Source organism: Nelumbo lutea, chromosome 1, assembly GCF_056320005.1.
Source record: "Nelumbo lutea isolate HS-2025 chromosome 1, American lotus-T2T, whole genome shotgun sequence".
NCBI lineage: Eukaryota > Viridiplantae > Streptophyta > Magnoliopsida > Proteales > Nelumbonaceae > Nelumbo > Nelumbo lutea.
Window position 1 is genome coordinate 180,624,797 of NC_142684.1, and position 70,560 is coordinate 180,695,356.

Below are 70,560 nucleotides of genomic sequence, written 5' to 3' on the forward strand. Positions count from 1 at the left end.
ATCTAAAAAGATTCCATTTCGACTAATATTTCTAACCCACATTCACAAAACCCTTATGAGCGGTCAGACCCATTTCAACCTTCTATTTTTTTACCCGAACCAGCTACCATTGGCCCAGAGACGCGGTTCAACCCCTGGACCCAGTTTAACCAAAATATCCCAATGTTCCCCGAAATTACAAAACTGCCCCTGCCAACCATACAAATTAAACCTAAGTTATTCATTCGCCTTAATCTACAATTCTCTTCTCTCCCTTGTTCGAACACCAAACCACAGCGGCGGTAATCCCCAACCTCCGGCCGTTCTCTCTCCCTCTCCTCTTCTTCTTTCCTCTTTCTTTTTCTTTCTTTCTTCCTTCTTCTTCTTCCTCCTCCTCTCTCTGTTTCCGTCACCTCCATAGATCTCTCTCTCCCTCTCTCCTCCTGTCTCTCTTTCTTCCTTTCCCGAACCAATTGCAGCGGCAAGCCATCCCTCCATAGAGCTCTCTCTCACCTTCTACTTATCAATCCATCAGAACTCTCTCTCAGCGGCAAACCTCCCTTTTCTCGGTCATCCTCGCTTGGGCGGAACCGCCACTGCAACTCCTAGCAGCGGCAGTGCCCTCATTTTGAACCCTCTTTCTTTTCCTCTCTCCCTCTTTCCATTATCGTCAAGACCGACAATCGATTTGATCCACTCTCCATGGTTTTTCTCCCTCTCATCTAAATCAAACCAGCATTTCCTCATCTTCTTTGTTGAGACGGCGGCTGCGACCAGAGGTTCCAAAATCGAGTAACAGCGGCGACATCCGGCCAGATCTATCTATCACTCTCTCCTCCTCACCGGTTCCATGCCTTTCGGCTGAAACTGTTGATCACCTTCTACTTTTGGACATCCATCAGAGGCGGCGGCAACCATCTCATCTACCTTCCGTTTTTACCTCTTCGAGATTCCTGATTGCAAGCACCGAACACCATGTCAGTTTGAAGCAAGAAGATAACGGGCGGCACCCCTGTTCCGGCGATCGAATTCAGGCCAAAACCCAACCAGGTAAATCTGTCATTGCTTCTCCCCTATGCGCGATCTTTCTTCTTATTTTCTGGATTTTATGTCTATTGCTTCTATATGGGTCTGAGGAGAGGGAAAGCTGACAGAGCCATTAATGAGGTGCTACCGAACCATCTCTTGTAAGCTTCGCACTCTTTCTCAAAATCGCCATTGTTTTTCTTCCTGTTGCCATTATTCTGTGGTTTCTAAATTGCTAGTTGTTTAAATGCTGTTTTTCCTTGGATTTTTGTTCTTCTTCTCTGTTATTTGCTAACACTTGATAAGTTAGATTCTGATGAAACCTTGGTTAGGTTAAAACTAATGAACCCTTTCTTCTATTAACCTGTTATCTCCTCTTTTTTTTTTTCCAGTTTAGTTCATTTCAGATTTGTTTTCTCTAAATGTTTAGTCTGATCTCTTCCGTTCTGTTTTATTGTTCATCTAAATTTAGGCTGAGTGGTTATCTAATTTAGGCCCCATTAGTGAACTCACGCTATAAATAAATATAATTATATAAAAATAACAATAAAAATTGAAGAAGAAAAATGGAAAGCTAAAAAAATCTATGATAATGGGTTTTGGGATTGTCATGTTAGAATGCATGAAAAGGGGAATAAGCTGCTAAAAGGGGGAATAGTAATTAAAATAAAAAATTAATAATAAAAATAAAAAAACTAAAAAAAAGGAAGGGGAGAAAAATAATAACATACAAAATACAAAAGATTCAAAAAATCAGAAAATGAAAAAGAAGAATAAAAAATAGTCCTATAAGATAAACATACAAATAGGATTTTATGAGACAATAACTACAAAATAAATAATTGGTGGAGACAATAAATATAATAATAAGTAAAAAATAATATAAAAATAAATACAATAATAAAAATAAAAAAAATATAGTGTAAAGGGGCAAATTAAAATATAAAGTAATAATAATTACTATTAAAAATAAAATAAAAGTAAAATAAAAAATATGGACAAATAAAAATAGGGAAAAGCTTTTTGGCTTTTTCTTGTGATTTGCTTTCTTTTGCCATGTCAATTGTTTTCTTTTTATGATTGTGTTTGCTTGAGACCCCATGTGGGTTCCACCAATCAGACCTGGGGAGGGGTGCCTAACCCCTTCCTTCTCTCATACGAGCCTTACCCAGACTGGTTAGTCAGTGCCACGGGTATTGGAGTCAATATTAAAATGAAAACGTTTTTGAAAATTTTTCCCAGAGGTTCCATCACCTCCATTTCTTAAATTGATGGGTGGCAACTCCAAATCCAACCCAATTGGCAAGTGAGCTGTTTTTTCTGACATTCACAGTGCCAACCTAACTATAATGTGTTCTATTAAAGCCTCTTTCTTCCAAGTAATTTGGTTAATTTTCTTTTTTCTTTTCATTTGAGAACTTCCACAATCTAGACTCTTTCTCCTGCAAACAGTTAACTGCCAGCCTTGAATCTCCTTCACCAACAAGTTTCAGATGTTCAACTGCTTGGCTCTTTTGATCCCTTCCAATGTTGCCAAAATTTCAGCTCTCAATGAATCCCCCTAGCCTCCTATAGGTGTTAAGAACATGGCAATAATTCGACTGTCTCTGTCCCAAAACACTTAACCTAGTTGGCCTTCATCTCCTAAGTGGTGCATCATATGCAAATGTAGGGGTGAAGACTCCATACGACCTATTAATCTCCTGTCATTTGCCTTCATCTCCTAAGTTGTGCATCATATGCAAATGGAGTGGTGAGGAACAAATCGATTGTTTTCACCATATGTGCCAACCTAACTATAATGTATTCCTTTAAAGCCTCTTTATTTCTTTCTTTTTCTTTAAAAACTCGTACTCCAAGTCGTAGTATCCCTCTCACTTCTCCATATCAATCTTCTTCTTTTCTTTGAATACATGAGCATGGAACCATTAAACAACTTGTCCAAACTAATAGGTAGAAACCAATTGCATCCAAATAGAGCAAGGAACTTTTCATAAATACCCTAGACAAATGGATAGGAGATTAGAAAGTGGTAGACCGTCTCCCCATTCGTTTTGCACAACAGATGTGATTCAGGAGATTAGTACCAGTTGGCTCTCTTCCTTTGTATTAAATCACAAGTATTAATGTCCCCATGTAAGACTCCCAACGGAAGACAACTAATTTTTGGAGGGATTGGATCACATTGAACTTCCTTTACGAGAAAGGACATTTGGGAGGGAGTAGAGGGAATTAAAGATTTTAAAGGAGATGCAAGAAAAACCACCCATAGGACTTGTGGCCTGCCAACGATCAAGAGCATCCCCATCCAATATATGCAAAAGGCTAGATACAAGAGGAATTTCAGAGTTCCTAAGGTTTTCTTCTTAGCCCAAAATTTCAGCCGAAGACCAAGGAGACATGGGGTTGGCATGCTCAGAAATAATTTTGCCTTTAAGATGGGAAATGGTGAAGATGAAATGGAAGATATCTTTCAATGGAGACTTCTCAACGCAAGGGTCTTTCCAAAATTTGATTTTGTTGGCCAAGGCACAAGGTCATATTTGATGTGATTAGTGAACATTGGGAGGATACCATGGATGTCTTTCAAAAGGGATTCAAGAGTAGTTCTATGTGGTAGTTCACCATCCAACCTTATTTTTGAGCCCATGAATTCTTACCACAACCCGATGAGATAAAAATTGGCTTCCTGGGATATCGGAAATCTTTGACGCAAAGTTGTGGTGAGCATTCATAGGCTCTCAAAGAATGGTTGGGATGCTGGAGTTCTGCGTCGAGCTACCCTTACTTCTCCTTGGAAGGCAATTCATAGTACTCTTCCCTTATTTCTTAATTGCATCATGTATGATCTCTCCTTTGGCAACAAGGTTAAAATTTGGAACGATTTCTAGCTTGGGAATGCCCATTGAGAGGTATATTTCCTTGTATCTATGGCATCTCTAATTTTAAAGGGAAAAGAATCTCTGAGTTTGGTCTACCTTGTTCATCCCTTGGTTTTGGTTGGAAGTTGGATTTTAGTGAAAATTTGAGAGTTTGAATGTGTTCTTATTTCTAGTCTTTTGAATTTTTTGGATGGGGTGGTTCTTGATAGCTCAATTGGTGATAAAGGAATTTGGGCTGTTAAATCTTCAAGTTGGTTTTTTCTTGTGGTTCCTCTTTTAATATGTTGGTTAGGGTTAGTCCCCCGTCTAACTCCTTTCTTGTGACATGTTGTGAGTTCTGATGTGCACCTGTTCCCTCAGATTTTGGTGCTTTTTGTTGGAAGTTTTTAATGGAAGTATCAACACTTGTATCTTTTTGCAAAGAAAGGAGACCTAATTGGCCTTCATCTCCTAAGTGGTGCATCATATGCAAATGTAGTGGTGAAGGCTCCATGTGACGTATTAATCTCCTGTCATTTGCCTTCATCTCCTAAGTGGTGCATCATATGCAAATGGAGTCTTGAAGAACAAATCTATTGTTTTCACCCTATATGCCAACCTAACTATAATGTATTCCATTAAAGCCTCTTTATTTCTTTTTTTTTTCTTAAAAAATTCGTCCAAGTTGTAACTCTTTAGGTAGGTTTTTTCTTGTGGTTCCTCTTTAATTATGTTGTTTAGGGTTTACTCCCCCGTCTGACGTCATTCTTGAGACATGTTGTGAGTTTTAAAGTGCACTTGTTCCCTCAGATTTTGCTCCTTTTTTTTTGGGAAAATTTCAATTGAAGTATCAACACTTGTGACCTTTTACAAAGAGAGGAGAACTAGTTGGCCTTTTTTATCAATAACAATAGCTTTTATTAAAAATGTTAAAGAAAGATACAGTATAAAGGGAGAGGTAAAAACACTAAACCCTCCCTAACAATAAGGATCATATTACAACACAACGCAAAAAAGGTTTGCTCTTCCCACCCCTTTTTTGGTGAAAAAATCTGCCACAGAATTGGCACACCTCTTGGCCCATTGAACCTGAATTTGCATGTTTCGATTAATTTGGTTAATCTTTTTTTTTTTTTCATTTGAGTACTTCCACAAACTAGACCTGCACCGAGCTAACTGCCAGCCTTGAATCTCCTTCCCCCAACAAGTTTTTGATGTTCAAATGCTTGGCTCTTTTATCCCTTTCAATGCTGCTAAAATTTCAGCTATGTATGAATTCCCCAAGCCTATAGTTGTTAAGAACATGACAATATTTCAACCGTCTTCATCACAAAACACTTAACCTAGTTGGCCTTATTCTCCTTAGTGGTGCATCATATGCTAATGTAGTGGTGAAGACTCCATACGACCTATTAATCTCTTGTCATTTGCCTTCATCTCCTACGTGGTGCATCATATGCAAATGGAGCGCTAAGGAACAAATTGATTTTTTCACCCTATGTGCCAACCTAACTATAATGTATTCCTTTAAAGCCTCTTTATTTCTTTCTTTTCCTTTAAAATATCGTGCATTCCTTTCATTCCATATACTCCAAGTCGTAGTATCCCTTTCACTTCTCCATATCAATCTTCATCTTTTTTTTTGGATGACTTAGCGTGGATCCATCAAACAACTTGTTCAAACTATAAAAGGTAGAGATCACTTGCGTCGAAATAGAGCTTGGAACTTTTCCTAAATATCCTAGACAAATGGATAGGAGATTAGAAAGTGGTAAACCGTCTCCCCATTCGTTTTGCACATTAGATGCGAATAAGGAGATTAGTACCAGTTGAGACTCTTTCTTTGTATTTAATCACAAGTATTAATGTCGCCATGGAAGACTCCCAACGGATGACAACTAATTTTTGAAGGTATAAGATCACATTGAACTTCCTTTATGAGAAAGGACATTTGTGAGGGAGTAGAGGGAATTAAAGATTTTAAAGGAGGCGCAAGAAAAACCACTCATTGGACTTGTGGCATGCAAACGACCATCCAATGTAATAGGATCAAGATCATCCCCATCCAATATATGCAAAAGTCTAGATACAGGAGGAATTTCAGAGTTACTAAGGCTTTCTTCTTTGCCCAAATTTTCAGCCAAAGACCAAAGGAGACATGGGATTGGCATGCTCAGAAATAATTTTGCGTTTATGATAGGATACAGTGAAGATGTAATGGAAGATATCTTTCAATGGATACTTCTCAACGCAAGGGTCTTCCCAAAATTTGATTTTGTTAGCCAAGACCAGGTCATACTTCATGTGATTAGTGAACATTGGGAGGATACAATGGATGTCTCTCAAAAGAGAACGAAGGGTAGTTCTATGTGGTAGTCCACGATCCCAACCTTTTTCTTGACCTAATCAATTCTTACCACAACCCGATGGGAAAATTTTAGTTGGCTTCGTGGGATATCGGAAATCATTGACGAAGAGTTGTGGTGAGAATTCATGAGCTCTCAAAGAATAGTTGGGATGCTGGAGTTCTGCGCAGAGCTACCCTTACTTCTCCTTGGGAGGCAATTCATAGTACTCTTCCCTTGTTTCTTAATTGCATCCTATATGATCTCTTGTTTGGCAACAAGGTTAAAATTTGGAATGATTTCTAGCTTGGGAATGCCTATTGGGAGGTGTTTTTCCTTGTATCTACACCATTGCTAATCTTAAAGGGAAAACAATCTCTGAGTTTGTTCTACCTTGTTCATCCCTTGGTTTTGATTGGAATTTGGATTTTAGTGGAAATCCGAGAGTTTGAATTTGTTCTTATTTCTAGTCTTCTGAATTTGTTGGATGGGGTGGTTCTTGATAGCTCAGTTGGGGATAAAGGAATTTGGGCTTCTAAATCTTGATGTAGGTTTTCTCTTATGGTTCCTCTTTTAATATGTTGGTTAGGGTTAGTTCCCCATCTGACTCCTTTCTTGTGACATTTTGTGAGTTCTGATGTGCACCTGTTCCCTCAGATTTTGGTGCTTTTTGTTGGAAGTTTTCTATGGAAGTATCATCACTTTAACCTTTTGCAAAGAGAGGAGACCTAATTGGCCTTCATCTCCCGAGTGGTGCGTCATATGCCAATGTAGTGGTGAAGACTCCATGTGATGTATTAATCTGCTGTGATTTGCTTTCATCTCCTAAGTGGTGCATCATATGCAAGTGGAGTCTTGAAGAACAAATCTATTGTTTTCACCCTATGTGCCAACCTAACTATAATGTATTTCATTAAAGCCTCTTTATTTCTTTCTTTTTCTTAAAAAAATTGTGCATTCCTTTCCTCGAATATATTCCACGTTGTAGTATCCCTTGCACAACTCCATATTAATCTTCCTCTTCTCTTCGATGGCTTGAGCATGGAACCATTAGACAATTTGTCCAAATTAAAAGGTGGAGACCGGTTGCTTCCAAATACAGCAAGGAACTATTCCCAAATACAGTAGAGAAATGGATAGGAGATTAGGAAGTGGTAAGCCGTCTCCCCATTCCTTTTGTACCTTAGATGCAAATTAGGAGATTAGGAGTTGGGTCTATTCCTCTATATTAAATCACACCCCATGGACGACTTCCCAATAAAAGACAACAAATTTTTGGACGGATAGGATCACATTGAACTTTCTTTACAAAAAAGGACATCTGGGAGGGAGTAGATGGAATTAAAGATTTTAAAGGAAGCGCAAGAAAAACCGCCTATAGGACTTGTGGTCTGCAAACGACCATCCATGGTAATAGGATCCAGGGCATCACCATCCAACATATGCCAAAGGCTAGATACAGGATGAATTTCATAATTCTTATCTTCCTAGCCCAAATTTTCAACGAAAGACCAAAGGAGACATGGGGTTGGCATGCTCAGAAAAAAAATTGTTTTTAAGTTAGGAAACAGTGAAGATGGAATGGAAGATATCTTTCGATGGAGACTTCTCAATGCAAGGGTGTTCCCAAAATTTGATTTTGTTAGCCAAGACCAGGTATATACTTCATGTGATTAGTGAACATTGGGAGGATACAATGGATCTCTCAAAAGAGAACGAAGGGTAGTTCTATGTGGTAGTCCACGATCCCAACCTTTTTTTTTTGAGCCAATGTATTCTTACCACAACCCGATGGGAAAATTTCAGTGGGCTTTGTGGGATATTGGAAATCATTGACGAAGAGTTGTGGTGATATTCATGAGCTCTCAAAGAATAGTTGGGATGCTGGAGTTCTGCGTAGAGCTACCCTTCTCCTTGGGAGGCAATTCATAGTACTATTCCTTAGTTTCTTAATCGCATCCTGTATGATCTTTCGTTTGGCAACAAGGTTAGAAATTGGAACATTTTCTAGCTTGGGAATGCCTATTGAGAGGTGTTTTTCCTTGTATTTGTGCCATTGCTAATCTTAAAGTGAAATAAATCTATGAGTTTGTTCTACCTTGGTCATCCCTTGTTTTCGATTGTAATTTGGATTTTAGTGGAAATTCGAGAGTTTGAATTTGTTCTTATTTCAAGTCTTTTGAATTTGTTGGATGGGGTGGTTCTTCATAGCTTAGTTGGGGATAAAGGAATTTGGGTTGCTAAATCTTCATGTAGGTTTTCTCTTATGGTTCCTCTTTTAATATGTTGGTTCGGTTTGTTCCCCATCTTATTCCTTTCTTGTGACATGTTGTGAGTTCTGATGTGCACCTGTTCCCTCAGATTTTGGTGCTTTTTGTTGGAAGTTTTCTATGGAAGCATCATCATTTTAAATCTTTTGCAAATGGAGGAGACTTAATTGGCCTTCATCTCCTAAGTGGTGCGTCATATGCCAATGTAGCGGTGAAGACTCCATGTGACGTATTAATCTCCTGATATTTGCTTTCATCTCCTAAGTGGTGCATCATATGCGAGTGGAGTCTTCAAGAAAAAATCTATTGTTTTCAACCTATGTGCCAACCCAACTATAATGTATTTCAATAAAGCCTCTTTATTTTTTCTTTTTTCTTAAAAAAATTATGCATTCCTTTCCTCGAATATAGTCGACGTCGTAGTATCCCTTGCCCAACTCCATGTTAATCCTCCTCTTCTCTTTGATGGCTTGAGTATGGAACTATCAGACAACTTGTCCAAATTAAAAGGTGGAGACCAGTTGCTTCCAAATACAACAAGGAACTTTTCCCAAATACAGTTGACAAATGGATAGGAGATTAGGAAGTGGTAAGCCGTCTCCCCATTCGTTTTGTACCTTAGATGCGAATTAGGAGATTTGTTCTAGTTGGGTCTCTTCCTTTGTATTAAATCACACCCTAGGACGACTTCCCAATAGAAGACAACAAATTTTTGGACGCATAGGATCACATTGAACTTCCTTTACAAGAAAGGACATCTAGGAGGGAGTAGAGGGAATTAAAGATTTTACAGGATGCGCAAGAAAAACCGCATGTATGACTTGAGGCCTGCAAACGACCATCCAAGGTAATAGGATCGAGGGCATCACCATCCAACATATGCAAAAGGCTACATACAGGATTAATTTTAGAATTCCTAAGATTGTCTTCTTAGCCCAAATTTTCATCCAAAGACCAAAGGACACCTGAGGCTGACATGCTCAAAAATAATTGTCTTTAAGTTAGGAACCGGTGAAGATGGAGTGGAAGATATTTTTCGACGGAAACTTCTCAACGCAAGGATCTTTCCAAAATTTGATTTTGTTAGCCAAGACCAGGTCATATTTCATGTGATTAGTGAACATTGGGAAGATACAATGGATGTCTCTCTAAAGAGAACGAAGGGTAGTTCTATGTGGTAGTCCACGATCCCAACATTTTTTTTGAGCCAATAAGTTCTTACCATAACCCGATGGGAAAATTTAAGTTGGCATCGTGGGATATCGGAATCACTGACGAAGAGTTCTGTGAGAATTCATGAGCTCTCAAAGAATAGTTGGGATGCTGGAGTTCTGTGCATAACTACCCCTACTTCTCCTTGGGAGGCAATTCATAGTACTCTTCCCTAGTTTCTTAATTGCATTCTGTATAATCTCGCGTTTGGCAACAAGTTTAAAATTTGGAACGATTTCTAGCTTGGGAATGCCTATTGGGAGGTGTTTTTCCTTGTATCTGTGCCATTGCTAATCTTAAAGGGAAAACAATCTCCGAGTTTGTTCTACCTTGTTCATCCCTTGGTTTTGATTGGAATTTGGATTTTAGTAGAAATCCGAGAGTTTTAATTTGTTCTTATTTCTAGTCTTTTGATTTTGTTGGATGGGGTGGTTCTTGATAGCGCAGTTTGGGATAAAGGAATTTGGGTTGCTAAATATTCATGTAGGTTTTCTCTTCTGGTTCCACTTTTAATATGTTAGTTAGGGTTAGTTCCCCATCTGACTCCTTTATTTCTGACATGTTGTGAGTTCTGATGTGCCCCTGTTCCCTTAGATTTTGGTCCTTTTTGTTGGAAGTTTTCTAAGGAAGTATCATCACTTTAACCTTTTGCAAAGAGAGGAGACCTAATTGGCCTTCATCTCTTGAGTGGTGCCTCATACGCCAATGTAGTGGTTAAGACTCCATGTGACGTATTAACCTCCTGTGATTTGCATTCATTTCCTAAGTGGTGCATCATATGCAAGTGGAGTCTTGAAGAACAAATCTATTATTTTCACCTTATGTGCCAACCTAACTATAATGTATTTCATTAAAGCCTCTTTACTTCTTTCTTTTTGTTAAATAAATCGTGCATTCATTTCCTCGAATATAGTCCACGTCGTTATATCTTTGCACAATTCCATATTAATCTTCCTCTTCTCTTTGATGGCTTGAGCATGGAACCATCAGACAACTTGTCCAAATTAAAAGGTGGAGACCAGTTGTTTCCAAATACAACAACGAACTTTTCCCAAATACAGTAGAGAAATGGATAGGAGATTAGGAAGTGGTAAGCCGTCTCCCCATTCGTTTTTTACCTTCGATGCAAATTAGGAGATTTGTACTAGTTGGGTCTCTTCCGTTGTATTAAATCACACCCCATGGACAACTTCCTAGTAGAAGACAACAAATTTTTGGACGCATAGGATCACATTGAACTTCCTTTACAAGAAAGGACATCTGGGAGGGAGTAGAGGGAATTAAAGATTTTAAAGGATGCGCAAGAAAAACCGCCCGTAGGACTTGAGGCCTGCAAACGACCATCCAAGGTAATAGGATCGAGGGCATCACCATCCAACATATGCAAAAGGCTAGATACAGGATGAATTTCAGAATTCCTAAGATTTTCTTCTTAGCCCAAATTTTCAGCCAAAGACCAAAGGAGACATGGGGTTGGCATGCTCAGAAATAATTTTGTCTTTAAGTTAGAAAACGGTGAAGATGGAATGGAAGATATCTTTTGATGGAGAACTCTCAACGCAAGGGTCTTCCCAAAATTTGATTTTGTTAGTCAAGACCAGGTCATATTTCATGTGATTAGTGAACATTGGGAGGATACAATGGATGTTTCTCAAAAGAGAACGAAGGGTAGTTCTATGTTGTAGTCCACGATCACGATCCCAACCTTTTTTTTGGGCCAATCAATTCTTACCACAACTCGATGGGAAAATTTCAGTTGGCTTCGTGGGATATCGGAAATCATTGACGAAGAGTTGTGGTGAGAATTCATTAGCTATCTAAGAATAGTAGGGATGCTGGAGTTCTGCACAGTGCTACCCTTACTTTTCCTTGGGAGGCAATTCATAGTACTATTCGCTAGTTTCTTAATCGCATTCTGTATGATCTCTTGTTGGGCAACAAGGTTAAAATTTGGAACGATTTCTAGCTTGGGAATGCCTTTTGAGAGGTGTTTTTCCTTGTATCTGTGCCATTGCTAATCTTAAAGGGAAAACAATCTCCGAGTATGTTCTACCTTGTTCATCCCTTGGTTTTGATTGGAATTTGGATTTTAGTGGAAATCCGAGAGTTTGAATTTGTTCTTATTTCTAGTCTTTTGAAATTGTTGGATGGGTGGTTCTTGATAGCTCAGTTGGGGATAAAGGAATTTGGGCTGCTAAATCTTCATGTAGGTTCTCTTATGGTTCCATTTTATTATGTTGGTTAGGGTTAGTTCCCCATCTGGCTCCTTTCTTGTGACATGTTGTGAGTTCTGATGTGCCCCCGTTCCCTCAGATTTTGGTGCTTTTTGTTGGAAGTTTTCTATGGAAGTATCATCACTTTAACCTTTTGCAAAGAGACGAGACCTAATTGGCCTTCATCTCTTGAGTGGTGCGTCATATGCCAATGTAGTGGTGAAGACTCCATGTGACGTATTAATTTGCTGTCATTTGCTTTCATCTCCTAAGTGGTGCATCATATGCAAGTGGAGTCTTGAAGAACAAATCTATTGTTTTCACCCTATGTGCCAACCTAACTATAATGTATTTCATTAAAGCCTCTTTATTTCTTTCTTTTTCTTAAAAAAATTGTGCATTCCTTTCCTCGAATATAGTCCACGTCGTAGTATCCCTTGCACAACTCCATATTAATCTTCCCCTTCTCTTTGATGGCTTGAGCATGGAACCATCAGACAACTTGTCCAAATTAAAAGGTGGAGACCAGTTGCTTCCAAATACAGCAAGGAACTTTTCCCAAATACAGTTTACAAATGGATAGGAGATTAGGAAGTGGTAAGCCGTCTCCCCATTCGTTTTGTACCTTAGATGCGAATTAGGAGATTTGTACTAGTTGGGTCTCTTCCTTTGTATTAAATCACACCCAATGGACAACTTCCCAATAGAAGACAACAAATTTTTGGACGGATAGGATCACATTGAACTTCGTTTACAAGAAAGGACATCTGGGAGGGAGTAGAGGGAATTAAAGAAATCGAAGGATACGCAAGAAAAACCACCCATAGGACTTGAGGCCTGCAAACGACCATCCAAGGTAATAGGATCGAGGGCATCACCATCCAACATATGCAAAAGGCTAGGAAACTGTGAAGATGGAATGGAAGATATCTTTCGTTGGAGAATTCTCAACGCAAGGGTCTTCCCAAAATTTGATTTTGTTAGCCAAGACCCGGTCATATTTCATGTGATTAGTGAACATTGGGAGGATACAATGGATGTCTCTCAAAAGAGTACGAAGGGTAGTTTTATGTGGTAGTCCACGATCCCAACCTTTTTTTTGAGGCAATCAATTCTCACCACAACCCGATGGAAAATTTCAGTTGGCTTCGTGGGATATCGGAAATCATTGGCGAAGAGTTGTGGTGAGAATTCATGATCTCTCAAAGAATAGTTGGAATGTTGGAGTTCTGTGCAGAGCTACCCTTACTTCTCCTTGGGAGGCAATTCATAGTTCTCTTCCCTAGTTTCTTAATTGCATCATGTATGATCTCTCGTTTGGCAACAAGGTTAAAATTTGGAACGATTTCTAGTTTGGGAATGCCTATTGAGAGGTGTTTTTCCTTGTATCTGTGCCATTGCTAATCTATAAGGGAAAACAATCTCTGAGTTTGTTCTACCTTGTTCATCCCTTGGTTTTGATTGGAATTTGGATTTTAGTGGAAATCCGAGAATTTGAAATTGTTGTTATTTTCAATCTTTTGAATTTGTTGGATGGGGTGCTTCTTGATAGTTCATTTGGGGATAAAGGAATTTGGGCTGCTAAATCTTGATGTAGGTTTTCTCTTATGGTTCCTCTTTTATTATGTTGGTTAGGGTTAGTTCCCATCTGACTCCTTTCTTGTGACATGTTGTGAGTTCTGATGTGCACCTGTTCCCTCAGATTTTGGTGTTTTTTGTTGGAAGTTTTCTATGGAAGTATCATCACTTTAACCTTTTGCAAAGAGAGGAGACCTAATTGGCCTTCATCTCCTGAGTGGTGCGTCATATGCCAGTGTAGTGGTGAAGATTCCATGTGACGTATTAATCTCCTGTCATTTTCTTTCATCTCCTAAGTGGTGCATCATATGCAAATGGAGTCTTGAAGAATAAATCTATTGTTTTCACCTTATGTGCCAACCTAACTATAATGTATTCATTAAAGCCTCTTTATTTCTTTCTTTTTCTTGAAAAAATTGTGCATTCCTGTCCTCGAATATAGTCCACTTTGTAGTATCCCTTGCACAACTCCATATTAATCTTCTTCTTCTCTTTGATCGCTTGAGCATATGGAACCATCAGACAACTTGTCCAAATTAAAAGGTGGAGACCAGTTGCTTCCAAATACAACAAGGAACTTTTCCCAAATACTGTTGACAAATGGATAGGAGATTAGGAAGTGGTAAATCGTCTCCCCATTCGTTTTGTACCTTAAATGTACAAGTTGGATCTCTTCCTTTGTATTAAATCACACCTAATGGACGACTTCCCAATTGAAGACAATAAATTTTTGGACGGATAGGATCACATTGAACTTCATTTACAAGAAATGACATCTTGGAGGGAGTAGAGGGAATTAAAGATTTTAAAGGATGTGCAACAAAAACCGCCCATAGGACTTGTGGCCTGCAAAACGATCATCCAAGCTAATAGGATCTAGGGTATCACCATCCAACATATGCAAAAGGCTAGATACAGGATGAATTTCAGAATTTCTAAGATTTTCTTATTGGCCCAAATTCAGCCAAAGACCAATGGAGACATGGGGTTGGCATGCTCAGAAATAATTTTGTCTTTAAGTTAGAAAACGGTGAAGATGGAATGGAAGATATCTTTTGATGGAGAACTCTCAACGCAAGGGTCTTCCCAAAATTTGATTTTGTTAGTCAAGACCAGGTCATACTTCATGTGATTAGTGAACATTGGGAGGATACAATGGATGTTTCTCAAAAGAGAACGAAGGGTAGTTCTATGTTGTAGTCCACGATCACGATCCCAACCTTTTTTTTGGGCCAATCAATTCTTACCACAACTCGATGGGAAAATTTCAGTTGGCTTCGTGGGATATCGGAAATCATTGACGAAGAGTTGTGGTGAGAATTCATTTGCTATCTAAAAATAGTAGGGATGCTGGAGTTCTGCACAGTGCTACCCTTACTTTTCCTTGGGAGGCAATTCATAGTACTATTCGCTAGTTTCTTAATCGCATTCTGTATGATCTCTTGTTGGGCAACAAGGTTAAAATTTGGAACGATTTCTAGCTTGGGAATGCCTTTTGAGAGGTGTTTTTCCTTGTATCTGTGCCATTGCTAATCTTAAAGGGAAAACAATCTCCGAGTATGTTCTAACTTGTTCATCCCTTGGTTTTGATTGGAATTTGGATTTTAGTGGAAATCCGAGAGTTTGAATTTGTTCTTATTTCTAGTCTTTTGAAATTGTTGGATGGGTGGTTCTTGATAGCTCAGTTGGGGATAAAGGAATTTGGGCTGCTAAATCTTCATGTAGGTTTTCTCTTATGGTTCCTCTTTTATTATGTTGGTTAGGGTTAGTTCCCCATCTGGCTCCTTTCTTGTGACATGTTGTGAGTTCTGATGTGCCCCCGTTCCCTCAGATTTTGGTGCTTTTTGTTGGAAGTTTTCTATGGAAGTATCATCACTTTAACCTTTTGCAAAGAGACGAGACCTAATTGGCCTTCATCTCCTGAGTAGTGCGTCATCTGCCAATGTAGTGGTGAAGACTCCATGTGATGTATTAATCTGCTGTGATTTGCTTTCATCTCCTAAGTGGTGCATCATATGCATGTGGAGTCTTGAAGAACAAATCTATTGTTTTCACCCTATGTGCCAACCTAACTATAATGTATTTCATTAAAGCCTCTTTATTTCTTTCTTTTTCTTAAGAAAATTGTGCATTCCTTTCCTCGAATATAGTCCACGTCGTAGTATCCCTTGCACAACTCCATATTAATCTTCCCCTTCTCTTTGATGGCTTGAGCATGGAACCATCAGACAACTTGTCCAAATTAAAAGGTGGAGACCAGTTGCTTCCAAATACAACAAGGAACTTTTCCCAAATACAGTTGACAAATGGATAGGAGATTAGGAAGTGGTAAGCCGTCTCCCCATTCGTTTTGTACCTTAGATGCGAATTAGGAGATTTGTACTAGTTGGGTCTCTTCCTTTGTATTAAATCACACCCAATGGACGACTTCCCAATAGAAGACGACAAATTTTTAGACCGATAGGATCACATTGAACTTCTTTTACAAGAAAGGACATCTGGGAGGGAGTAGAGGGAATTATATATTTTAGAGGATGCGCAAGAAAAACCGCCCATAGGACTTGAGGCCTGCAAACGACCATCCAAGGTAATAGGATTGAGGGCATCACCATCCTACATATGCAAAAGGCTAGATACAGGGTGAATTTCAGAATTCCTATGATTTTTTTCTTAACCCAAATTTTCAGCCAATGACCAAAGGAGACCTGGGTTGGAATGCTCAGAAATAATTTTGTCTTCAAGTTGGGAAACGGTGAAGATGGAGTGGAAGATATCTTTCGATGGAGAATTCTCAACGCAAGGGTCTTCCCAAAATTTGATTTTGTTAGCCAAGACCTGGTCATACTTCATGTGATTAGTGAACATTGGGAGGATACAATGGATGTCTCTCAAAAGAGTACGAAGGGTAGTTTTATGTGGTAGTCCACGATCCCAACCTTTTTTTTTGAGCGAATCAATTCTCACCACAACCCGATGGAAAATTTCAGTTGGCTTTGTGGGATATCGGAAATCATTGGCGAAGAGTTGTGGTGAGAATTCATGATCTCTCAAAGAATAGTTGGGATGTTGGAGTTCTGCGTAGAGCTACCCTTACTTCTCCTTGGGAGGCAATTCATAGTTCTCTTCCCTAGTTTCTTAATTGCATCATGTATGATCTCTCGTTTGGCAACAAGGTTAAAATTTGGAACGGTTTCTAGTTTGGGAATGCCTATTGAGAGGTGTTTTTCCTTGTATCTGTGCCATTGTTAATCTGTAAGGGAAAACAATCTCTGAGCTTGTTCTACCTTGTTCATCCCTTGGTTTTGATTGGAATTTGGATTTTAGTGGAAATCCGAGAATTTGAATTTGTTCTTATTTTTAGTCTTTTGAATTTGTTGGATGGGGTGGTTCTTGATAGTTCATTTGGGGATAAAGGAATTTGGGCTGCTAAATCTTCATGTAGGTTTTCTCTTATGGTTCCTCTTTTATTATGTTGGTTTGGGTTAGTTCCCATCTGACTCCTTTCTTGTGACATGTTGTGAGTGCTGATGTGCACCTGTTCCCTCAGATTTTGGTGCTTTTTGTTGGAAGTTTTCTATGGAAGTATCATCACTTTAACCTTTTGCAAAGAGAGGAGACCTAATTGGCCTTCATCTCCTGAGTGGTGCGTCATATGCCAATGTAGTGGTGAAGATTCCATGTGATGTATTAATCTCCTGTCATTTGCTTTCTTCTCCTAAGTGGTGCATCATATGCAAGTGGAGTTTTGAAAACAAATCCATTGTTTTCACCCTATGTGCCAACCTAACTATAATGTATTTCATTAAATCCTCTTTATTTCTTTATTTTTCTTAAAAAAAATTGTGCATTCCCTTCCTCGAATATAGTCCACGTCGTAGTATCCCTTGCACAACTCCATGTTAATCTTCCTCTTCTCTTTGATGGTGTGAGCATGGAACCATCAGACAACTTGCCCAAATTAATAGGTGGAGACCAGTTGCTTCCAAACACCGCAAGGAACTTTTCCCAAATACAGTAGAGAAGTGGATAGGAGATTAGGAAGTGGTAATCCGTCTCCCCAATCGTTTTGTATCTTAGATGCGAATTAGAAGATTTGTACTAGTTGGATCTCTTCTTGGACGACTTCCCAATTGAAGAGGGGTTTTTCCTTGTATCCCTTGTTTCTTAATCGCATCATATATGATCTCTCGTTTGTCAACAAGGTTAAAATTTGGAACGATTTCTAGCTTGGGAATGCCTATGAAGAGGGGTTTTTCCTTGTATCTGTGCCATTGCTAATCTTAAAGGGAAAACAATCTCTGAGTTTGTTCTACCTTATTCATCCCTTGGTTTTGATTGGAATTTGGATTTTAGTGGAAATCCGAGAGTTTGAATTTGTTGGATGGGGTGGTTCTTGATAGCTCTGTTGGGGATAAAGGAATTTGGGCTGCTAAATCTTCAGGTAGGTTTTCTCTTATGGTTCCTCTTTTTAATATGTTGGTTAGGGTTAGTTCCCCATCTGACTCTTTTCTTGTGACATGTTGTGAGTTCTGATGTGCACCTGTTCCCTCAGATTTTGGTGCTTTTTGTTGGAAGTTTTCAGTGGAAGTATGATCACTTTATCCTTTTGCGAATAGAGGAGACCTAATTGGCCTTTATCTCCTGAGTGGTGCGTCATATGGCAATGTAGTGGTGAAGACTCCATGTGACGTATTAATCTCCTATCATTTGCTCTCATCTCCTAAGTGGTGCTTCATATGCAAATGGAGTCTCGAAGAACAAATCTATTGTTTTCACCCTATGTGCCAACCTAACTATAATGTATTTCATTAAAGCCTCTTTATTTCTTTTTTTTCTTAAAAAAGTGTGCATTCCTTTCGTCGAATATAGTCCAAGTCGTAGTATCCCTTGCACAACTCCATATTAATCTTCCTCTTTTCTTTGATGGCTTGAGCATGGAAGCATAAGACAAATTGTCCAAATTAAATGGTGGAGACCAATTGCTTCCAAATACAGCAAGGAACTTTTCCCAAATACAGTACACAAATGGATAGGAGATTAGGAAGTGGTAATCCATCTCCCCATTCGTTTTGTACCTTAGATGCGAATTAGGAGATTTGTACCAGTTGAGTCTCTTCCTTTGTATTAAATCACACCCCATGGACGACTTCCCAAGAGAAGAAAACAAATTTTTGGAAGGTTAGGATCACATTGAACTTCCTTTACGAGAAAGGACTTCTAGGAGGGAGTGGAGGGAATTAAAGATTTTAAAGGAGACGCAATAAAAACCACCCATAGGACTTGTGGCCTGCAATGACTATTCATTGTAATAGGATCAAGAGCATCCCTATCCAATATATGCAGAAGTCTTGATACAGGAGGAATTTCAGAGTTCCTAAAATTTGGGCTATGAAGATTTTGGTGCTTTCTGTTGAAAGTTTACAAAGGAAGTTTCAGCACTTAACCTTTTGCAAAGAATGGAGACCTAATTGGCCTTCATCTCTTGAGTGGTGCGTCATATGCAAATGTAGTGGTGAAGACTCCACGTGGCGTATTAATCTCCTGTCATTTGTCGTTTTCTCCTAAGTGGTGCATCATATGCAAATAGGGTGTTGGAGAACAAATCTATTGTTTTGACCCCATATGCCAACCTAACTATAATGCATTCGATTAAAGCCTCTTTATTTCTTTTTTTTTTCTTAAAAAGTTTGTGCATTCCTTTCTTCGTATATAGTTCAAGTTGTAGTATCCCTTGCACAACTCCATATTAATTTCCTCTTTATTTGATGACTTGAGCATGGAACTATCAAACAACTTGTCCAAATTAATAGGTAGAGACCACTTGCATCCAAATAGAGCAATGAAGTTTTCCCAAATATAGTAGACAAATGGATAGGAGATTAGGAAGTGGTAAGCCGTGTCCCCATTCGTTTTGTACATTAGATGCGAATCAGGAGATTTGTACCAGTTGGGTCTCTTCCTTTGTATTAAATCACACCCCATGGAAGACTTCCCAATAGAAAGACAACAAATTGTTGGAATGATTGGATCACATTGAACTTCCTTGACAATAAAGGACATCTGGGAGGGAGTAGAGGGAATTAAAGATTTTCAAGGAGGCAGAAGAAAAACCACCCACAGGGCTTGTGTCCTGCAAATGACAATCCAATGTAATAGGACCAAGGGCATCCCCATCCAACATATGCAAAAGGCTAGATAAAGGAAGAATTTCAGAGTTCCCAAGGTTTTCTTCTTAGCCCAAATTTTCAGCCAAAGAACAAATGAGACATGGGGTTGGCATGCTCAGAAATAATTTTGCCTTTAAGTTAGGAAACGGTGAAGATGGAATAGCAGATATCTTTCAATGGATACTTCTCAACGCAAGGGTCTTCCCAAAATTTGTTTTGTTAGCCAAGACCAGGTCATACTTGATGTGATTAGTGAACATTGGGGGGGATACAATGGATGTTTCTCAAAAGTGAGAGAAGAGTAGTTCTATGTGGTAGTCCACGATCCCTACCTTTATTTTTGAGCCAATCAATTCTTTCCACAACCCAATGGGATAAATTTCAGTTGACTTCGTGGAATATCGGAATCTTTGACGAAGAGTTGTGGTGAGCATTCATGGGCTCTCAAAGAATGGTTGGGATGCTGGAGTTCTGCACAGAGCTAACCTTATTTCTCCTTGGAAGGCAATTCATTGTACTCCTCCCTTATTTCTTAATTGCATCATGTATGATCTCTCTGCTTTGGCAACAAGGTTAAAATTTGGAATGATTTCTAGCTTGGGAATGCCTATTGAGAGGTGTTTTTCCTTTTATCTGTGCCATCTCTAATTTTAAAGGGAAAACAATCTCTGAGTTTGTTCTACCTTGTTCAACCCTTGGTTTTGATTGGAAGTTGGATTTTAGCAGAAATCCGAGAGTTTGAATTTGTTCATATTTCTATTCTTTTGAATTTGTTGGATGGTGTGGTTCTTGATAGCTCAGTTGGGGATAAAGGAATATGGGCTGCAACTCTTTAGGTAGGTTTTTTCTTGTGGTTCCTCTCTAAATATGTTTTTTAGGGTTTACTCTCCCGTCTGACTCCATTCTTGTGACATGTTGTCAGTTCTAATGTGCACCTGTTGCCTCAGATTTTGATGCTTTTTGTTGGGCAATTTTCAATTGAAGTATGAACACTTGACCTTTTGCAAAGAGAGGAGACCTAGTTGACCTTTTGTTTTATTAATAACAGTGGCTTTTATTAAAAATGATGAAGAAAGATACAGTATAAAGGGAGAGGTAAAAACACTGATAACACAGCGCAAAAAAGATTTGCTCTTCCCACCCCTTGTTTGGCCAAAAAATCTGCCACAGAATTGGCACACCTCTTGGCTCATTGAACCTGAATTTGCATGTTTCAAGTAATTTGGTTAGTTTTCTTTTTTTCATTTGAGAACTTCCACAAACTAGACTCTTTCTCTTGCAACCAGTTAACTGCCAGCCTTGAATCTCCTTCCACCCACAAGTTTTTGATGTTCAACTGCTTGTCTCTTTTGATCCCTTCCAATGCTGCCAAAATTTCAGCTCTCTATGAATCCACCCAGGCTATAGGTGTTAAGAAAATGGCAATAATTCGACCATCTTCATCCCGAAACACTTAACCTAGTTGGCCTTCTTCTCCTAAGTGGTGCATCATATGCAAATGTAGTGGTGAAGACTCCATACAACCTATTAAAATCCTCTCATTTGCCTTCATCTCATACGTGGTGCATCATATGCAAATGGAGTGGTGAGTAACATATCAATTGTTTTCACCCATTGTGCCAACCTAACTATAATGTATTCCTTTAAAGCCTCTTTATTTTTTTCTTTTTCTTTAAACACTCGTGTGTTCCCTTTGACTTCTCCATGTCAATGTTCCTCTTTTCTTTCATGACTTGAGCATGGAACCATGAAACTACGTGTCCAAACCATAGTAGGTAGAGACCACTTGCATCCAAATAGAGCATGGAACTTTTCCTATGTATCCTAGACAAATGGATAGGAGATTAGAAAGTGGTAATCTGTCTCCCCATTTGTTTTGCACATTAGATGCGAATCAGGAGATTAGTACCAGTTGGTTCTCTTTCTTTGTACTAAATCACAAGTATTAATGTCCCCATGGAAGACTCCCAACGGAAGACAACTAATTTTTGGAGGTATAGGATCACATTGAACTTCCTTTACGAGAAAGGACATTTGGGAGGGAGTAGATGGAATTAAAGATTTTAAAGGTGGCGCAAGAAAAACCACCCATAGGACTTGTGGCCTGCAAACGACCATCCAATGTAAGGTCGTGGGATGTTGGAAATCTTTGACGCAAAGTTGTGGTGAGCATTCGTGGGCTCACAAAGAATGGTTGGGATGCTTGAGTTTTGTGTAGACTACCCTTTTCTCTTTGGAAGGCAATTCATAGTAGTCTTCCTTTATTTCTTAAAGGGAAATAAGGGAAGACTACTATGAAGGCAATTTATAGTACCCATACAATCTCTGAATTTCTTCTACCTTGTTCATCCCTTGGTTTTGATTGGAAGTTGGATTTTAGTGGAAATCCGAGAGTTTGAATTTGTTCCTATTTCTAGTCTTTTGAATTTGTTGGATGGGGTGGTTCTTGATTGCTCAGTTGGGGATAAGGGAATTTGGGCTGCTAAATCTTCAGGTAGGTTTTTTCTTGTGGTTCCTCTTTTAATATGTTGGTTAGGGTTAGTTCCCCGTCTGCTACTTTCTTGTGACATGTTGTGAGTTCTGATGTGCACCTATTCCCTCAGATTTCGGTGCTTTTTGTTGGAAGTTTTCAATGGAAGTATCAACACTTCTAACCTTTTGCAAAGAAAGGAGATCTAATTGGCCTTCATCTCCTGAGTGGTGCATCATATGAAAATGTAGTGGTGAAGACTCCATGTGACGTAATAATCTCCTGTCATTTGCCTTCATCTTCTAAGTGGTGCATCATATGCAAATGGAGTCTTGAAGAACAAATCTATTGTTTTCACCCTATGTGCCAACCTAACTATAATGTATTCTTTTAAAGCCTCTTTATTTCTTTCTTTTTCTTAAAAAATTTGTGCATTCCTTTCTTCGAATATAGCCCAAGTCATAGTATCCATTGCACAACTCCATATTAATCTTCCTCTTTTCTTTGATGATTTGAGCATGGAACCATCAAAAAACTTCTCCAAATATAGAGATAGAGACCACTTGCATCCAAATAGAGCAAGGAAGTTTTCCCAAATTCAGTAAACAAATAAATAAGAGATTAGGAAGTGGTAAGTCGTGTCCCCATTTGTTTTGAACATTAGATGCGAATCAGGAGATTTGTACCAGTTGGGTCTCTTCCTTTGTATTAAATCACACCCCATGGAAGACTTCCCAAGAGAAAACAACAATTTTTTGTAAGGATAGGATCATACTGAACTTCCTTTACGAGAAAGGACATTTGGGAGGGAGTAGAGGGAATTAAAGTTTTTAAAGGAGGCACAAGAAAAACCACCCATAGGACTTGTGGCCTGCAAACGACCATCCAATGTAATAGGATCAAGGGCATCCCCATCCAACATATGCAAAAGGTTTCTTCTTAGCCCAAATTTTCAGCCAAAGAACAAATAAGACGTGGGGTTGGCATGCTCAGAAATAATTTTGCCTTTAAGTTAGGAAACGGTGAAGATGGAATAGAAGATATCTTTCAATGGATACTTCTCAATGCAAGGGTCTTCCCAAAATTTTATTTTGTTAGCCAAGACAATGTCATACTTGGTGTGACTAATGAACATTGTGAGGATACAATGGATGTCTCTCAAAAGAGAACGAAGAGTAGTTCTATGTGGTAGTCCACCATCCCAACATTTATTTTTGAGCCAATCAATTCTTACCACAACCCAATGGGATAAATTTCAGTTGGCTTCGTGGGATATCGGAAGTCTTTGACGAAGAGTTGTGGTGAGCATTCACGGGCTCTCAAAGAATGGTTGGGATGCTGGAGTTCTATGCAGAGCTACCCTTACTTCTCCTTGGAAGGCAATTCATAGTACTCTTCCCTTATTTCTTAATCACATCATGTATGATCTCTCCATTGGCAACAAGGTTAAAATTTGGAATGATTTGTAGCTTGGAAGGGCCTATTGAGAGGTCTTTTTCCTTGTTTCTGTGCATCGCTAATCTTAAAGGGAAAACAATCTCTGAGTTTGTTCTACATTGTTCATCCCTTGGTTTTGATTGGAAGTGGGAATTTAGTAGAAATCCGAGAGTTTGAATTTGTTCCTATTTCTATTCTTTTGAATTTGTTGGATGGTGTGGTTCTTTATAGCTCAGTTGGGGATAAAGGAATATGGGTTGTAACTCTTTAGGTAGGTTTTTTCTTGCGGTTCCTCTTTAAATATGTTGTTTAGTACCAATTGCAGTTCTCCATTCGTTTTGCACATTTTATGTGAATCAGGAGATTAGGACCAATTGGGCCTTTTCCTTTGTATTATATCACAAGTATTAATGTACCTATGGAAGACATCCGAAGGGAAGACAACTAATTTTTGAAGGGATAGTATCACATTGAACTTTCTTTACGAAAAAAGGACATCTGGGAAGGAGTAGATGAAATTAAAGATTTAAAAGAGGTGCAAGAAAAACCACCCATAGGACTTGTGGCCTGCATACGACCATCCAATGTAATAGGATCAAGAGCAACCCCATCCAACATATGATAAAGGCTGGAAACAAGAGGAATTTCAGAGTTCTTAAGGTTTTCTTCTTAGCCCAATTATTAGCCAAAGACCAAAGGGAGACATGGGGTTTGTGTGCTCAGAAATAATTTTGCCTTTAAGAAAGGAAACGGTGAAGATGGAATGGAAGATATCTTTCAATGAAGTCTTCTCAACCCAAGGGTCTTCCCAAAATTTGATTTTGTTATCCATGACAAGGTCATACTTGATGTGATTAATGAACATTGAGAGGATATCATGGATGTCTCTCAAAAGAGAGTCAAGAGTAGTTCTATGTGGTAGCCCTCCATCCTAACCTCTTTTTTGTGAGCCCATGAATTTTTACCAAAAACCAGATGGCATAAAGTTCTGGAGGCTTCGTGGGATATCGGAAGTCTTTGACACAAACTTGTTGTGAGCATTCATGGGCTCTCAAAGAGTGGTTGGGATGCTGGAGTTCTATGCAAAGCTACCCTTAGTTCTCTTTGGAAGGCAATTCATAGTACTCTTCCCTATTTCTTAATTGCATCATGTATGATCTCTCCTTTGGCAACAAGGTTACAATTTGGAAAGATTTCTAGTTTGGGAATGCGTGTTGATAGGTTTGTTTCCTTGGATCTATGCCATCTCTAATCTTAATGGAAAAACAATCTCTGAGTTTGTTCTACCTTGTTCATTCCTTGTTTTTGATTGGAAGTTGGACTTTAGTTGAAACCTGAGGGTTTGAATTTGTTTCGATTTCTGGTCTTTTGAATTTCTTGGATCGGGTGGTTTTTGATAGCTCAATTTGGGATAAATGAATTTGGGTTTGTAATTCCTCATGTAGGTTTTTTCTTGTAGTTCCTCTTTTAATATGTTTGTTAGGGTTACTCCCCCATCTGACTCCATTCGTTTGGCATGTTGTGAGTTCTAATGAGCACCTGTTCCCTTAGATTTTGATGCTTTTTGTTGAGAAGTTTTCAATGGATGTATCAACATTTGTGACCTTTTGCAAAGAAAGGAGACCTAGTTGGCCATTATCTCCTAAGTGCTGCATCATATGCAAATGGTGTGGTGAAGAACAAATCTATTGTTTTCACCCTATGTGCTTACCTAACTATAAAGTATTCCAATAGAGCCTCTTTATTTCTTTCTTTTTCTTTAAAAATTCATGCATTCCTTTCTTCCCATATAGTCCAAGTCATAGTATCCCTTGCACTTCTTATGAATCTTCCTCTTTTCTTTGATGACTTGAGCATGGAACCATCAAACAACTTGTCCAAACTAATAGGTAGAGACCACTAGCATCCAAATAGAGCAAGGAACTTTTCGTAAATACACTAGAAAAATGGATAGGAGATTAGTTGGGACTTTGGCTTTCGGAAAGGTTTGAGGGATGATGAACTTAGTAGTGCTTCAGATTTGTTGTCTCTTCTTGGCAGTGCCTTTCTGGACCCTCTTAGTTCGGATGTGAGGTTATGGTCCCCTCATCCAAAAGGTTTTTTCACTCGTGCTTCATTTTTGAAGTCCCTTTACTCTTCCATGGGACAGTTGGGTTTTCCGACCAAGGAGATTTGGTTTAGAACAATTCCTCCTAAAATTGTTATTTTTTGCTGGGAGGTGTTTTATAGAAAGATTAATACTTTGGACTGCCTTTAGAAGAAAAGCCCTTTCATGTGTTTGTCCCCTAACTGGTGTGTACTTTGCAGTGATAGTGGTGAGGATTGCTCCCACCTACTTTTATCTTGTTCCTTTTCTAGTGCTATTTGGAGTTGGATTTTTTCTTGGTTTGGGTGCAGGTGGAATCTGTCCACAGACTTAAGTCAGCTGTTCGATCCTTCTTTTTTGTGTAGCCTACAAAAAAGGAAAAATGATGTGGAGATGTATTAGAGTAGCCGCCTTGTGGACAATCTGGGAAGAAAGGAATGCAAGGGTATTCAAAGAAAAGGAAAGAAGCATTCAGGTTGTTGAGCATTGTATCTTGACTAGGGCCATTCATTGGTTAAGAGTTATGGACTTCTTTGAAACATTTTCCTTTGATGATATTTGGAGAAACTGGAAAGCAGTGGCCAATAGCCACAAGGAAGGACAAGGAAGCTGCAGTTTGGAAGCCTCCGCCTGAAGGTTGGGCAAAGCTGAACTTTGATGGTAGTAGCCAAGGAAACCCCAGCCCATCGGGGATAGGAAGGGTGCTGAGAGATAAAGAGAGCAACATTTTAGCCTTGTTTTCAAGCCCTGTGGGAATCGGAGAGTCTAATAGAGCTGAGATCTTAGTGGCTGTACAAGGTATTCAGATTGCAGAACAATTAGGAGTTCAACATTTGGTAGTTGAAGAAGACTCCAAAATTATTGTGGGATGGCTGACAGAGCCAGCTTCAGCTATGTGGCGATACAGAAACTTATTGAGGAAAGCCAACTGGCTCACAAGAAATATGACAGTTACCTCTCTTTGGGTGGGAAGATCAGCAAATACTTTAGTGGATGGGCTAGCTAAGCAAGGGGCTTCAAGGGATCATTTATTTTGATCTGCTATGTAATTTTTATTTGTCTTTTTCCTGTTTTCCTGTTTTAATTTGATGTAATACTTTGTTAGAAGAGGTAACAGAGCTCGTGCCTCTTCATGGGTTTCCTGTATTGCCTTAGTTTCTGGATTAATAAATTATTTTCATTCATTAAAAAAAAAATCCAAGAGTGAGTTTGAATTTGTTCCTATTTCTAGTCTTTTGAATTTGTTGGATGGGGAGGTTCTTAATAATTATGTGATAAACAAATTTGGGTTCCTAATTCTTTAGGTAGGTTTTTCTTGTGGTTCCTCTTTTAATATGTTGGTTAGGGTCACTCCCCTCTCCAAGTCCATTCTGAATGCATGTTGACAGTTCTGGTGTGCACCTAACTATAATGTTTCCCATTAAAGCCTCTTTGTTTCTTTCTTTTTTCCGTAAAGATTCGGGCATTCCTTTCTTCTCATAAAGTCCAAGTCATTGTAGCCCCTACGCATCTCCATATTAATCTCCCTCTTTTCTTTGACGACTTGAGCATGGAAACAACTTGTGCAAACTTTTAGGCAGAGACTACTTGCATCCAAATAGAGTTTGAATTTGTTCCTATTTTTTGTCTTTTGAATTTGTTTGATGGGGTGGTTGTTTATAGCTCAGTTGGGGGATAAATGAATTTGGGTTCCTAACTCTTCAGGTAGGTTTTCCTTGTGGTTCCCCTTTAAATATGTTGATAAGGGTTACTCCCCCCCCACTAAGTCTATTCTTGTGACGTGTTGAGAGTTCTGGTGTGCATATATTCCCCCAAAAGAAAAATATCTTCTCAACAAGTAGAATTCCAACTAGTCTGAAACCATAAAAAAACTAAAAGTAGAACATTTGAACTATTCAAAACTTCAATATGTTTTACTTCATTTTACTATTTTACTCAGTGAAGTGTTGGTTTTTAAGTTTCAACTGGTTTGATTAGTTATTGGTGCATCTGGTTTATGGGAATGCTGAATGTTTGTTTTAGTTGTTTTGGGTTGGGGCTGTTTGTATATTTGGGTGGCTTTGCTTAAATGCTTTGTCAACACTCTCACATCATAGCCTGCTTTTTATTTTAATTGATTTGCATTTTCATTACAGTAAATATTTTACCACTTCCATGATGTTGATACAGTTCATATCCAGAAGTGGTGCTTTCTTTTGAATATCCTCCTTGCCTCTCTTAATCACCACTGTCGCATCCTTCTCGCTTCCTATGAACACTTCTGGGACCATGATGTCCCTTGGGTTTTGCTTCCTACAGGTTCATGTGTCTCTAGTTGTCAACCTATAAAAATTTTATCAAATCTTTCAAGTTAAATTTATATAACTTCACATTTTATAGATTATATGGACATATGGCCTAGCATGTGAAAACACTGGTTGAGACGCTTGATCTATCTTCTGATGGCCATGTCTTTTTCTTGTTGTTCTGTCAGCACACACGTATGTGCCTGCATTTAGAGCAATTTATCATTCATTCTTTTATGACATGAAACATTTGTTTTAACAATACCACTAAAAAGAAAAATGTTGTAATGATGCTTGAACTACAAGAATATCTGCATAAGATCCATATAATGTGGCTGTTGTACGGAATTTCCTATCTAGGACCAGACTACTCCAAGCCCAATCCTCTTCAGACTTGAAAACGCATCAAGACTATCAAGGTTCATCTAGATTGTCTGGTACATTATCAAACATATGTTTTTTTGATAGGTACGTTGTCAAACATATGTTGGTCAACTTCTTCTGTCAGATATTAATTAATGATTTAATGAGTTTTATTATATGATTCTTATAATGTTCTTATAATATTCTTAATTGGATTCTTTGAAGATGTGAGCAAGAATGGAGTTTTCTTTGGAAAAATGAGATACATCCATAGGAAGAACAAGACTTTTTAAGTCAACTACTTTTTCTATCAGTAGGTTAACTACCTTTTCTTGTACAGTTGTATTTGTCTTTTATGTCCATTGGATTCTTGTTCAATAAAACTACTCTCTGCCTTTTCAAATTAATGTGGAAATGTTAAAGATTCAAACTTGGAAATTATAATTTTAATTGTCATTGGAAGACCAAGAGTGCTCGATATGTGAAAGGTGATGACCAAATGGTGTTGGTGAGAGATGACTATGTGAAGAAAATATTGTTGAAATTTATTAAATGAAGATTTAATTCCTAGGACTAGACTAGAATCTTTGAGTACTTGTACAAAGAGGGTTTTAAAAGTCAAAAAGCTGTAGCAAAGATGAACGCAGGAAGGCTTTGGAACCAGGATAATGCCTTGAAATAGGTTATGGAACAGTCAAGTTTACCTCTGTTCTTACGACATTGGTTAGAGATTTTAATGTACATGATGGAATAGCATGACTAGATCTCTTTAGTGGGTTTTGTCTGAGCTTTTAGGGAATTGGTTTGTACTACCTTAGTATGGAACTTAGTGGATTAGTTCTGCTATAATAATTATTGGAGAAATTGGGGTCATTGTAACTTTGGAGGAGAAGCTTTGAGGCGCGTCTGAAGACACTGTCTTTAGAACGTTATTTGCCCCCACTCAGTTTTAATGAGTTTGTTGTTGGGTTACAGGCAAATTCGTTCCCAGGATACAATAGAGCCTTGGGCGAGAATTTGCAACCAGCAAAGTTGAAGAGTCTCCAAAGAAACCTTCTGTGAGACTATAGCAGACTGGACTGAGAGAGAGAGAGAGAGAGAGAGAGTGAATTTCGAAATTGTGTATTTTGGAGTCTGATTCATGCTCCTTAAATAATTTGTGAAGAGGTATGAAGAAAAGGTAGGTGCTGGTTTAGAGAAGGCACCTTGAAATTGTGACTGTTTAAAAAGTAGTTAAGAGGTAGTGACTGTTAACTTTGAAATGTGCCTCTTGATCACACCCGATCGAATCGTGACCGTTGATCTCATCAACGGTGATCACACGCGTGCACGCACGTTGCACGGTATCGAATCCCCATACTCTCCTCTACTAATTCTAAGGAGTGTAAATCAGCTCCTATTGAAATACTGAAAACAAAACTTATAATTTTTCAATGTGGGACAAGTTCAAAACTGGATTTTGTAAGAGAAAAACTGATTTTTTCAATCAAGTGTGCAGGTGCAATTTCTCATGTAATTGACCAATCACACCTATTGGATTTGATCTCTTATGAGATTAAAGTCCAACAATAATATTTAAGTTGCTTACACTATAAAGAAATTGGTAAGCTGAATTTCTTGAAAATAGTGCTTAGATACAGTGTTATAGAGAAAGAAGTTTTTAGCTTGCTATATTCTAGAAACTGCATACTTCTAATATTTATAGAGGTAATGAACTGGTTTATTTATACCATTCAAGATAGGGTCCTCTGTGACTACTGTTTCAAGCCAAACAAAATGTTCAATGCGGCCTCTGGTGTTGATAATGTTAGAAGGGGACAGGTTCTGATATCAAGCAGTATCCTTCTTAAGATTGCTTTGGACGCTCTGCCTGTAGTTGCAAAGGTATTATTAATATGTATTTTGTACTCATGATGCCATGAGAATCTAAGCTCTCATGAGATGCTAGACTGACTTCTTTGTTGTGAACATTTTAGGTGCTTAAGTATGCAAAATGTTTTCTTCTTCGAAACATTTCCAAGTCCATCTAAGAAAATGAAAAGTTTGGTTCTATAGGGAAAAGGTTAAGCTACACTTGCTTTTGCTTACATTATTATATGTGTTTATATGCTATTATGTGTTGTCTAGCAAATAAAAACTCATTAAAGAAGTGTTGTGAGAATATGTATTTGGGCTGTGCTGCTATCCATGTTCTTTTATTTCATTCTTATTTACTAGTGGTGACCCCTGTGATGCATGGGCTGCTTTTTAAAAATGTATTTTGTAAGGGAAAAAATGAAGTAATGGTGATTTCACCAAATTTTTTATATATTTCTAGTTCTTTATATATAAAATAGTAGGGAAATCATTTTTTTCCTTTTTAGTTATTGAGAAGTACATAAATCAACTGCTTAGCATGAGAATCAACTGATGATGGCTTAGTTGATAGGTTCTTTGGCTGGTTGTAGCAGAGACCTAGGATCATATCCCATTTGCCATTAAGGTTAAGGGGTTAAGGATTTGGAGGATGGTCTACCCCCCGTGCTTTAATGTGCTTAACATGAGATCAATAACCAAGTCAAAAAACAATTTTAAAATTGAACTGGCTACAATAACCAAAAGCTCATGTTAAGTGTTTTCTTACTACATTTTATTGTTGAACCAAAAGAATTCATGAAACAAATCTACATTAAATTAATAAAAAATAGAGAAAAACTAATAACCCATGTAAGGGGGAGAGAGAGAGAGAGGCGCATGAGGGTTTTAATTTTTTTCTTGCTATATTTTTTGATGATTTCATTTAATGCACGTCCAAGAAAGTAGAGTATGAGGAGGCGCATGTGAGTTCTGTGGTGAGAGGACCTCTCACCTCCCCTTTTTAAGCATTGGCTTAAATATCACTTTGGGATGGGCAGACAGGAAACTGCCGCCAAGTTTCTAAAACTTCTCTATTTGTGTTTTCTCACTTCTCTTGCTCATAAGTCTTCTTGGTATCAAAGCATTAGTAGACTGTAAGGCTCATTTTCTCTTCTCCGTTTCTTCTTTCTCATTTACTTCCCCTATTTTCTTTCCTACGTCGCTGATTTGTAGAATGGTTTAAGAGGGGTTTCTACCCTGGGAAGAGACCAAGGAGACCCTAATGATTATGCCCTAATAGAGTAAGTTGAAGAAGAGCAGTCTATGAACGACTAGAGAGAGCTGTGTTTCAGGTCTAGTTGCTGGACAGCAAGGAAGAAGTGACCCAATAAGTTTCTGAACAGTGGTGAACCACCCAGAGACCTACGAGATATTGAGAGGATTAAATTAATGATCTAGATATGTATGAACTAAGAGAATTTACCTCTAATTTAAATTGAGACAACCGATTTGCTATAATTTCCATGTGGAAATCCAACTGGAAATTGTTTATACATTTAACAGAAAAATCTTGAACCTAAAAACATCTGTAATACTTCTTACCCTCCGAAGCTAGAAGGCTGAACCAGTATAGAAAACGAGAAGTAGCTTATTCAAATGCTTTAAAAATGAGTCTTATGTAATCTTTTGAACTTCTGATGTGAAACAAATGTCGAATAATTAAAAATGTAATGGTAGAGCTTGTTTCAAACTTGTGCTTATAATAATTATTTAGTAAAATAAAATAGATCCTTGCCAAATCAAGTTGAAAGTTCTTGATATCTATAATCCCCATGAAATGGCTTGCTACATTCTTTTCTCAATTTATACGAGATAGGGTGTGTTATCTCATATTTGATGTCAACTGCCTCTATCAAATAATTCATTTGCTTCGAAGTTTCAAGGAAAATTTTTCTCAATCGGTTGGTTGTGAGGTCCACTGTCCAATCCACCTTGCCCACCTGAAGTAATAGTTTTAAACGTATAAAACTGTTAACAGTAGTTGTACTATGCCGTAGGGGTATTTCTATCATTTTACCTATTTTTTTGTGGCACCCTAATGTAAATAGATGTGCTGGCGCCGCCAGCCTATCTTTTTGACTCCAAACCTTCTCTTCTTTCTTTTCTCCTCTCTCTTCTCTCTTTGTTCTTCTATCTTCTTCCTTCTGTTCTTCAACTATTTTACTAAGAAAACATGGTATATTGATTCTGATATTAAAGGCAGCTCGATCATCTTTTCTCTTCAGTTTCCTTCTGCTGTTTGAAGCCAGTGGAAAAACACATCGACTGACCTGTAAGTGCCTTTAAGGACCCCCTGAAAAAAACACATCGACTGAAGGGTGTTTTCAGATCTATGTGGATTGTGTTCCTGTTTTGTGCCCTGTAACTGGGTTGTGCTGGTCTGGACAACCTGTGTCTGCTGTAACAGTTGTCTTATGAGTTATTTGTGGTGTTTGGAGTGCTCGTGTGGCCTTGAAATAGTGTAGTGGTCCCTGTAGGAGCTGTCCAGACCAGAAATATAACTTTTCTGGTCCTTGTAGGAGCTGTCCAGACCAGAAATAGAGTGTAGTGGTCCTTCTCTGGAGTTATTTTCAGCAGTATAGCAGTGTGCATTCTTTGTTTTGATCGAAGAGGAATTGACCTATAGTTCTGTTTTTGTGAATCAGATCATTCTTGTGACAGTGGTGAATAGTTGTCTTACTTCTTGCTGTGTTTTGTGACCAAAGTAGTGTTGTCAGCTCTGTCTATCATTGTCTTCCGAAGATTCGGTAGTCTCTGGTGGGTCTTCTGGTCACAGCGGATTGAGTGAGTCATTAGACATGAATTTGCTTATGGCTGTAATCCCATTTGATAGACTTAATTATGTAGAATGGTCAAAGGGGATTAAACTCTACATAATTGCAAGGGGGAAAATAGATAATATCAATATTAAAACTTTAAAGAGAAGGAAAAATCACCCATGGCTGAATAGCCTTTAAGCATATGTACTATTATTATGGAAAAATACTTAAAACTTTCCCTGTGCAAACCTCTGCAAAATACTCCATGTTCCAAAAAAAAAAAATGTACCCATTCATCAAATGTCAAATCGAGTAACACTAAATTGGATACCCAATTTATTTCAATTTGGCGGGTCTGGGTTGAACATTCATCAAAATCTTGGATGGGCCAAAATGGGTACCCAATTTGCTGTTTTATTTTGACATTTCCTCATTTTTTTACCCGCAAAAGGTGGTGATAGTGATTAGAAGCTAGCAGTCATACACATACATCGGCTATTGATTTTTTTTCTTGAAGTTGGTTCTTGAGATTAGTTCAATATTTGACAATATATGGGGAGATTGATGATATATTTTCCTTCTTTTTGAGAAAAAACCACATTTTATAGACTAGTTTCAATTATGAGAAAAAAGAAAATAGAATGGGGGCAGCCCCATCAGAGATTTGAGATGCCATTGATCACTGAAATTCAAAGGCTGTTTTTGAGTCATCAGTACAGATATGAGATAACTGGATAAGAATTGAATTTATTATACTAAACCAAGTTTATGGGCTTGTTAATAGAAGGGACTGCCATGCCCATCACCTAGTAGTGGAGAACTGGAGATGTTTGTGCTTCTACAAATACATTAAGGTGCTGTTCGTTAGTTGTCTTGTTGAAACCAATCCAAGCCCAGCTCCGTAGGGCCTAGCCCATTTTAGAGTAGGGTGTTGATGGTTCAGTTTGAGTTGGACCCCATCTAAATCAAAATCAATTTCGACATGTTGAAGGGACCGAAAGACATTGAACTGGACCAGTCCAGACTTAATGGTCCAAAGCATTTATTTGATTGAATTGGTTCTGGTTCATCCGTATTATTAAAGGCCAAGGCCCAAGGGAATCGGGTGTCTAGTCTTGGGATTGTCTTTCCCATTCCAGTATTTCCCTTTTTTCTATCTATTGTATCTCCGTCTCTCTACCTGCTTTCTCGATCCCTCGCGATCCGTGAAAATTCTTCGTTGCAGAGCTCGAATGGCTAAACCTCTCTCTCTCTCTCTCAATTGAAGATCACTTCAATTGATCTGAACCGATCAATTGATCTGAACCTCTCTCTCTCTCAATTCAAATAGCGAAAGTGAAACGGAGCCGGATTGAATTAAATGGGTTCAATCACGATGCTGTTAAGGGGAAGGGGAAGAAAAGAGATCGGGGGAGAGAGGGAGAGAGAGATAAATGTCAAGGAATTTGAGGTGGAGGGGATTATTGCCTGTCGGTCGCTGTTGTTAGTGTATCGAGAGGTTAGGGAAGATGAACAATGTTTTTCTTGTCACATGGGTAGTATGGGGATTAAAAAATATTGTAACGACATTTTTGGACGGAAGGCTAATGGAAGGGTGTCTTTCTCTCGCGGTCATAGTACGGGGGAGGTCTTTGTTGCAGAACAAAGTATAAGGGGGGTCTTTGTCACATACCCGATAGTATAGGGTGGTCTTTGTAATTTACCCTTATTATTTTTAAAAAGATAACAATAATGAGGGCATTAATGTCAATGTATTGCCTCTGAAAGGCATCTTGTTCTGACAATTGATGAAACCGGGTCTTATCAATTTAGATCTGACCTAAACCTAAATCTGAACGGCATCTAAAAAGTATCATCGAACACCACCTAAGAGCATTACTCTACACAGTCCATAGACTATATAAGGTATACAAGTAATTAAATCCAATAATACGTCTGGTAAAATATTAAAAACCTTTGTTGATTTTTTTGACAATTCTATAAACCACCCCTCATTTTGATTTTAATCATGGTTTTTGAATCGTCGATGACTCGGATGGTCTGACCGTTTGGCCCAAGAACTATTCAAGCATTAGGTTCTATTTTACCCCAAACCTGGTCCCTGGTCAAAACCCATTGAATTAGTTAATGACCTATTGACACAACAATCAAACCATCAATCTGTTCAACGGTTTTTAGGTGTTTTTTATTTTTAATTTTTATTGTCAAAATGGGCCATCCATTCCAATTAAACGGCCGAACCATTAACTCAAAAACCGATGTCCAAAATGATTCCACTTTCAGGTTGTTTTTTTAAAACCATGATTTTAATAAAAGAATTCCATGTTAGATGTGGAACTGGAAGCAATTGTCATAAAGTTGGTTAAGGTAAGTGTCAGGCTGCCAGCTTAGTTATCGGCCCAGCGTTATCGCCTATAAAATTTATCTTCGTATGAAACTTTACTTTTGAGACAAAGTGAAAGATTCGTTGCATGGTTCAAAGTATTGATACAATACACCCGATACGGGGCGTACCATTTCGTATCATATCTTTTGAAAAAGATATGGTCCGAAACGCCTGTTTCCAAGTGTTTTGGACCCCCAGTTTTTTTAATAATATAAAACATGTTAAAAGCTTTCCAAAAAACCAAAAGTAAAGTTTGTAACAATATTGATTTATTATTATTAGAATGATATTAAATAAATTATTATTACTATTATTATTAATAAACATATTTTTATTTAACACTAATAACATTTAATATTATTATTAACTATTATTATTTATTGTTTAATTAATAATAATGATAATAATAACAAATAATTATTATTAGGGTAAATTACAAAGACCCTCTTTTACTATGGGGTTTGTGACAAAGACCCCCCTATACTTTGTTTTGTGACAAAGACCTCCCTTGTACCATAACCATGAGACAAAGACCCCCTTCCGTTAGCCTTTTGTCCAAAATGGCCATTGCAATATTTTTAAACCCCCATACTACCCTTGTAATAACTATTTGGATGAGAAAAGAACTATTCATCTTTCTCAACCTCATGATACACTAACATAGCGGCAAACCAATAGTAATCCCCTTTACCCTATATTCCCTCACATTTCTATCTCTCTCCCCCAATCTCTCTTCTTCCCCCTTCCCCTTAACAACGTTGGGATTAAACCCATTTAATTCAATCCCGATCTCTTTCTCTCTCCATTACTGCTTTCTTCAGATCCGGCTCCATGGCCAGCATCATGAAGGTCGTTGTTCAAGGTGTCTAGGCAATTATGGGCGACACAGGGGTGCCTAGTCGCCTAGGCGATAAAGATTTTATAATATGAAAAACTGACCTTTGGCTAGTTTCCTAGTTTTATATACCATTTAGCATGTATGTTAATTGAAAAAAAAATCACAATTCTCTTTATTAAGAACATTAAATTTCCTCTAAAAATGTGGCAAATCATCACATCTAAAAGATAAAAATCTTTTACATATATTAATTTCATTATTTTAAAAAATAATACTATTATAATAAGTATTTAATAGAGAAAATGCATATTAATTAGTAGCTAAAGAAAGTTATTAACTTTATATGATAAAGATTCAAGATGTAAAGTAAAGTAGAAAAAAAAAACAAGGATTGAGTTTTTGTTTTATTTAACTAGAGAGAGAATAGAAAAAAAAAAGAACTTTATTATTCTTTTGTTACTTTCCCTTTTCTTTTCTTTTCTTATCTTTCTTTCTTTCTTTCTTTTTCTCTTCTCAAAACCCTTTGATCTTTTAAATTTCAATAGTAAAACATTAAAACAAAATATAAATGATATATATATCATATAATAAAATGTACTAACACACACATTAATAAGATACAACAATATAAATGATATCATAAAAGGTGCCCACTTTGTCATTTTTGTCAATGGGCACTTAATTGCCTAGGCAGGCGCTAGTCGCCTAAAAGGGCACCTAATTGCTAGTCAAGGCGTTTGGACAAGGCGCCCAGCCAAAGGCGTCTAGTCCCTAGGCGACAACTATGTTCACTGGGTGATCCAAGTTAATCGATCTCCATGCGTTTGATGGGTTATCATAATAGCCGTTGTAATTTGCGGTTAATTGCTTCAATGTCTTCTTCTTGTCCTTGATGGCCTTTGATTTTACGGAAAGTAAGAACTCAAAACCTTATCTTTATACTTCTTGTGGAAGCTTAGCTCGAATGATCGGACTTTAGATACGTTAGAGATTTTGCAATAGTTGCGGGGGGTGTTATTAAAGGCCAAGGCCCAAAGGAATCGGGTGTCTAGTCTTGGGATTGTCTTTCTCATTCCAGTATTTCCCTTTTTTCTATCTATTGTATCTCTGTCTCTCTACCTGCTTTCTCGATCCCTCACGATCTGTGAAAATCCTTCGTTGCAGAGCTCAAATGGCTAAACCTCTCTCTCTCTCTCTCTCTCAATTGAAGCTCACTTCAATTGATCTGAACCGATCAATTGATCTGAACCTCTCTCTCTCAATTTGAAAACAATTCAAATAACAAAAACTCTCTCTCTCTCTCTCTCTCTCAATTGATCTGAACCGATCACTCACAGATCCGAATACTGTAAGTGAAACGGAGCCGGATTGAATTAAATGGGTTCAATCACGACGTTGTCAAGGGGAAGAGGAAGAAAAGAGATCAGGGGAGAGAGAGAGAGAGAGAAGAGAGAGAGGGAGAGAGAGAAAAATGTGAAGGAATTTTAGGTAGAGGGGATTACGGCCTGTTGGTCACTGTTGCTAGTGTATCATGAGGTTAGGGAAGATGAACAATGTTTTTCTCATCACATGGGTAGTATGGGGATTAAAAAATATTGCAACGGCCTTCTTGGACGAAAGGCTAATGGAAGGGGGTCTTTCTCTCACAGTCATAGTACAGGGGAGGTCTTGTTGCAAAACAAAGTATAAGGGGGTCTTTGTCACATACCCCATAGTATAAGGCGGTCTTTGTAATTTATCCTTATTATTAATAAAAAGATAACAATAATGAGGACATTAATGTCAATGTATTGCCTCTGAAAGGGGTCTTGTTCTGACAATACATGAAATCGGGTCTTACCAATTTAGATCTGAATTTGTGTTTCAGACCCTCTAATTAGACCTAAACCTAAATCTGAACGGCATATAAAAAGTGTCATCGAACGCCACTTAAGAGCATTACTCTACACAGACCATGGACTATATAAGGTATACAAGTAATTAAATCCAATAATACGTCTGGTAAAATATTAGAAACCTTTGTTGAGTTTTTTGACAATTCTATAAACCACCCCTCATTTTGATTTTAATCATGGTTTTTGAACCGTCGTTGACTCAGATGGTCTGACCGTTTGGCCCAAGAACTATTCAGGCATTCGATTCTATTTTACCCCAAACCCGGTCCTTGGCCAAAACCCATTGAATTAGTCAATGACCTATTGACCCAGCAATGAAAATGGGCCATCCATTCGAATTAAACGGTCAAACCATTAACTCGAAAACCGATGTCCAAAATGATTACATTTTTGGGTTGTTTTCTTACAACCATGATTTTAATAAAAGAATTTCATGTTAGTTGTGGAACTGGAAGCAACTGTCATAAAGCCGGTTAAGGTAAGTGCCAGGTTGCCAGCTTTGTTATCAGCCCAGCGTTATCGCCTATAAAATTGTTCATCGTATGAAACTTTGCTTTTGAGACAAAGTGAAAGATACACTACATGGTTCAAAGTATCGATACAATACACCTGAAATTAGAGACATGTTGATTGCTAGATACCATGTCATCCTCAAAAAATTGGAATCACCTAAAAATCACAAAATCAATCAAAATGGTGATCCTCAAAATGGGTTGATTTCAGGATTCATTTCTTTTGTGTGCCAAGAATCGCAAAAATTGATCAACAAAATAGATTGAAAATCACTGATTTTTCTTTATCCAATGTGGGTTCAACGTGACACCAATATTTGGAAAATAAGCATCAATGTCAAACATCATTCAAAACACATCAACCGATTTCTTTAACCATACCACAAATCATGCTTTTTAAAAAAAAAGCCTTTTTTGGCTTATATATATGGGCTTCCTAATAGAGTCCGGACTTTCTTTTATAAACTTTCTAAATTCTATGAAAGACCACTAATTAGTTTGTAGGAAAATTCCAGATTAATATCTTATACTTTAGGCATAGGGACAATTTGGTCACCGAACTTTAAAATGTGCCATTCCAATATCTGAAATTTTTAACTTTCAAAGTGTATTAATTTAGTACAAAACTGTTAATCACCGTTAAATGGCATATGAAAGGATATAAATACCCTTCAAATATTATTTAATTTTCTTTATCAACCATTAGAACTAGTTTTCCTCCTTTTTCCTACCACATCTTAGTGCCGCTTCTTCATGAGCATTAGACACTTGAGGGCCATCAGAGAGCGATGATAGCCATTAGCCGATTTAAATGCAAATAATGTCAAGCTTTTAGTTATCAGATTGTACAGAGAGGGCCAGAAAAACCTTTTCTACTCACAGTAAGTCGGTGAGATATCGACTTAACATTGTGATACACGATTAAGTGGTCAACTTGGGTGAGACAAAGCCAATGGGCATGGATTCCAAATTCTAAATCGTGCTGTAATTAAGCTCTATGATAACACCGAGCCAACAGAGTATGGAGTTCAAATCAGTCCCACACAAGATAGTTTCCCACAACGTCTCATATTATATCTCTGCCGTATATTGAGAATATCTCCTGATGATAATACCAGAAATTATGAAACATCATCGGGAGATGTTTTCAATACATGACGGGAATGTACTGTAGCATATTGTGGAAAACTATCTTGTGGGGAGTGGATTTCAATTCGAATTATCCTCGTTTGAGCCAATAGAAATTTATATAGACTATTGCATGTGTATCCTTAATGGCTGTTGCGTTGGAGTTCCGATTTCCTGCCCACGTCTACCCCATACCATCACAGCTACACGTGAAGAACATCTCATCCTCCTACATAGTATTATGCAGGGGGAGATGTTCTCAATTAACGGGGTAGAATGGTTGTGGGTAGACTGGGCAAGAGATCTGGGGTCGGTTGCTTATTTCCTTTTTGCTTGCAAGAAGGGATCCTCTAAGTGCCCTGAGCACAATGTCAATAAATAGACCCTGAACAGTAATCTTGTTATTTTTAAAATATTTAATTCACATATATTAATCATATGATATATATAACTGACGGTCTATTAATGATAAATACTGAATTAATATATTTTGAAAGTTTAATTTATCAAAAAATATATATTTTGAAAGCTTAAATTGTGAATTAATATATTTTAAAGTTCAGGAATCAAAATGACATTACGCCCTAATATGGAATTTCCCTTAATTTGTACCATTGTACCTGCGTCCAAGTTCAACCCATACTCGATGCATCAAACTATATAAAAAGTAGAGAAATTGTTTAAAACTCACTATGACTTTTCAGTATTTCTCTTAAATTCACCATAACTTTTCAAAATATCTAAAACTTACCATTTTACCCTTCATAAAAAAATATAAAATATATACATATATCTTTTAATATTTTAACTAAAAATACATAAAAAAGAAAATAAAGTATTTTTAAATTATAAAAACTATAGAAATTGAAAAACAAAATCAGAAAAAAAATTAAAAAAAACAAAAATTATAGAAAAACACAAGGAAATTTATAGATTGTAGAAAATAAAAAAAATGTAAAAAAAAAGCAGAAATTATAAAAATTATTGCAAATTATAACAAAACACTAAAAATGAAAAAAAAAAGAGAGAGAGAAAATTGAAAACTGAAAAAGACAAAAAAAAAAAAAAAAGCACTTGGAGCATATTTCGGAATTTCCGGCGACGGTTTTTAATCTTCTGCCTCGTGTGTTCTGCCGCGTCGTCAACATCAAGCTTCATGCTGAAGTTGCCACGGATGAAGTTTACGCACAAGTCTCCCTGCTTCCTGAAACTGAGATTGAGCAGAAACTGCTGAGAGGAGATATGGAAGCTAATGGTGAAGACGAGGAAATTGAAGGTTCGGCCAAGCTGACAACGCCTCACACATGTTCTGCAAAACCCTCACTGCTTCTGATATGAGCACACTCATGGAGGGTTCTTCGTTCCTCGATGAACCACCAAATACTGCTTCCCCCCTCTGGATTATAAGCAAGACCATCCCAAGAGCTTGTAGCAAAAGATTTACATGGTGTAGTCGTGTAGAGTGGAAGTTTCGGCACATCTACAAGGGTTAGCCACGGAGACATTTGCTTACAACTGGATGGAGTGCATTTGTCAATAAGAAGAAGCTAGTCTTTGGGGATGTTGTCCTCTTTCTCAAAGGTGACAATGGGGAATTGAGATTGGGAATCCGGAGAGCCGCTCAAGTGAAAGGTGGTATTCCTTTTCCAGTTCTCTATAGCTAGAGCATGAATGGTGGGACTCTCACAACTGTGGCCAATGCTGTGTTCACAAAGAGTGTATTCAGCATTTACTATAATCCAAGGGCGAGCCAATTTGAGTTCATAGTTCCTTTCTGTAAATTTCTTAAGAGCCTTAATCAGCCATTTTCTATTGGAATGAAGTTCAAAATGAGGTTTGAAACTGAAGATGCAGTAGAGCGAAGATACACTGGTCTGGTAAATGGGATTAATGATATGGACCCTGTTAGATGGCCTGGCTCAAAATGGTGATGCCTATTGGTGAGGCGGGGTGATGTTCTGGAGACAAATCGGCATAATGGGGTTTCTCCATGGGAGATTGAACAATTGGATCCAGCTTCAGTTTGCAGCACTTTGTCTGCACTTGGTTAAAAAAAAACCAGGATGACTCTGCCTTCATCCAAACTAGATTTTCTGGTTCCTAATGGAACAGGATTTTCAGACTTTGGGGAATCTTTAGGGTTCCAGAAGGTCTTGTAAGGTCAAGAAATTTTGGGTTTCAGTACTGAGCCATTCGGACGCTTCTTGTTATTTGAAGAAAAAACACTGAAATCCTTCACCGGGATATATTACCAGAGCTACAGTCGATGCATGTTGGAGAGAGAAAGAGAAACCCTAAATAAACATTTTTTTTCTCTAATTCTCCGGTTAAGGTTAATTTAGTCATGAGAATTGTATTTATACTGGCCTGGACAATTTTTGTTAGTGAATATTAGAGTTGCTGAAATAAAAAAATATTGACATTATAAATTTTAGATATTTTAAAAAGTCATGGTGAGTTTTATAGACAATTTCCTGAAAAATATAAAATTGCTTAAACTGTTGTTTCAAGGGGTTCGGGTCCTATGGGTCGAATAACTGAAATCCAGTATCCAGAAGATCCGAGGGGACCCATTTGAAGCGACTGTTCCAGTATCCAGAAGACCAGAAATCCAGCTTCAAGCTCCAGGTTTTCCAAGTTCCAGCTCTGTGGTGTAAGATTGCTCAGCTCAGCCTCTACCCAAACCAAAAGCAACCAATTCACGTGCTATCCAGTCTCCACTTCATCTTCTTCACTGCTGCTGAGTGCTGATTGTTGAGAGCCGTGGAGCTCATCCTTTTGTCTCTCTTCAACCCTTCTACAAAGTTCAAACGCAAACCCCTCAAGTCAATACACAAATGGATTCCATTAAAACTCCTTTTTTATCCACTACGACCACTTTCTCTCCTTCCCGCCAAAACCAGTCATCTTCAAAATCACCCAGAAATCCTGGGCTCATCCGCTGTTCCATCACTCCTGATCCTTGGACCCTGAGCGATGGCAATGGCAACTACAATCCCAAAGCCAATCCTTACAGGAACCACCCTAAGAAGCCACTATCCGACGACAACGCTCGCCGAATAATCAAAGCCAAGGCTCGCTACCTGAGCGTGCTCAGGAGGAACCAAGGTTCCCAGGCACAGACCCCTAAGTGGATTAAGAGAACGCCTGAGCAGATGGTCCAGTACCTCGAAGATGATAGGAACGGTCATCTTTACGGGAAGCACGTTGTTGCGGCGATTCGAATTGTTCGAAACTTGTCGACGAAGCCTGAAGGGTCCTATAACATGAGGGAAGTGATGGCTTCTTTTGTCACGAAGCTTACGTTCCGGGAGATGTGTGTTGTGTTGAAGGAACAGAAGGGGTGGAGACAGGTGCGGGATTTCTTTGCCTGGATGAAATTGCAGGTAGGTTTTGTTGATTCCCATTTTTTTCTTAATTTATGTTCAACTGGTTTTATTCGTGGGAATGCGGAGATGGTGTAAATGGCTGTAAAGTGGCTTAATTCCACCTGGGCTTTCATTGATATGTTGGATTTCGTCTTATCATTTGAAACTGATGAGGAGTTGAGAACCTTTAATAGATTAATGTGGGAAAGACTTGATGGAGTATGGCACAAAAGTAGATTTCCTGCAATTGGGCCACTATGCATATGCCTGCAATATTGATTTGATTGTGTTTGATTGGGGGGGGGGGGGTTCTTTTTCCTAACCAATTGGATTGTTTAATATTAATCTTTTCTTGGATGTTTCAATTCAATTTTGATTTATGTGACAAGTTGGTGTAGAGAGAAAAAGTTAGGTGAGATGATAATTTGTTGATTTAAACTGTTCCTTTGTGATTACGAGATTCCTTTTTTTCCTTGCTTTTTTGGTATATTATTTTGACATTTCCTCATTTTGTTCCCGCGGAGTAGTAATACTGATTAGAAGCTAGCAGTCATAGACATACATCGGCTATTGGTTTTATTTTTCTTGAAGTTGGTTCTCTTTGGGAGTTGTTCAAAATTTAACAATATATGCAACAATTAAGGCCTTGAAGGTCACTTGGTTGTCACTTCTTAGTTTGAATGCTTTCTTGACAAAAAAAAGAGGTAAATTGATAAAATGCAATTGCATATTAATGTTAGATGTGGCACCGGAAGCAAATGTCATAAAGCTGGTTAAGGTAAATGCCTCTGTGAATGCAGTTAAGTTATCGGCCCAGCGTTATCGCTTACACAATTGTTCTTCGTGTATATGGCCAAGTTGGAAAGATAAAGCTTGCTGAAGAGACCTTCTTGGAGATGCTTGAAGCAGGGTGTGAACCAGATGAAGTTGCTTGTGGTACCATGCTCTGCGCGTACGCTAGATGGGGACGCCACAAAGCTATGCTGTCATTTTATTCTGCTGTGCAACAGAGAGGAATTGTACCTTCCATTTCTGTTTTCAATTTCATGATCTCATCTCTGCAAAAACAGTTGCTGCATGGAAAGGTTATTCAGTTGTGGAGGCAGATGATACATTCAGGGGTTGCACCAAACCATTTTACTTATACAGTTGTCATCAGTTCATATGCTAAGGAAGGTCTGGTGGAAGAGGCTTTTGAGACATTTGATAGGATGAAGAACTCTAGACTCATACCTGAGGAGGCAACATACAGCCTCCTTATCAGTTTAAGTGCCAAGCATGGTAACCGAGACGAAGCATTTAAACTTTATGAAGACATGAGGTCTCAAGGAATTATTCCTAGTAACTATACATGTGCTTCACTTCTAACTTTACACTACAAATATGGGGATTACTCCAAAGCTCTTTCCCTTTTCTTGGAGATGCAAAAGAATAATATTATTGCTGATGAAGTCATCTATGGTTTACTAATTAGGATATATGGCAAACTCGGTCTGTATGAGGATGCACAGAAGACATTTGAAGATGTTGAACGATTAGGCATCCTAAATGATGAGAAAACCTATGTGGCAATGACACAGGTCCATCTGAATGCAGGGAATTTTGACAAAGCCTTAAATATTTTGGAGCTTATGAGATCTAGGAATATATGGTTCTCAAGATTTGCGTATATTGTTTTGCTTCAGTGTTATGTTATGAAGGAAGATGTGGCATCTGCTGAAGTTGCATTTCAGGCACTCTCAAAGACTGGAGTTCCTGATGCTGCATCCTGTAAGGAAATGCTTAATTTGTACTATAGATTGGGTTTTCTAGAAAAGGCCAAAGCATTCATTGTTAACATGCAGAGGGATCAAGTACAATTTAATGAAGATCTTTACAAGACAATTATGAAAGTATTTTGCAAAGAGGGGATGGTAAAAGAAGTTGAAAATTTACTAGAAGAGATGGAAAGGACTGGGTTTGCCAAAGACAGCAGGTTCATACAGACCTTTTTGATTGCAGTGCATGGAGAATCAACAAAACTTGAGGAAGTGAAAGATACATTTGAGTCCTTGGACCAACCTGACACTACTGCTCTTGGACTGATGCTTAGTCTGTATTTAGCGGATGGCAATGCCAATAACACTGAAAAAATTCTTAAGTTGTTGCTGCAGACAACTGGAGGCTTGTCGGTGGCTAGCCAACTCATCAGCAAATTTATTAGGGAAGGCAAGAAATCTAAAACTTTTTTTTTTTAATTTCTTCCTTCCCTTTCCTACTTTGTTTTGTGGTAAATAGTGGAAGAGTACATTTGTACACACATAAACACATAAATAGATACATGCATATTAGAAAGGCAAGAAATCTATGACATGCCTTTCCATTTTTATGCTTTTTTTCCTTTTCCCCTAACCTTTCCAATTTTGTTTTATGGTATATAATAACTTAAGGGAAGCTGATTTTAAAAAAAATATGAAACATATTTATGTATGCTGGATAACATTAACATGGTATTAAGGTAAGAATATTATTGTGTCTGATGTTGGTTTAGAAAAAATACCTGGACTATATTGTTTTTCAACAACTAAAATGGAATGTACTTTACTGAATAAAAAAGAAATCTTAAAACCAATCAAAAAGACAATAACATGGAAGCACAATAGAGAAAAACTGCTAAAACTAAATGTGATGTGGGTAATTCTATGTGTTGGGATACTTTGGTCGTGTCTGTGATGCCCCCCCCCCCAAAAAAAAAAAAAAAAAGAAAAAGAAAAAGAAAAAATCATGAGTGCAGGGACAATTTGGCAGTAAAGAAGGAAAGGCTGGTTGAACCTTGCATCTCATATTTAGATGTATGTAAAATCAGTAGAATACATGAAAGGATGTAAGATTCACAAAATACGGACATTCACTCCCTGTTTCCCATGTGGAAATCTGCTATGGCTTTCATTTCCCTATAATCCATCTGGTCTGAACATTTATGCTTGCCAATTATTCCCCAATAATTTCTAGACTTGGTTTGAAGGATGCACTATGTTGCTAGGGGCACTGTCCACTTTTTTACATCAATGAATGGTGTTTGCGAGATCCTCTTCAATTTCCTGATCCAAGGAGAGGTTTCTATATTCTTACTCCTTCATAATCAATGGCAGAATATAAACTGGAGTTCAACAAAGATCAAGCCTAATGTGTCAGACCATCATTGAGAAAACAGTCTTGGTGCATTTGCAATCAGATATTTGGTTACTTTTTTTTATTGGTATAGGATGAACAATTCAATGCAAAGAAAATTTGGCTTGGTCAGAACTTGGTCCTTCAAGAGATGATAAATTTTAGAAAATCTTGCTTTGCTTAAGTAAGAACATGGCATGCAAAGCAAGCTTTGACCAGGCAGTTTTTACCTTTTAACTACAATTAGAGACTTCACATCCAGTTTTACTGACACGTACAGGATAGCGTGTCAACTGAATATATTAGTACTAAGTAGGTTCTATCACTTACCACCTGTTTGGAACTTGAGTGGGACAAGGATATCATGATTTTTAGGCATTTTATTAACTCCAGCCATGACAAGTTAGAACTGAAGTGCCTTAGTGTTAAAGTAGTCCCTCTACCAGCATGTACAATGGGAGATGCATGATTAAGTTTAATGTTGATATCCATTGTTTCCATTACAAGGGGTTTGGAGACTTCTCAACTTAGTATCCCATCCATCATGTTAATTTTGCTGCTACAGAGTGGTGATGGACAGGTAGATCCTACATCTTTCAGATCCAATGGCATGCTTTCTAGGGTAAAGGAAGGAAATTTTAGTGATTAATGACTAAGAATAGACTATAGAGATGGAGAAGCAAGTAATAGTTTGTTGTTCACCAAAGGATGAGCAAGAAATTAGATCATAGCAATGCAAAAAGGGATACTGTTAAAACATACAGCAGAGAAATACTTTAGAGGAAGAAATTGGTGTGGTGGGATATAACCAGAATTCCTTAATTTTAATGAATTAAGGAACAGAAGCATTTGAGACTGATACACACCAGAAAAGTTTTCTCCCATCTAAGAAGTGTCTGTGTGAGGCTGGTCCTTGCACACAGTTTAAAGGGATTTAGAGGAGAAAATCATTGAAGGATAATCCTTGATCAAGCAAGCAGCAGAACATACGGACAAAACTCAGAGTGGTCCATAAGTCCATTATCTGTTTCCCTTTAGGGTTAGAGGAGATAGTGTCCTCTCAAAGAGAAAAACTCAAGAAGAGAGTGGACATATATGGAACATTATTTCAAATATGTAACATTGGGTTTAGGGAAGCAGATGATGATTTCTCAAGTTTGATAGCTGATTGTGGCTTCCTGAAGATGAAACACAGAACTTGGTCAGAAGTTGACAATGCTGATGTTTTGAATTTTAATTAGAGATTGTATAGACAGCAGTGACAATTTGGTCTCGAAGCACATGGGAGAGGAGTATGGAGGTAAAGCTACTAGTTGATAAAAGATTTAAGGTGGAACTAAATGTGGTGATTGACAAAGTAGAGGTGAGTAAGAAAGTAGGATTGTTTTTCCATAGGGGAGGAACATGCTAGAAAAGTTTTTTTTTTTTTTTTTTTGTAACTAGAAGAAAAGGAGATTATGAGAACTGCTAAATCCAATTTTTTGGAGGCCAATAAGCAGGATGGAGAGAAATGTTTAAAGGAGGGGTAAAGATGAGCTGGAAATTGCTTAGGTATAAGGTGGTTGTTTCAAATATGGTATGTAGTGGTTGTGATGGTTGATGTGAAAAATGGACTGATAAGGGTATGAGCTTTGGCATAGGGGCTGTTTGATAACATGCGAAGTTGCTGAACTGAAGGATTTATTATTTTGTCTTTTAGTGGATAAAATAATTAAAACAATAAAATGTTCAAGGGTATGGTAATATACACAACTTCAGTTTAAGCTATTAGAGAGCCCACAACCTCCTTAAAAACTTGTTCTTTAAAAGATAAAGCAATAAGTTTTTCAGGGCAGCCACTTTAACTGTTATTGAACATTTAAACAGCCACATAGTGTTAGGCTTTTCTAGATGAGTCATGCTCATGGTCCAAGAATTTAGTGATTGCTTCCTGCTATGATTAGGTGATGTTGGAGGATGATGAATCCATAGCTGTTCTTTTTCTTTTTAGTGACTGATGTTATTGTTGCATGGAGAGAAAGTTTGAAAAGGGTGTACTTGAGAATATTATTGTGATTTTTTGGTATTTTTCTCGTTTGTATTTTTAATGGTTTTTCTTTTTTATTTATTGTAAATAAAGACTTTTTGTGATTATTGTGCATCCAATTTTTGATAAAGAGTGTACACTCCTAATGAATAAGTCAAAAGTGATGTTTTGAAAAGACAGGCACCCCCATGCACCTATATTAGGGGTCGCTTTTAGTCTTTCACACTTGGGATGTACCCTGTTTATCACAATTAGAATGTGTCCTAACTAGTCCTCTAAAAAAAAAGTTCAATTATAATGTACAATGACTCCATTTATGTACTCAATATTAGGGCTCAACTCTACATTTCCAGACTCCAATTCTAACTTGGAAAGTGGTCAGAAATTACTTCTAATTACTTTAGAACTAAGATAAACCCATGTATTACCCATACTGACACTCAAATATGGACTCTAACCGCTAAGCTAATTCTAGATATACATTATAGATCCTACTAAAACTAAACAAACAAAACACAACTTCAAGATAGACATCATGGACATACACTCTATTACTAAAATTTTCATGAGAATACTTGATCAAAAAAATTTTCATGAGAATCATAACTTTCCTAAAATATGTCATCTTTATAAGATCTTGGTCTTGTTGGCTAGATAACTCAATAAACTATCTAGTGACATAAAAATGGCACCAAATGAACAAGTTTTAAGTTTTAACACCAACAAAAGAAGCTGAAGGGAAAGTGGCAGTTGTATCTTAAGGTTAAAGCTAACATAACTCTTTAACTAATTGGACCCTTTAAGGCAGTTAACCCTGAGGCACTAATAAACTCCAAAAACTTTTAGAAAAAAACATTTTTGGCAGTTTGGTGATTGATTGGGGGGGGGGGGGGAGTTGCATTAATTTGGTGGATAAGGATGTTATGTAGAAATTAGGATTGATATTAGAGGAAGATCCCAAGTGATGCTGGATTTAGCAGATTTGATATTCAATGCTGTAGGTGAAGTTCTTACCCTAAAGCTGTAACTGAAGAGAGGACAGTCCAAATTCTGTCACTCTACCTATGGAAAAAATTTGGAACGTCAAAATTTTCCCATTTGGCTTGGTGTCATTAGGAATATTATTTGATTAGAAGAATAGAATAGAAGTTCATAATGAAACCAAAGCTTAAAACCTGTGCAAATCCACTCCATCTAAGACCATGCCTAATTAATACAGTTTTTTCTTCCTCACTAGAATATTTTCTCTTGTTAGATCCAGAAAATGTTTTCTCAGAGTCTCCTGTCATCTGATTTATGATGGCATAGATTCAAAGTGAGGATGTTTTTTGGCTGATCAGTTGCAGAGCTGTGGAGTTTAAGCTAACTTGATCCTCCTGTATTTTTTGAGCACTGATTTTTTCTCCATTACAGGTGATGCTTGTAAAGCAGAATCTCTCTATGATCATTTTATCAAGATGGGCTTCAGACCTGACAATGCAGCATGTGCATATATGATTAGTTCATATGGAAAGCGACAACAACTTAGAGATGCCCAAGAAGTCTTTGCAGTGTCCTCTGGTTCTCTTTCTGTCAGCAAACCTATATATACCTCCATGATAAATGCATATGTCAAATGTGGTAAACCAGAAGAGGCATACAACATTTACAAAGAAATGATTGAAAAGGGGCATGAATTGGATGCTGTTACCATCAGCATAATTGTGAATGCTTTGACTAATAATGGTATGTATCATGTGAGCTAGTAAATGTTTTATTTTCTTCCAGTTTTCTTCCTGTTAAGATGTGCCGAATAGGGGTAGTTTAGTCTTCTTCTGTTTATTAAGTAACTTGCTTATGTGGCAGTGTTATTAGAGTTACTCTGCCCCACACTTAAGTAAGGGCATTTCTGTCTTTGTAAACATTATTAGAATCTAATATAGATTAAGGGGGTCGACTGGATGGGTTAACCATCAGATTTTCGACAAACCCTTCTCTTCTTCTTCTTCTTCTTCTTCTTCTTCTTCTTCTTCTTCCTGTTCGGACTACTGTAGCAGCAGTCGAAACATGGTATCAGAGCCATGCTCCTGACCTAAGTCAGTTGGTAAAGCACCTCGGCATTGTTCGTGACTCTTCACCTTCGTTTCTGGTCAGTCGATGGAGAGAACTGATTCGCCCTAGGTCAGAAACATTACAGCTTGTCTCTCTGCTACGCATAACCTTCTTCAACAAGGAAAGTGACTTCAGCAGTGAATGGTTGATTGATATTCTCAAAGGAAGGTCGGTTCTCTCTTCTTCTAGTGTTACTTATATTTCTGGATAGAAACCCTACAAGAAGCTGTTAGTATTGAGTAGAACCTAGAGAACTAGGTTCATTGTTGCCCTAGGAAGGGTTGTGTGTGCAGTAGCCGAATGGTGTAGGGTTGCTGTAAGTGGCCGAGTGGTGTAAGGTAGAATGCAATGACCTTGCCGAACTCCTTGTAGTTGTGTAATGCCCTCTTAAGTGTGTTAAACAAGTCTGGACTGGGTGCAGCAGATTTGGCTGTGTTGTGGTGCTTGAGTGGTTGTAAGAGGACCTCTACTTGTGATTAGTGAATGGTAAACTGATGCTTATGTGGGACGTAAGTGTGTGAAGTCAGCAGTAGTGTGAATAAGAACAAGTGTGTGCTTCCACTATGGTGTTTAGAGGCTGCAATAGGTGCTGAAATATCAAACTGTGAACAACATCAATCAGCTTGTAGCTGAGAAGTAAAGTTAGAGACAATTGTGAAAGAGTACAATGGAAGCAATAGGAGATGGCTACAATGATCAGAAACCTAGTATAGTAATTTCCTCCAACTACCTAGGGGTACAAATGACCTCAATTAAGCTAAATGGGGAGAACTATGTTCCATGGGCTAAATCAGTGGAAGTTTTTCTCAAGGCAAAGAAGAAAGTAAAGCATGTAAGAGATGAGAAGCCACCGATTGACTCTCCAGGGTTTGATGATTGGGAATAAGAAGATGCTCAAATCATGACTTGGCTGTGGAATAGTATGGAACCCAAAATCAGTGCCAACTTCATGTTCCTTGATACAGCTAAGGATATATGAGAGCATGCTAAGAAGCTATATTCTGGACAAGATAACACAACAAGAGTATATCAGTTGTATCAGGAGTACTTTGATCTACAACAAGAAACCAAAACACTAGAAGAGTACTATGCCTACATGAAGAATATAAGGAATGAACTCAATGTTTATCATCCCCTTACGCCAGATATTCAAGTTCAGCAACAACAAAGGGAGCAGCTAGATGTTACAAGATTTTTAGTGGGGCTGAAGTCGGAATATGAACCAGTTAGAACTCAAATATTGGGAGGCTCTACTCTTCCTACACTTGAGGAAGTATTCTCAAGACTTTGTAGAATTTCTTTGGGCCAGACAGAGAACCCCACACAGTATGATAGATCAGCACTTGTGACAGCTAGAGGTGGTGGACATAGTACAAGAGGGGGAGGTCTTTCCAGAGGGGGCCGTGGCAATTTCATGATTGGTCGGGGTGGCTGTGATTCAGGGGGAGGCCGTGGCAGAGGAAAAAATAACTCTATAAGGAAGTGTATTCATTGTGGTAGGGATGGACACACAGTAAATTTCTGTTATGACCTACATGGCCTTCCCTCTAGATGGGCTAATCATGCTGTAGCAGGCGAGGTTGCTATTAGTGACAGTAAACTGGTAGACCGAACACCTCCCACATCTACATCTACTTCTGGGAGGGAGATGGTGAGTGTTCCGCGTGATGAGTATGAACGGTTCCTTCAAACTATTTCATAGCATACCACTGCCACATATGCCCAATCAAGTATTACTTGCATGTCATCTAAAACTCCTTCCTGAATTGACTCTGGAGCCTCAGATCATATGACCGGGACTCCAGGTGTGTTCTCTTCTCTTTCTGAAACATCCACATCACAAATTGTTACACTTGCCAATGGGTCCTCATCTCCCATCTGTGGTGTTGGTAATGTTGACTTGGCTTTTGTCCCCTTATCATCTGTTTTATATGTACCTAAGTTTCCATTCAATTTTATGTCTGTTAGTAAAATAATCAAAGCTCTTAACTGTTCTGTTACCTTCTTTCCTTCCACTTGTGTTTTTCAGGATCTCAAGACGGGGAAGAAGATTGGTGGGGGGCATGAAGTTGGTGGATTGTATTACCTTGACGGCGGTGGATCTTCAATTGCACTTCAAACTTCCCTTACTCCTCTACAATGGCATTGCCAACTGGGACATCCATCTCTCAAGGTTCTCAAGATGTTGGTTCCATCATTGAGTCAGTTGTCAGTTTTACAATGTGAGTCATGTTAGTTTGGTAAACACCGTCGTGTGTCCTTCAGTCCAAGAGTTGAGTCGTATGTTGAGTCTTTTTTCTTTGGTTCATTCAGATGTTTGGGGTCCAATCAAAATAGAGTCTTATAATGGGTACAAGTATTTTGTCTCCTTTTTTGATGATTGTTCAAGAATGACATGGATTTACTTAATGAAAGAAAGAAGTGAATTATTTTCCATTTTTCAAAAATTCCATGCTGAAATACGCACACAATTTGGTGTTTCAATCAAAGTTCTCCGTTCAGATAATGGTCGTGAATACTTTCTTACTGCATTTCAACAGTATTTAGAACAGCATGGCATTATTCATCAGACCTTGTGTGCTTTCACCCCTCAACAAAATGGGGTGGCTGAATGGAAGAATCGTCATCTTCTTGAAATTGCTCGGTCTATGCTTCACCACAAGAATGTTCCTAAACGGTTTTGGAGTGATGCTATACTCACTGCATGTTTTTTCATTAATCGGATGCCCTCTTTTATTCTTCATGGTCGGTCCCCCTTCTCCATCTTGTTTCCCACTTTATCTCCGTTTCCATTAACTCCTCGTCTTTGGTTGTATGTGCTTCGTTCATAATCTGAGTCCTGGAACAGACAAGCTAGATGCACGCTCAATTAAATTTGTCTTCCTTGGCTACTCTCGGACTCAAAAAGGGTACAAGTGCTATAATCCCATTGCCCAAAAGTGCTATGTCTGCCCTGATGTCACCTTTTTTGAGTTTGTTCCCTTCTTCTCCAGTCATGAAGCACCCTTGTCCTCACCCTTACCTCCTCTTCTTCTTCCTGCCAGTGATTCAGTTCTAGAGGCTGTTGTTGGAGTAGACTCATCTCCTCATCCAGTGCAGGTCACCACTGAACGACCACCGATCCGACAAGTGTATACACGTCGAACGACACCGGCCCCTCCTCCTGCTTCTACCTCATGTGCGGATCCTCTCATGGCTCCTATTGCTGAACCTTCAGATCTTGACCTACCCATTGCCTTACGGAAAGGTAAACGTAGTTCTACACTCCATCCCATTTCCAATTTTGTTTCATTATCTCGTCTTTCTACCTCACATTGCCAGTTTGTTTCACTTTTGTCTTCTATTTCCATACCTAACAATGTTCAAGAAGTTCTTAGTTCACCTGGATGGCGGCAGGCAATGGAGGAGGAGTGGGAACTTACTACTCTCCCACCTGGAAAGCATGTTGTGGGTTGTAAATGGGTGTATATTGTGAAATACTTGCTAGATGGTAGTGTGGAGCATCTGAAGGCCAGACTTGTTGCTAAAGGTTACTCACAGTTGTATGGTGTGGACTACATGGAGACATTCTCTCCGGTGGCTAAATTGGTTCCGTTCGTGTCCTAATTTCCTTGGCAGTTATGTATGATTTGCCTCTCCTTCAACTTGACATAAAGAATGCCTTCCTCCATGGTGATCTAGTGGAGGAGGTATATATGGAGCAACCACCTGGGTTTGTTGCTCAGGGGGAGGGTGGTAAGGTGTGCAAGCTGAAGAAAGAAATTTGTGGGTTGAAGCAATCTCCACGTGCTTGGTTTGGGAAGTTCAGCGAAGTGGTGAAGAGTTTTGGAATGAAGCAATGCCAGGTTGATCACTCAATGTTCAGCTATGACTCAGAAGTTGGGAAAATTTTATTAGTGGTCTATGTGGATGATATTGTCATCATTGGAAGTGATAAATTGGGGATTGGCAAACTAAAGGTATTTCTGCAAAATCATTTTCAAACAAAGGACCTTGGAACATTAAAGTATTTCTTGGGAATAGAGGTTGCTAGGTCAAAACAAGGTGTGAATCTGTGCCAAAGGAAATATGTCATTGATCTATTGGAAGAAACAAGATTGTTTAGGTGCAAAACCGACTGAGACCCCTATGGAACCAAATGTTAAGTTGAGCAGTGATACAAGAGAAGTATTTGAAGATCCTGGAAGGTATAGACGACTAGTGGGAAAGCTGAACTATCTGACTATCACGAGACCCGACATCTCCTTTGCAGTCAGTGTGGTAAGCCAATTCATGCAAAACCCTCGTATAGAATTGTGAGGTATCTGAAAGGAGCTCCAAGCCGTGGGCTATTGTATAAACCAGGAGGAAAACTTGAAGTAGTTGGGTATATAGATGCAGACTGGGTAGTCTCAATGAGAAGATCTACTACAGGCTATTGCACATTTCTGGGAGGAAATCTTGTGACATGGAAGAGTAAAAAGCAAACGGTTGTAACCAGAAGCAGTGTTGAAGCCGAGTATAGGGCCATGGCTCACACTACCTGTGAATTAGTGTGGCTGAGGAATCTCCTACAAGAAATTGAGTTTCACATGGATAAACCTATGAAATTGTATTGTGGCAACCAAGTTGCACTCCATATCTCATCCAGTCCTGTTTTTCATGAGAAAACAAAGCACATAGAGGTTGATTGCCACTTTGTGAGAGAGAAGGTTCTCGCCGGAGAGATAAATACAGAACATGTGGGCTCCAATGACCAGTGTGCGGATTTGTTTACAAAAGCTCTAAGCTCGGGGAAAGTGAACTATCTATGTAACAAGTTGGGATTATATGACATATATTCTCCAGCTTGAGGGGGAGTGTTAAGATGTGCCGAATAGGGATAGTTTAGTCTTCTTCTGTTTATTAAGTAACTTGCTTATGTGTGTTATTAGAGTTACTCTGCCCCACACTTAAGTAAGGGCATTTCTGTCTTTGTAAACATTATTAGAATCTAATATAGATTAAGGGGGTCGACTGGATGGGTTAACCATCCGATTTTCGACAGACCCTTCTTCTCTTCTTCTCCTCTTCCTGTTCGGAATACTGTAGCAGCAGTCGAAACACTTTCTTTTTGAGGACAATAGGCATGGGAGCTATCACTTGATTCTCAAATTCCCAGATGGCTCAATTGACCAAGCTATTTCACATATTCTACTAAATGGGCAAAGCACCTGAATTTGTGATGTCATGGGATCCAACACTTCCATGATTATGGTTTCAAAACTAACTGATTTACTTTTTTATGGTTCTTAAAATTAAGCATCAAAAGGTTTACCCCTTGATAATAAAAGGTCACCTGTTATGTATTTAATTGTATGTTAAACCTAATACACTATAACCAATAAATAATTTTTCAAGATTTTACTCAGCATGGTAATCCATGTATTATCAAATTTTAACACCCATTTCTGTTGTACCTTTGTAATATCTACTGCTTATGTGTGTACCACATGTGACACATGCTAAACAATGAAGTAATTTAGTGACTTTTATGTCTTTATTCTTGGATTTTATCTTTGTACTGATGAATTATAATCCAACCTCAGGCAAACATCAAGAGGCACAGAACATTATTCAGTCAATTTTTCAGGAAGGTGTTGAGCTGGATACTGTGGCATACAATACCTTCATCAAGGCAATGCTAGAAGCAGGTTATTGTGTGTGTGTGTGTATATGTGTTTTATTCGTTATAACGTAAAGAAGTTGAATATCACAAATAAAGATTCAAGATTTGCAGGTAAGTTACACTTTGCAGCCAGCATTTATGATCGCATGCTTTCCTTGGAAGTTGTGCCATCACTTCAGACATATAGCACCATGATAAGGTAAGCAGTTGGCATGCTTTTGTTTGTCAAGAAGAGGGTGAAATGACAAGAAAGGGAATTTACCTTGTGAATGATGGATGTGCTTTTTATTTCTAATGGGTGCAGTGTGTATGGACGAGGTCGAAAGTTGGACAAGGCTACAGAGATGTTCAACATGGCACGTGGTTTGGGTTTCTCCTTAGATGAGAAGGCATATGCCAATCTGATTAGCTTTTATGGGAAGGCTGGTAATAATTCATTCTTGACTTGTTATGAATATATACCCCCAGACTGTGCAGTATACATTTCTCTAAATTAAATTTCATAGGAGAAATAAAAACTTCAAGCAGTCATGTGCATGGACAAGGATGATTCCATCAATGAGGAGTCACTTGGTGCAAGTAGAGACTCTAAAAGAACAAGGGGAAGACCAAAGAAGATGTGGAATTGAAGTAATAAGAAATGATCAAGTACTTAACATTTGACAGAAAACATAGCTCTTCATAGAGTACAATGGTGAGATAGGATTCACATAACTAACCAAATACTAGGGATTACAGCATGGTTGAAATGTTGAATTGAGAATTTTAATGAGAGTCATACCTGATACTGTGAGCTCCATCCAAAGAGAGTACTATTCTGGTTTCTATTAATCTGCAAATGGTTATAAAATTTTGTTTATTTTAATGGGTGATGGTCCTTGGGAAGTTTCTTTCAGAGTAAACCAGTGAACTTTAGTGCAATACCAACCAGTGCACATGGAGTAGGTAAAAGGCTTACCAGGGTATAGAAATTGAATTTTTGGATGTCAAATCATTTATTTCCTTGGGAGATTGTCTTTTTTTTTTGGTTTTATTAGTTTATATTAGCAATCTTTTATGTTGGTCAAGTATCATCCTTTTATCTAATACTTAATTATGTTGCAGGTAAGAGTCAAGAGGCCTTCCTTTTATTCAGCAAGATGCAGGAAGAAGGAATAAAACCTGGGAAGGTATGTACACATATAATACCAGGATACCTATACATGTCCTAGGGCCATTAATTGGTGTAATGGTAAAATGTTAGCTGTCAAGTGTGAGAACATTGGTTCGAGTCTGAGAGCAGTCACCTTGTGTGAAAAAAATGCGAAAGGTTGGGTCTGTTTCCAGACCACTCCTCCCAAGATCCCATATAGCTGGGACCAACATTGGGCATTTTATACCTATACATGTCCTATGTGCTGGTGTCAAACACAATATTTACCTGATACAACACTGGAGACTGTATGAACACTTTCTAGAATTTTTAGAATCTACAGTAATATGTAAAATGGTTGACGAATCATATTTATGAAAACTCCATATGCCTTGGAAGTTCGAGTGGATCTGGCAAGATGTATAGATGTATCTATTACCTAATATAAAAGGGAGAGTACCATTCTCTCCTTTCATCATCTTCCATTCTTTCTTTCCCACTTAAATTCTTATACTTATGTCCCCCTGCATACCATAATATTGGTCTTAAAAAACTAGATAAAGAAACATGGTATAACATGTTAAATAGGATATCCAAACCCATATCAATGTTCTGGATCTTAGGAAATGGAGAGTCATATCTTTGTTTCCTGTATTCATGTCCATGGTCCATACTATGTCTGGGCATTTGATGCATACATGAAACATTACAAACAGAAGGTATGTTTAGATTTAAAGACGTCAAGGTACATTATGGTTACTTATTCTAGGGGGATTTTGCATTATTTAGTGATAAATAATATTGCCTAATATGGGACATCTATGAACTGAATGTGTCTCACTATCCAAATAACTTCATTGACTGAATACATTGACATGGTGCTTACTCCTTTTCTGTTTCTTTTTTCCTTTTTCTGGAAATGCAGATCAGCTACAATATTATGATCAATGTGTGTGCTAATGGTGGGCTTGATCATGAAGCAGAAAGACTTTTCCAGGCTATGCAAAGAGATGGCTGTCATCCTGATTCCTTAACCTACCTTGCACTTCTTCGTGCCTATACAGAGAGTGGGAAGTATTTAAAAGCAGAGGAAACTCTCAGTGTAATGCAGAATGGAGGGATTGACCCTTCTTGTGCTCATTATAACCAACTAATCTCTGGTTTTGTGAAATCAGGATTTATTTTGGAGGCTGAAAGGGTTTATGGGAAAATTATTGATTGTGGGTTAAGTCCTGACCTAGCATGTCATAGAACCATGCTCAGGGGTTATGTGGACCATGGACATATTGCAAAAGGAATTTCCTTCTTTGAACAGATTAAAGAGTCGGTGGAAGCAGATAGGTTTATTCTGAGTGCAGCTGTTCATCTTTACCAATCAGAGGGTGAGGACCTCAAAGCTGGTGGCATTCTGGATTCCATGAATAGGCTTGGAATCTCATTCCTGGAGAACCTTGAAGTTGGATCAAAGACAAAAATCATGTGAGTTCTTTCTTGTAAGAATATAAAGATGCGAGTTCTTTCCATGAATAGTCATATCTTTGTAAGAAGCCCCCAGAGATTCATGAAGATGTCAAAGGGGATATAGCAAACGAATTTCTGAATGGATTAAGGTAAAAAGAAGCTAAATTCTTTATTGGGCAAAACAGGTAGTGGTGCCATGAGAATCTTGATCACACTGTTGCCAGTGGTAATAACGGGAGGTAACAGCAGAAGCAATTGTAATGATGTAGGCTGCAAACGTAACAAGTTAAAAAGCAGTTATGAATCTGTACCGCTTGCTTGGAGAATGCCTTGGTGCATGCAGGTGGATGGTTATCAACTTATCAAACCTCCCAGTGAAAGGTGTTGGGGAGTAACATGGGTGAGGACCGATGTGGATTCAAAAGATAGGCCTAAGCAAGGTGCCAACCAACTGGTTTGTAAGGGGTCATAGCAGAGACTTGGGATAGAATCCCGCCTGCATCTGGGTTGGGGAATGGGCTACCCCCGTTATGCACAGAGCAGCTAGTATATACCAGCCAAATGGATCATCTGGGTTGGGGAATGGGCTTTATTGGTTTTTTAAGATCAATCTGCACCTGGGCACCATCTCGACGATGAATGGGTGCTGAACTGCTGATATTGTGAGAATTGGGCTGGTCTCAGTTTTTAGTCATTATCTTCTATTTATTTGGTTACCAAAAAAAAAAATCTTCATTTTTATGGTCATTGTCATGGCATTTTCAAGGAAACGATTTGTAATTCATGATTTATGTTAACGTGCGTCTGTTGTTTGAGATGAAACTTTTCATGTCAAGAGACTAACATTGCTTTCCTTTGAAAAGAAATTTGATGAAAAAATAGGAAAAGGTAACATCAAAGTAGAATTGGATGGTTGAGGCTTTGTATTTTTCTAATTTCAATAGAAGGCAATGGTTGAGAGGAGTTTTCCTTGAAGTGGTTATCTGTTTCAACTTTCAACTTAAGAAGGAATGGAAAATTTTCAGTATGAAGCTGTGTTTTCTCTGTAAAATGGATGTTTCAGCTATTATTTTTGCCCCTTTTATAGTGAAGACTTTTTTTTTTTTTTTTCACTCATAATTTGGTTTTATGTAAACGACAATGAAAACGAGGAAAGTAGATGGATATTGGTTGGAAAACGAGTCATCACACATCCTATTTTTTGATACAAAGGGGGGTTAGATGTGTTCTAAAGGCAAAAATACTAGTACATGTTTTCACAATTTCACTTTCGTGACTAGTAAAACTGGTTTCTTTGTCATTTCGCTAGGATGTGCCACATCAATGTCCACGAAAGTATAGTTCAAGCATTCCTGTGAAAAATTTTCCGCCTACATTATATTATATTGAAACTTGAAACAACTGAAATATTTCAGTTGTCTTACTTATCATTCTTCACAAAAAATATAGATTTTGTAATATTAAGATCATGTTCGGTTCACCGCTGTAGGCCTCTTTTTCTTTTTTTTAATTCTTGTTCATTCTAAGAATGGACAAGAATGAATAACATTAGAGTGTTTGGTTGTAAGATTTTTGCCATGGGTCTCATTTCTTTTCAGAATGAAAAATCAACCTATAACGCAAAAACTGAGACATCTTGCAACATGAAAAATAGTTATTCTCCATCTTGCTCATTTTCATTCTTAAAGGAAACTCTATGCTAGCATTCATTAATCACTGTCTTAGGTCTACAAAACCACTACCATTAATGTTTATTTTTGGATTGTCATGAAAACATATGCCAATGGGCATTGATCACCGGCCATCTACCGAAAAACATTTATGCGATAATTTCAATTTTGGAGACTTAGGTTGGCGGTTTATGACCGCTAATGCAGTTTTGTTTAAGAATGAAAATAAACAACATAAAACACTGGCCAATTTGAAAATAATTCATTTTTAAGATAAAAGTATTTGGTTCATAACAATATTTTCTCATTCTACCCATTTTTGTCCATTTTGGAATTTCATCTTGGATAAGAATTAAAGTTGAACCAAACATGGCCTAAGTATAGCCTGGGATTTCTTGTGTTGGGTTAAATTTATCCTTAACTTAACTGAAGCCGGCCCAACTCACAAATTAGATGGTGATTCCATGTGGCTAAGGTTCACATTATTGCGATTACGTGATATTGCTGATGACCAAGTAGTCAAGATGGTTGCATTGCACCCCCTCCATAAGAAGCATGTGATGAGACCCACAAATAGAATAACCCTAGGCTCTTTGTATGGTCAAAGGGCCTCATGTGTAGTTGTACACCCTGCTATCCCAATAACCCTAACCAATGAGATGCACTTTCCCAATAACCTAAATAATCTCTTCTCCTAAAATTTCTCCTAAACTATCTCACCCACTATCCCCCACTTTTTCCTAAATTATTTCTAATTTCTATTTATCTTCTAAATTATCTCTAATTCCTATTTACCCTCTCCCCCACTTTTTATCTATATATATCTAAAGAAAGTTTGGATTAAAAAATTTAAGAATTATTTAAATATTCTAAAAAATTTATATAATAACTTTAAAATATTTATTAAAAACATAAAAAATAATTTTATCTTTTGACAAAATATATCATTAAATTATGTACTAACAATTTAAATTTTGTTTTCCTGATTTTTCAAATTAAATGCTATTCAAATAATAAAATATTAACATTAAAAAAATCTTATTTAAATATTTAAATAAATAAATATCTTAAATAACAAAACATTATAAAAATATAAATAATTATATAACAAAATATTTAGTAATATGTAATAGCCTTAAATTAATAAAATTCAAATAACAAAAAGTTTTAAATATTTTACAGACTATTTAAATAACTAATTAATTAACATAACTAGATTTTAAATAGCTAAAATAACGAAAATATGTAATCAATTTAAAAATTTTCTTAAAAGTAGAAAAATAATTATAACATAATATTGAAATTAATAATAATTTAATATCTTACAAAATTAATAAGGAAATTATGTATTAATAGTATAAATTGTAGTTTTATTGATTATTAGATTCAGTAAATAACAAAAATTTTAAATATTTTACACATTATTTAAATATTTAACATAACTATATCTTAAATAGTTAAAATAACAATATTATGTAATAAATTTAAAAAATTTCTTAAAGTAGAAAAATAATTATAGCATAATATTGAAATTAATAATAATTTAATATCATACAAAACTAATAATGAAATTATGCAATAATAGTATAAATTATATTTTTATGGATTATTAAATTCAATAAATTATTAATATTTTAAAATTTAAATATTTTGCATATTATTTAAGTATTTAAATAACAAAATATTTAACATAAATAGATTTTAAATTAGTTAAAATAGAAGTTCTGTAATAAATTTAAAAAATCTAAAAAGTAGAAAAATAATTATAACATAATGTTGAAATTAATAATAATTTAATATTTTATAAAATTAATAATGAAATAACATTAATAATAAATTAAAAATTTTACATAATATTGTAAATAACTAATTTCACTTATATCAATTAATAATTTGAGAAAATAACGTTCATAAAAATTAATATTTATTAATAATAATTTTAAACTCTTAATATATATTTATTATATACTTATATATAATAATATTAATATTTGTTGTATTTCAGTTATTATTTATTATTTTTGTGATAAATGTATTTCCAATAATTATGTATAAATTTATTTTTGTTTTTTTATTTAATAGAAACTTCCAATAATTATTGGAGATTAAATTGCTATTATTGAAATTTTTAAATTTTGTTTGTTGTACTTATTGTATTTCTTGTATTTTTGTTATAACTTATTGATTAATATTTATTAGAGATTAAACTATTATTTAAATATATTTTTAGTATTTATTGTATTTTGTAATTATACATTATCAATATATTTTTAATAATTGTGTATTTTTGCTATAAATTTTTAATAATTATTGGAGATTAAACTATTATTATTTTTTAGAGATGAGACTATTAATTTAGTTGGAATTATGAGTTCATGAGTTGGTTCGGTTCAGTTATAGGCTGTTTGGTTAACAAAATTGACATAGTCAAGTTGGGGAGTTAGTCAGCTGAAATCGACTGACCATTTGTGAAAATCGACCCACTAAAGTTGTATTTAGTTTGTATCGATTTTTTGGTTTAGTTAGTCAATTCAAAATATTTAAACCTAAAGATTAAATTTAAATTTTAAAAATTACAATGCAATTGTTAAAAAAATAAATTTATGATATAAAACATTTTAGACTAAGAAATGTAAAAAATTTTTCATTTTCTATATTAAAAATGTATAAAATATTAATATATATCAATGGTCAAGTCATCCGATTTTGGTTGGTTTACAAATGGCCAAAGCGAAACTGATCCAACTTGGTCGAGCTGGGAAATTTTTGAACCAAAGCCAACCTAAAATACTAGAAAATTGACCAAATCAGATCGAGTTTATCGGGTTGGTCAGTTTTATCAATTTGATGAATAAGCTTAATTGAAATTAATTAATGTTATTTTTGTATTATAAAAAAAATATTAAAAGTAGTATATAAAATATGAATAATTATTAATTATTTAAAAAGTTGAAAATATAAAACAATTGTATACTCTTATGTGTTTCTATTAGGGTCATTTACTAGAACACACCTTATACTTTTACATATTTACTTAAACCTACTTTATAGGTTTCTTTTTACTAAAATATCCCATATATTTTACAAATTATTTGCTTAATCAACATTTCGTTAAGAAGTGTTTGTTTTGCCATTAGGCCCATGATTTTTTATTCCAAAAATGAATGTAACATTTTTTTGTACAGAAAACAAAATTGACCAAATATAGTCAATAGAGTGGTTGCATGTGTCTTATTAGGAACAAAAATGGTATTTTTTATTTATTTTTATTAAATTTATATAAATGAACATTGGAGTTGACATTGTCATTTTCCATTGTCATCTAATGGAAGATTGATTAAATCCATTGCAAATTATAAGTGGTATTTTAGTAAAATGCAAACTATATGGTAGATTTTAGTAAATCCATGAAACTATAGAAAGTGTTTTAGTAAATAACTATTTTTATTATTTAGCTTTCACTTAACAAATCCCGTGCAATGCACAAGTCCTCGCTAGTTGCTATTATGTTTTGATTTGATCAATATAAATTTGCAAGAGATTTTTCTATGTAAAATGTTTTGAAAACCATTTGAGTTGATCAATATAAACTATTATAAAAGCTCTTTTACCTAAAATGATTTTTTTTTGTAAAATCCCTTCTACCAAATTATTAAATTTGACGTTTCTTTATTTTTTTTATACAAATACATTTTTTTAGTTGAAATGACACTACACACTTTTTTCACAAAATTGTATCGATCAATCTAAAATTCAAGGTGTCTCACCCCAAATTACTCATATAGTCCCTAAATCTTCCTATTTCGTGTATCAACAACCTAAAAATAAATTAAATTTTAAAAAAGTAAAAAGAAAACTCAAAATATGATATATATTGATACCTTAAACCTTTGTTATCGGGTTTTTTAGGTATCATATCTCTCCTTGAATTTGATTTGTTATCGGGTTTTTTAGGTATCATATCTTTTCGGTATGTGTCCTAGCCACTAGTTAGTCATGCTGGTTTACAAATCCTACACGTGGCAAGATCCGTAAAGGTCCAATTCAAATTAGGATTATGATCCAAATACCCTTAATAATATTATATTTACAAGCACACCCTTTTATGGACAACTAGAGCACCGCAACGGAATTTCTTCCTGAAACGGTCTCGTCTCTGTCTCACAGGTCCTTTCCTCCTTCAGTAAAGCTCGTTTTCTAGATCATAAAAGATCAATCTCTCTCCCTCTTACACGGCAATGGCGGCAGCAGGGAGAAGACATGGCCTCGTCATGGCGTCGAATCTCCTCCAAACCCTAACGGCTTCTTCTGCATCTCGTCTTCCTTCGAATTCCAGAAATCTCAGTCTTGTCAGCAGCCATATCAGCAATCACACTGCCAAATGGATGCAGGTACTCTATAATTTATATCCCTCCCATCGTTTCCCTTCTCAAAAATTTGATCTGTTTCTTTGTTATTGAGAATGGCGGGATCTAGGGTTCCTACGTTTTTTTTTTTTGATTGTTAAAGGGGGTTCCTACAATCGTCAATAAGTTGAGTATGAAATATGTTGTTTCCTGTCATTGAGGCAGGCTTTAGTTGTAGGTTTTATTAATTGTGTCTTTAATGTTATGATTCTGTATCTAAATTTTCAGAAATGCATTGAAAGGAAATACCGTCCCCACCCCCTTCTCCTTTGGGTGCTCTGGCCACCCTAATCCCTAAATTGAGCTATTGGTTCAATGACTGATAGAGTCTTACCACACTTGCATAGATTTAGCCAATTGCCTGGTTGCACCTTCAAGGGCCTATCACGACTGCTTTCTAGGAAGTCCTGAAATTGAGTGGCCTGTTTAACACCTTGGAAATTTCTCCTTCCTAGAAAACTCTTTATTATACTGGATTAGATTCTATAGGAACTACTGTGAACATTTAGTGTTCCTAGCAGTTTGGAATTTGACCTCCAACAGTTTACCAAGCAATTGCTGATAAAGAGAAGAATGGGCTAAAAATAGGATGAAGTCTTAAGACCATGGCCTCAGAGCCAATACTAGCCTACACACAAGACATTCCATGCACTGTGCCCATTCTAGCAGTTTTGGCCAGGTCACGTGGAGCCCATGGAGATGGAGAATCCTCTCAATCAAGGATTTGATAAAGTTTGGGAAAATATGTTAAATTTATTTAGGTTTCAATTTATCTTCTTTGTTAGCAAGTTTTTCACTGTTTAGTTACATTTGCTGGTAAGATGATTATCGTGTAAAACTCAAAAGATTTGATTATATATGTCATTATAAAACTGTTTTGAGCCTAATGATGCTGACTCCAATAGAATCTTATTTATCCTTACAAGAGATATTTTATTGATGTTATCCTTATTTTGGTTGAACCTGTCATTATCTTAAACTTTATTGAATTATTCTTCTTTTCCTGGTCAACCTTTTTCCATTGCCAACTTATCTCTCTAGCTATCTTTATTTTTTTCTTATTCTGACTGTTTACTTCATTTCTTATTTATTATTCCCTCACTGTTTTCTCTCTTGATTATTTTGTTCTTCCATATTTTGGCTTTCTGCATTTCTCTTAGATTAGAGATTTATGTTTAATGGTCCATTATCCATTAAAAAAAAAACTTTCACCAATTTATTGGTTTTGTTTCATTAGTTGGTCGATTGTTTAACTTTCCTAAATTCTGTCCAGCCTACTTTCTTGGGGAAATCTAGGCTAAGTTTCAAACTAACAATCCGAGGACCTTGTGTCCTGTTTCCAGCTTGCTCGGCCTATTCCAGCCACATAAGTAGCTGCTCTTTGGGTGGGTCCTGCATCATTTATGGTATCAGATTAGGTCAGCCACCATGACAACTAAAAGTGGTATATCCTCTGGTCTTAGGCCCAACAGTGTTCAACTATCTCATTAGTTATCTAGCTTAACCAATCGTGTGTGTTCCAAGGAGACCCAACAGTGTTCTCCCCATGCACCTAGAGCCTCCAATGAATCTTCTATAGATGAACACAAGTCTAGACTACCAATTGGTGTGATGGGAGATGAAGTTGAAGGCAAACATCATGAGCAATCAGCAATGCTCACTAATCTACCCACTGAGGTAGCAGCTCAAGGTCAGTCTAGTACTCCTAGCGAGACATTCCCTACATGGTAAATAAGATATTTGTCCAGCGAGTTCTGAACCTACCATTGGATGAATGGTATCACCAAGAAGGTAAGAACTGATATAGTGAATTTCTTGGGGAAAATGGAATTACACGACCTCTTGATTGGATAACGGCCATTGAGGAGTGAGGACTGCTATGAGACTTAAAGTGCATGCTAGTGTATGGTGTGGTGTATAGGATCATGTACATTATGGGTAACCTGCTATAACCATGTACAATTGGTTTTATAAGCATAGTAAAATTGTCACATCCTTGTGGAAAGAGGACCTGACAAAAAAATAACCACAAACAAGTAAACCATCTTATAAGGATTGTTCCTCTCTAAGTGGTAAAGCTACTAGTAAAGAATTGGCTTACCTTGGAATCTATTTGAGCAAGATTTTAATGGCGCACGACCTGGATGCTCCTAGCTGGAGGACAGCTCGGACACTAACGGCTTAGCTGGCTAATCAAATTGCAAGACAAACAAATCAGAGAACCCAGGGTGGCTAACCCGGCGAGGTCGCTCCAATGCCTAAGTCAGTATCTTAGTGTGCGAGCTGGAAGTTGTGTGCTAGTAGGCTATAGAGCAAATGATCGTGCGTACCTGGATTTCAGGTGGTTGATGCCCTTATATAGTTGGGTTGTCGTAGGTCTTGCAAAACGCTCCCGGGATCTTCGGCCCAAGCCGTTGGGGTCCGTTTCTGGAAGGCGGAGATTCCGCTAACTGACGAAGGTTACTGCTTCCCTCCTATTTGGACGGGATAAGATTAATGCCTACGGTTACGCGGCATGATCCCGAGAGGCTCGGAGACAACTATCAGTCTTCTAGATACCCACCACGTGTCACCTTGACAAGCTTGGTCATCTCAAGATACCCGGGCCTTGGTGCTATCCGAGGTGGCCGAGGTACCCGAAGTGAAACGACCTGCCGGGGTGTCCGAGGGTGTTGATTCGACCAATCGAGGTGGTTGGGGGTGTAGACCTGACATGCTGAGGTGACTGGGAATGCTAAGTTAATCTGCTGGGTAGCTGAGGATGTTGAGTCATGTGTCTAGTCACCTGATTGAGTCCACGTGTCCGCTGTTTACTAGGTCGGGCCAAATCACCCCTCATCAATTTCAATTCTAAAATTCAATCAAATCACTAAGTATTTTTCTATGAGCATGCTTTAATAATTGTCATTGTTTCGAAACATGCAGCTGGGTGCAAAAATGAGGTGCATTTTAAGGAATGTCCCTTGCCTAAGCCCAGGTGCATCCCTTTCAAAAGGCCTGCACCTAGTGCACCTTGAGCCTAGGCTTTTGTTATTTTGTCGATTCTTATGTGTTTTACAGCTTTGTAATGGTTTATCAACTTCTGAATCACCATTATTGCTGTTTGTACACTAGTAGTGACCTAATAAATATTAACTTTTAAAATAAACGAAAACAAAGATCATTCAATATTTGAAGCCTTAGTTGCAAACAGAATCTCAAGTAGCAAAATTTCCACTAATGAAGCAACAATACAACTAACCATAGTTGCAAAGCACCAAGGCGGAGCTAGTGCCTAGGTGCCCACCTAAGTGTTGCCTATATGATGGGTTTTTTAAAAGAAAATACAAAATCCTAGAGCAATTTCTTAGGTTCCTTAGCAGCCAGCGATCATCTTTCACTAATAAGTACCAATACTCTTCATCTGCCTTTTCTCCTATTGAAAGGTTTGTTTTACTGTTGACTCCTCTTGATAGGAAGTTAATACTGTTTTAGTAAATATTTTAGTTGATGCTTGTGTGGGTGATCAAGGCATTGTGGTCTTGCTGGTTTCAAGATCAGAGAAGGTTGATGGTTTTTGCCATATCAGGTCCATGAGAGGATTGTTATTCAAATAAGGCTTTGCTTCTTCCTAGATTAGGGAAGAGCCAGAAGTTTTCGTAATGTGGTAATGGGAAGAGATTAGTTTGTTGCTTTACTAAATGAAAATGCTGTTTATTGATGTATGGAGTGCCTAGATCAGCCAATAAGATAGTGGGGAAGGTGGGTACCTTTACAGCAGTCCAGTACATCTTTCTGTGGGGCAATACGGTTGGGCTATTTTGTTCCTTTAATAACCTTCTTTTGTCCACCTTCTTTGTGCAAGCCTTGTTTCACCTCTTTTTTAGGTGTGGTTTGTCCTAATTTTGTCTCTAGGGAAAAGAAATAACCACTGGGGTATAGTCCTTAGTAGTTGAAAGTTGATTTGTTATATAATTCCTTTTACTACATATTCATATTCTAGATCTGCTTTATGGAGTTTGCTTTATCTGGAACTTGGTGAACTATTTGTACTGAAGAGCATTTGCTTGACGATTTTGTTAAAAGGATACAAGTAAGAAATCACCAATGGAATTGATCAGTGAAGTTCCACCCATCGAGGTGGAAGGAAGAATCGTTGCCTGTGAAGGAGGTACCCCTTTTAAAACTGCTTATATAAATTGATAGATCTGCTCAACCAAGTTAATGGATTGCTTCAGTTGATCCTTTCTACTGTTTACTTCTTGTTCTACTTGCAGACAACAATCCTGCACTGGGGCACCCAATTGAGTTCATATGCCTTGACCTGAAAGAGCCAGCTGTATGCAAGTATTGTGGGCTCCGCTATGTTCAGCATCATCATCACTAGCCTTGTGTTGAGGGCTTATCTTTTGAGATGAATTCCTGGGATGGCCATGCAGAGCAAAGACTCCCGTTTGGGTTTTTTCCCCTGATGGAATTAATATATGCTATGTTTCTTTTATTTGTCATTTGTGGCAAATGGTTTTCATGCTCATCACAAGTCAATAAATACAATGTGACTGATCAATCTACTCTTACGAGGTAAAGTTTATTCAATCCTGCTTGCGCATCACGTCTTTTCACTGTGAAATAGTTTTATTTGTTAATCTCCTGATAACAGTTGCAGTTATAATACAGGACCAATCATGATGATTCTGTAATCTGTACATATGGATCCTACAAGCAGCCTGGTGCCGAACATAGATATCTATTTTTCGGTGAAAGATTTAAAACCTAATAGTTTTTCAAAAGAATTTACAGATACCTTGTGACTTTAGCACAGAATTACATTTTCCCTCCAACCATTAGCGTGAGATGGTGACTGAGAGGCTTTAACTTTGACATCGATCGATAAGTTCCACCCGGTTAAAGTTGAATTTTGGTTATACAAATTCTGACGTGTTATCCTTTCTGTAATTCCAACTCCCAGAAAGCAAAAGCATATAAAACTGTTTCTATTGTTGCCAATTCTGAACCCCAAGCAGATCAGGCTAAAATCTAATATTTGGAAGAGAACCACCAATTTAAGAAATTAGCTTGCAAATAAACATCAGCATCTCAAACTAGTCATAGATCAGCTTCGAGTTGTTATCCACGTCAAAGTCCTTGTTCCGTCTAGAATAGAGAACACAATTCTAACTCAAGGACCAATTCTGAGCATTGGGATTTGATGTTTTAAGGTTGACATGATAAGTGTTTTGCTTAATCAAACTAATTCAAGTCAAAGGATTTGCATTAGTCGTATCGATTTCATTTTATTTGGCACGTTAAATTAGTGGAATTTTTATACGACTGCAATTTTCTATTATGACTGATTGCAAACAAAAAAAGAGGCTTTCCCCAACAAACATGAACAATAATTTATGCAGGTTTTTTGTATTAGAATAATTGATATTTCTTGTCTATTTCAAATGGAAAAAAAAAAGCAAGGTTGATATACAATTATTTAAAAAATAAATTAATATTTCTATTATTTAACATGTTTTTTCAAGTTCACACTTGTTTATAATTTATACTTTTATAGTCATTTGAACCTCAATTTAAGTGTTACTGATTTTGGGGATTCATAAGCTTTTCCCTGCCTTCCGCCTGAATACTTGGAACAATGCCAAATAACATTTGGCACTCTGGCAACTACTAAAACTATAAGGCAGTTCAGTTGTCCAGACTGCAAAAAAGAGAGAAGAAAATATTGGGGTTGGCCTTCTCTTAGTCACTTCTGCCCTCATTAGAAAAAAAAAATGTAGGGATGATGCAAATAAAAAATTGGAATGCCGCATGAGATAAAAAAAAAATAATAATAATAAATTTTTATACGACTGCAATTTTCTATTATGACTGATTGCAAACAAAAAAAGAGGCTTTCCCCAACAAACATGAACAAT

General features: G+C 37.2%; 3 protein-coding genes across 12 annotated transcripts; all 3 read left to right on the forward strand.

The window, feature by feature from the left end:
* Positions 1-231: 231 nt before the first annotated feature.
* LOC148879590 (DNA mismatch repair protein MSH4-like) lies at positions 232-30,625 on the forward strand. Of its 8 annotated transcripts, none has more exons than XR_016104284.1 (5): positions 232-1,166; positions 28,290-28,397; positions 28,518-28,605; positions 30,031-30,176; positions 30,269-30,625. XR_016104284.1 is itself a non-coding variant. In XM_088961156.1 (4 exons), exons 1-4 carry the CDS (start codon positions 1,105-1,107, stop codon positions 30,320-30,322), a joined length of 366 nt encoding a protein of 121 aa, XP_088817282.1. In that variant the 5' UTR covers positions 232-1,104; the 3' UTR covers positions 30,323-30,625. The 8 variants fall into 8 exon arrangements, 1 of the variants encoding a protein (XP_088817282.1); XR_016104285.1 differs by having other exon boundaries at positions 30,035-30,176; XR_016104287.1 differs by lacking the exon at positions 28,518-28,605.
* An 11,686-nt stretch (positions 30,626-42,311) lies between these two features.
* On the forward strand, positions 42,312-59,556 carry EMB976 (Tetratricopeptide repeat (TPR)-like superfamily protein). 2 transcript variants are annotated; one of them, XM_088961152.1, is made up of 8 exons: positions 42,312-43,092; positions 43,875-45,282; positions 49,664-49,975; positions 55,909-56,013; positions 56,100-56,187; positions 56,293-56,414; positions 57,093-57,157; positions 58,046-59,556. In XM_088961152.1, exons 1-8 carry the CDS (start codon positions 42,544-42,546, stop codon positions 58,601-58,603), a joined length of 3,207 nt encoding a protein of 1,068 aa, XP_088817278.1. In that variant the 5' UTR covers positions 42,312-42,543; the 3' UTR covers positions 58,604-59,556. The 2 variants fall into 2 exon arrangements, with proteins under 2 accessions (XP_088817278.1, XP_088817279.1); XM_088961153.1 differs by having other exon boundaries at positions 42,583-43,092; positions 43,815-45,282.
* A 4,598-nt stretch (positions 59,557-64,154) lies between these two features.
* Positions 64,155-69,342, forward strand: LOC148879592 (NADH-ubiquinone oxidoreductase-like protein). 2 transcript variants are annotated; one of them, XR_016104290.1, is made up of 4 exons: positions 64,326-64,642; positions 68,723-68,807; positions 68,914-69,217; positions 69,303-69,342. XR_016104290.1 is itself a non-coding variant. In XM_088961157.1 (3 exons), exons 1-3 carry the CDS (start codon positions 64,490-64,492, stop codon positions 69,021-69,023), a joined length of 348 nt encoding a protein of 115 aa, XP_088817283.1. In that variant the 5' UTR covers positions 64,155-64,489; the 3' UTR covers positions 69,024-69,232. The 2 variants fall into 2 exon arrangements, 1 of the variants encoding a protein (XP_088817283.1); XM_088961157.1 differs by lacking the exon at positions 69,303-69,342 and having other exon boundaries at positions 64,155-64,642; positions 68,914-69,232.
* The last annotated feature ends 1,218 nt before the right edge of the window (positions 69,343-70,560 follow it).

Excerpts from the sequence above, each read along its gene's own strand:
- EMB976 (XM_088961152.1), top strand. The coding sequence starts at position 42,544 with ATGGATTCCATTAAAACTCCTTTTTTATCCACTACGACCACTTTCTCT. Across the intron at positions 45,283-49,663 it reads CAGCAAATTTATTAGGGAAG|GTGATGCTTGTAAAGCAGAA; the intron begins GCAAGAAATCTA and ends TCTCCATTACAG. Across the intron at positions 56,188-56,292 it reads ACATATAGCACCATGATAAG|TGTGTATGGACGAGGTCGAA; the intron begins GTAAGCAGTTGG and ends TAATGGGTGCAG.
- LOC148879590 (XM_088961156.1), top strand. The coding sequence starts at position 1,105 with ATGGGTCTGAGGAGAGGGAAAGCTGACAGAGCCATTAATGAGGTGCTA. Across the intron at positions 1,167-28,289 it reads GTGCTACCGAACCATCTCTT|GACCAGACTACTCCAAGCCC; the intron begins GTAAGCTTCGCA and ends TTTCCTATCTAG. Across the intron at positions 28,398-30,034 it reads AACATATGTTTTTTTGATAG|GGTCCTCTGTGACTACTGTT; the intron begins GTACGTTGTCAA and ends CATTCAAGATAG.
- LOC148879592 (XM_088961157.1), top strand. The coding sequence starts at position 64,490 with ATGGCGGCAGCAGGGAGAAGACATGGCCTCGTCATGGCGTCGAATCTC. Across the intron at positions 64,643-68,722 it reads ACACTGCCAAATGGATGCAG|GATACAAGTAAGAAATCACC; the intron begins GTACTCTATAAT and ends TTTTGTTAAAAG. Across the intron at positions 68,808-68,913 it reads AATCGTTGCCTGTGAAGGAG|ACAACAATCCTGCACTGGGG; the intron begins GTACCCCTTTTA and ends TTCTACTTGCAG.